Below are 65,605 nucleotides of genomic sequence, written 5' to 3'. Positions count from 1 at the left end.
TGCAGATGTAGCATTGGACATATTGAAACACCACCCACAGCTGGCAGTGGCTCGAGATGGGAATGGGGAGACAACATTGCATGTACTGGCTCGAAAACCTTCAGCATTTATTGGTGGAAGTCGGGTTAGCATGCGGAAAAGATTCATCAACACATGTTAGTTTCTTCAATCATCTCTTATCATCCATGTATTTTCCTAGCTTCTCATGAATAGAACTGTTCAGTGGGGACATTCTTTTACAAGCCTAGGTACTCTCTATCATATAACCCTGTGGGGACATATTTTGAATAAACAACACGTGGTCGAGGAGGCACCGAAGTGTCAGCCGAGGTGCCACGTGTCTTGGATATGATGCTGAGGTAATCTCGGCTAGGCCGAGGTTATATGCCAGAATATCGGAATCCGAAATAAGCAGATAAGGGACAAGAGTCCTAGAATAGGAGATGACTTCAGTTTGGATAAAGATAAGACTCTTAGAGAGTTTATCCCAATCCTACTGGGAGTCCAAGGTTGGCACTGATCCAGAGTCCATTGAAGCTAGGCTTCGAATGGGATTAGGCTAGTGTTGGCTATAAAAAAAAGACACCTTCATGGGTCTAAGGTACGCTTTTTATGTTCTGAATAGTGAGTTAAGCACTTTTGTTATCTTTGAGAGATAACTGACTTGATCGTCGGAGTGCCCCCGGGTGGACGAACCACCGTCGGATTCTTATCTTTCTGTGGCAGGTTGTTCGGGCTTAATCTATTCTGTTGGTGTTCTCCTGCTGAGTACTAGTTTGGTAGTGTGGTCAGTAATCAACACATACAATTTGGCGCCGTCTGTGGGAACGAAAGGAGAATAGATGGCCAATAATGGACAAAAAGAGAAGGTTGGGGACAACATTCCTACTAGGAGTGGGAAACATATTGACCTTGACGTCGAAGAAGACAATTGCAGCGAAGAGACTTGTGATAAGAATCACGGAGGAAAGGACATTGGCTAGGAAGGCGACGTGCCAAAGAAATCGGACCGAGGCAGGTACTATAATGAAGATGACTTCTAGGTATGGAAAGATAGATGCCTGTGGAGGGACATCGAGATGAAGGGGATGGCAGACAAATTGGTGGACCTGCAGACGGTCGTCAATTTCATGATGCAGAACAACATCATGCAGCCACTGTTCCCGTTACATGATACGCCGATTCCAGCGGCCAAGAAAGATGCCCAAAAGGGGAGCAGAAAATAGTTCCTGCAGTCCTTCAGCACGACAGGACCAAGGAACACTCTCACCGGCCTTCAGGAGAGGTCAGGCGAGGGGAATCCAGAAAAGGAGATTCACGAAAGACGCATCGTACCAAGGAGGTTGACCCCAGAGAACATCGGCATATTCAAGGGAAAGAACTCAGTTTCGATGCAACTAACGAAGAGAGGTCCAAGAGGACTCACAATGACACCGGAAGTAGAACGCTGAAGAGGCTAAAATTCGAAGAAAGCTAAGGTCCTGGACAGACTAAGAAGGATCAGAGGGATTACCTCCAGAGGAAGCAACTAGATGCCGAGGTAACCTCTTCGGTCAAGCCGAGAACATCGTTCTCAGTGGAGTTGAAGAAATTTGAGGCTCCAAAAAGGTTCCATATACCGAGGTTACAGATATGCGACAGTAAGTCTAACCCTAACTTTCACGTCGGCTTATATTTGGACTCAATGACACTGTATACTGGAAATGAGCCGCTGCTGTGTAAGGTATTTCCCTCGTCCTTTGGGGAAATTGCTTTAGACTGGTTTCACAAGTTGCCGAAAGGAACTGTGAAAAGCTGGGAAAGCCTAGCCGAGATGTTCGTGGCTAGATTTGTGACAAACAAACTACAGCCATTGTGGACGCCCTGATGGCTCTAAGGATTGGCGAGGATGAGGGCCTTAGGGCCTATGCTAAAAGGTACTATGAGGTGTTCAACCAAATACCAGGATGCAATCAAGAGGTGACGGTCGTGTCTTTTAAGAACGGCCTGAAAGACGATTATCTGCTTCGAAAATCATTGGCAAAGACATTGCCAAAAAGTATGGAGGAACTCATGGCTAGAATTAAAAAGTATGCTAGGGCCGAGGAGGATACGCCGGGGATAAAGGCATCGAAAGAAGAAAAGAAAAATGGCTCGCCGAAGCGAGGCCGAGGTAATGGTGGATACAATAAGCAGGAAACGGGACTAAGGGCTGCATAGGCAGTCACAACCGTATTCCGAATTCCGGTCTATAAAGTTTTGGAAAAAATTTGAAATCAGTCCTATTGCAGAGCGCTAGAAAAGCTTTTTGGTGAATTTATGGGCAGAAGTCTGGGGAAACATTGTGCCTACCACAATGAGGATAGGCATCTAACTCAAGGGTGCAGAGCCCTAAAGTCGCATCTGGAAGACCTGGTAAGACAAGGCCATTTAAGGGACCTTGTAGATGAGGCCATAACAAGGGAAGAGCAAGCAAGACTGCCTCAGGCACGGGCAACACCACCTCCTCCAACACCGCAACTGCAGACAGGCAGATCTCGAGTGATCAATGTGATTCATTCGAAGGTTAATGAGAACAAAATACGGGGGGAGACTTAGAAGGTAAAGCACTTGCAGCATGTATACCAGGTCCGGCAGAAAAGACCTCGGGTAGACGAGTGCTAAGGACCAGTGGTGTCCTTTACTGAAGCTGACTAGGGCAGCATCCACATAATGATGCCTTGGTAATATCCCTCTAGATTGGAGAGTGCCAAGTAAAACGCATCTTAATTGACTAGGGCAGCTCTTGTGACATCATGTATGTCAGGTGTTACAAGGAGCTTGGCCTTCACCAAGAAGATCTAGAGCAGTCCAATGGCCCAATGGTTGGGTTCAACGGAACGCCAACGTGGCCCCTGGGAATAGTAAGTTTGGAAGTGTAGGCTGGCACCAAGAAAGTGAAAACAGAGTTCATAGTAATTGACACCCCTTCTCCTTACAACGCTATCCTGGGAAGACCATGGCTGCATGCAATGAGGGCTGTTCCCTCAACATTACACCAGCTATTACGATTCCTAACAGAGCATGAAATTGAAGAGGTAAGAGGGGATCAACTGCAGGCAAAGAATTGCTCTATGGCAGTAATGAAATCCACCTGCAACATACGAGAAGCAGAAACAATAGAGATTGAAGATGAGGACATGGAAGTCCTAGAGGATGTCGGCAAAGAGCCAGCCGAGAAGAGTAAGGAAGCCCTGAAGAAAATCTTTGTCCAGTAAAGGGATGAAGAACGCTTCTTCCTTCTCAGCTCGGGCCTGGCTGAGGAAGAGGAAAAAGAGTTAGAGGCATTCTTAAGAGCAAACATTGAAGTATTTTCCTGGACACCATACGAGATGCCTGGCATTGACCTCGAGGTCACTTGCCACAGGTTGAACGTTGACAGGTTGGCTAAACCAGTCATCCAGCGAGCAAGGAGGCCGACGTTGATGCATGTTGAGGTAGTCGAAGAGGAAGTGGATAGACTTCTGGAGGCCAGAGCCATTTGAGAGGTAAATTACCCGGCATGGTTGTCAAACACTGTGGTTGTGAAGAAAAAGAATGGGAAGTGGAGGGTCTGCATGAACTTTACCAGCTTGAACAGGGCTTGTCCCAAAGACAGTTTTCCACTACCCTAGATTGACCAATTGGTGGATGCCACTTCAGGGCATGAAAGGATGAGCTTCCTGGATACTTACAAGGGGTACCATCAGATAGCTATGTACCCCCCTGATGAAGAGAAGACTGTATTTATCACCCCAAAAGGGCTGTATTGCTATAGAGTAATGCCTTTCGGGTTGAAAAATGCAGGAGCAACCTACCAAAGATTGGTGACCAAGATGTTCAGACATCTGATATGCAGAATAGTAAAGGTATATATAGATGACATGGTCGTGAAAACCAAGGAACCTGAGGATCATCTACAAGACTTGAAGACGGTTTTTGATATCCTTAGAACATATCAGCTTCGACTCAATGCATCAAAGTGTGCATTTGGAGTTGGGTCTGGTAAGTTCTTAGGATACTTGGTCACCAGAAGGGACATTGAGGCTAGCCCAGATCAGATCAAGGCCATCTTGGAACTGAAGAGCCCAACATCGGCAAAACAAGTGCAGATGTTGACTGGAAGAGCTACAGCCCTGAACGTATTCATAAGCAAAAGCTTTGACAAATGCAAACCTTTCTTCAACTTAGTGAAGAAAACCACAGACTTCTTATGGACAGAAGAGTGCGAGGCTGCCTTGAAGAAGTATTTGACAACAGCCCCAGTTCTCTCAAATCCAGTACCTGGAGAGGAGCTGTTCTTATACTTGGCAGTTTCAGAACATGCAGTGAATGCAGTAGCAATCAGAGAAGAAAAGGGGGAGCAAAAGGTAGTTTACTACGTGAGTAAAACCTTGGCAGATGCAGAGACCAGATACCTGCCCTTGGAGAAGCTAACATTAGCTTTGATAATGGCCTCCAAGAAATTGAATCACTACTTTCAAGCCAACAAAATTGTGGTGTTAACTGAGCATCCTTTGAAATCCCTGTTGCAGTAAGGAGATCTGACATGAAGGATAGCCAGATGGGTAGTGGTGCTAGGCCAATATGACCTAGAATTCTGACCCAGAACAGCAATCAAAGGCCAAGTTTTGGCCGACTATTTGGCCGAGTTCACACCAGACGCCATCACACATCGGGCTCCATTGATCCGAGGTATACAAAGCCCAAGTGAACAAAGAGAAACCCAACATAGGATAGCAGGGCAAAGGAAGAAAGAGAAACTCAGGTCCTGCAGCATTTACATCGGTGACTCCTTCCGGTTGTTCGTTGATGGGAGCTCAAACCGACAAGAAGCAGGGGCAGGAGTAGTGCTAGTATCTCCAGATGGGCAGATACTGGAGCAATCCATTCATTTGGGGTTCAAGGCCTCAAACAATGAAGCAGAGTATGAAGTACTGATTGCAAGATTAAAGCTGGCGGTAGCAGTAGAAGCTGACGAGGTAATAGTCTTCTGTGACTCCCAGTTTATAGTCAACCAGACAACAGGAGAATATGGAGCCCGAGATAATAGGATGTCGGCCTATGTAAATGAGGTGAGCAGACTGGTAGCCTTGTTCTAGAATTACCGACTACAACAAGTAAGCCGAGATGACAGCAACCATGTTGATGCTTTAGAAAACCTGACTAGTGCAATGAAACCTGGAGAGACAAGGACAATATGGGTTGAATACTTGTCAGGCCCAAGTATAGAGCCACTAAACACAGAACATGAAGCAATGTGTATGGATATGGGCCCAAGTTGGATGGATGCGATAAGAGTATTCCTTAGAGATAGGAAACTGCAGATGATCACAAAGAGGCACACAAGATTAGACAGAAGTCGGCAAGATTCAGTCTAACAGAGGGGCATCTCTACAGAAGATCTTTCACTGGTCCCCTTTTAAGGCGTGTACATCTTTCACAAGTTGAAGACTTCTTGTATGAGATACATGAAGGAGTATGTAGAAGCCACACTGGGGGCAGATTACTTGCTCATATGGCTATTACTCAGGGGTACTAGTGGCCCTACATGCAGAAGGATGCTGAAGCCTATGTCAGAAAATGTGAGAAGTGTCAGAGGTTTTCACCATTGATACACCAACCAGCAGTAGATTTGAACCCAATGTCCAGCCCTTAGCCATTTGCCCAATGGGGCATGGATTTGTTGGAAAATTATCTCAAGCAACTGGACAAAGGAAGTACCTGCTAGTGGCAACAAACTACTTCACCAAGTGGGTAGAAGCTGAACCCCTTGCAAAAATCCGGGATGTTGATGTGAGGAACTTTATATGGAAGAACATCATCACCAGATTTGGGATCCCAAGAGCAATCATAGCAGACAATGGAACGCAGTTTGACAGTAAGCTAATCAAGAACTTCTGTGCAAAGTACAAGATCAAGAATTACTATTTCACTCCAAGCTTCCCTCAAAGCAATGGATAAGCAGAAGCATCCAACAAAACTATATTGGATGGAATAAAGAAGAGGCTGTAATCAGCAAAGGGAAAATAGGTGGATGAGCTGCCTAGTGTACTCTGGGCATATCGGACTATGCCGAGAAGATCAACTGGAGAATCCCCATTTGCCATGGCTTATGGCACAGAAGCAGTAATCCCATTGGAAGTCGGCATCCAGGGGATCAGAACCCAGGGAGTGGAGAATGGGACTAATGATGCATTCTTAGCCTGAGATCTGGACTTATTGGAGGAAAGAAGAGAGAAAGCAGCAATCCAGCTAGGGGCATACCAGCAGCAGCTTGCTAAGGCTTACAACAAAAAGGTTAACCCACGAGAGTTTCAAGTTGGGGACCTCGTTCTGAGAAAGTTCGTTGGCAACAAGAAGGATCCCAGAGATGGTAAGTTGGCCCAAACTGGGAAGGAGCTTATAGAATCATCTCGGTCCTGGGCAATGGGGCATATCGACTTGAGGACAGTGAAGGCAAAAAGTTGCCATGACCCTAGAATACTTGTAATCTGAAGTTTTTTTATCATTAGATTTTCTTGTTTTTAAATTTTTTTTGTTATTAGCTGAAGTAATAATAAAGTTTTGACTTGATTCCTTTTAAAACTCGTGTAAAATGATTGGCCAGTCACTTGGCGATGTTTCTGATTAAAACATGACGAATAACTTAGACTTATTATATGACAGAGTTTCTACTTGCATATAATAGAGTTAAACTAAGCTTGTGATGTTTCTGATTAAAACATGACGAATAACTTAGACTTATTATGTGGCAGAGTTTCTACTTGCATATAATAGAGTTGAACTAAGTTTGAGATGTTTCTGATTGAAACATGACGAATAACTTAGACTTATATATGGCAGAGTTTCTACTTGCATATAATAGAGTTGAACTAAGTTTGCGATATTTCTGATTGAAACATGATGAATAACTTAGACTTGTTATATGGTAGAGTTTTTACTTGCATATAATAGAGTTGAACTAAGTTTGTGATGTTTCTGATTGAAACATGACGAATAACTTAGATTTATTATATGGCAGAGTTCCTACTTGCATATAATAGAGTTGAACTAAGTTGAAATAACTTGGACTTGCCATATCGGCAGAGTCAAACACAAACTAGAACTCAGTACATACCAGTCAGATTAACAAAGAGACCAAGGTTGGTAACCTCAGCGAGTCTTTGTTTGAATCTAACCTCGGCAACAAATTCAAAAGCCATATGCTTAATGAGAACCCAAGTGGAACTTAGGTTCACATTAGGGGGCAGAGAGTTGGAAAATGGTACTTGAAAGTATTCCAGGAATTTACAAAGGAAGACTGGTTTAACACTTGTTGAAATTTTAAGAAAAATTTACAAGTTGAAGTTAAACCGAGGTTATACTGAAAGAAGATTGGTTTAACACTTGTTGAAATATTTATGAGGAAATTACAAAGTGTTAAATCAAGCTAGGGTTGCTTTGAAAGAAGTATATACATGCTCTCCTTGATTACCATGACGTGGAAGATAATAAAAGACAGAGGTCCTAGTAAGTAAAAGTAAAATGGCAAACTGTAACTAACACTTGTGAAAATATTGAAAAATATTTTCAAGTGTTAAGTCGAGGCCGAGATAAACAGTCAGAAGATATATTTGAGGTGTTTCACCCCGAGGAGATTGCAGGGTGAAAGTGTATGTTGAAGGCATGCAAATTATTCTAAGTATAGAGTCATGTAAAGAAGACAAACATGCAAGCATTCAAAAGAGGAAGTTGTATTTACATTCAAAGTTATTGCACTTCGGCCTGCAAAAGGACTACTTGTACGAATTACAAAAAGAAGGCTAATCGGCCAGATAAAGGGCTTACATTGTTTCAAAAACTAAAAAAGTGTTAAGTACAGAAGAAAAACATCAAGGACTAGACTGTTCGGCATCAACATTAGTTTGGGGCTCGGAAGACTTTTGCGAATTCTCCTCGGCAGCCTTCTTAGCCACAAGCTCGACATCGATCTCTTGAAGAGTCTGGTCGATGCTCTTATCGGCGATAGGCGCATTGGATGTTGTCTTTTCTGGGCTGGCATCTTTGGAGACCTCATCCTTCTCATCCTGAGTCAAGTCGACTTGCTCAAGATGAGTTAGGGACTTGGCCCCAGCAGCCTCTTCTTTATTCTTGGCCTCAACTTCCTCCTCGGACACAGCCTCGTCCTCGGATTGGCTTGGAGTAGGGGGGGAATGGCAGGACGAGGTCGTCGGCATTTTTGAGGAGGGAGTCCTCGGGCCAACCAAGGGCGAAACCCTTGTTGTATGCCTTCTTCACTTGCTTTTTGTAGTCCTCCTTGACATCGGCCATCCCCTCGGCGTATGCCTTCTCATCTGCTGCTTTGATCTTGGCCTCTTTTGTGGCCAAGGCAACAATAAGCTCGGCCTGGGCTTCGGCAGTCTTTGCCTCGGCCTCGAGGACTTTGGCAATTGCCTCGGTAGCACCAGGCCTCTCCTCGGCCTCGTCTTGAGCTTTTTTAGCTACCTTGGCCTGTTTTATGAAATTCTTCATCTCGGCTTTGGCCTTGTTGATGGTCTTCTGCAAACTGGCAGCCTCCTTTGTCTTGCTAACCAACTCTTTCTTCATGTCAAAAGCCTGACACGCGAAGGAGTGGGTGTACTGGATCGCCTAGGAGAAGATAGACAGAACAAAAGTTAGTAAAAGATTTTCTAAGTATGAAAAAACAGAAAAAGAAAAATACCAAGTGAAGGGACTTACTTGCACGGAATGCTGCAACGTTAGAGCAAATTTTTTGTACTTGCTCATCTCGGCGTTTCGCTCGAGATCTCTGGGAATGAATAGGGCGGTAGAGAGGGCAACGCCAACTTCGATGTCGTCGGCGCTGTCGCCAGCTTTGACTGGCTTGTCCTCGATGGTGATTGGGGGAGCCTAGGGGGCATCTAATTTCATGGTCCCCGAGATTATGGCTGACTCGGACCTCGGCCTCGTCGACTGAGTTGATTGGGATGCTTCAGCCTTGGCGGACTTCTTCTCGGCAACGGACGGGGTCTTCTCGCTCTCGGCCAATTTTGAAATTGGCAAGGTATCCTCAGTGTCAATTTGAGTCACCGTTGCCTTAGGCTGGGCCTTCTTCAGTCTTTTGGGCTTTGGCTTTGGTTGAGACTAGGGTAGAGAAGGTTGTGCGGTATCAACATCTGGGATGTCGGCCAAAAGATCGTCTGCAACTGCTTTCTTGCAACCCATCTCAACGACGATTGTAGTTCGACGTCGGCGTTTACGTTGGGAATGAGGGATAAGTTATGGAGTTGAGGTTGATGGCTGCTCTACCAGATCAGAGGTTGATCCCTGGTCTAGCCGAGATGATGAAGTTGTTGGTGGAGTTGTGGTAGAAGGAGGAGATTTGCTTTTCTTCCTCGGGACGTTGGGAAAAACGGATTTATAGGTTGGGATGTAGTTGAGCAATAAGGGAGCTTTCCGCCTCTGAACTGGCAGATCCAACAGCTTCTTGAAGCCCTTGCTGGGGAAGAAGGACTTACGGGAGTCTTTTGGCAACTGTAAAAGAGCTGCAAGAAAAATAGACGTTAGAACATATAGAAAGAGCAAAGTATTGAAGGCTTAAAAAACAAGTAAAAATAACGCTTGGCTCTTACCATTACCATCTATGAATATTGTTTGGCTAAGAGGGTAGAGGTGAAGGTCCTCATCTGGAGCGAACTCCCAGTTGCCCGAGACAATGATGTAATCGTCCCCGACTCCCTTGTTGGAGTCTCGGGAGGTCGGCAATAAGTTTGTATTCTGTGGACCTCGGTTTGAGGTAGTAGACATAGCCCTTTTCTAACTTGAGGCCACACATGGTGTAGCAGTATTGGATGTCGGCTAAGGTTACCCTAGTGTTTTCTCGACTAGCTAAGGCTATAATACCATTAATGACTCTGTAAGAGTTAATGGCTAATTGCATTGGGTTGAGTTTATAATAGTGGAGGATTTCTCGGAAAAGGATGTTGAGAGGGAGCCTAAGCTCACACTCTATGAAAGCTACAATTGGGAAGGGCATGGAGCCGATTGTGGGCATGATAGAGTCATCCTCCCCAGCCAACCTGAGATGGACGTCGGCCGGGATGTCAAACTCCTGCTTGAAATACTCTAACTTAGTTGGGGTGTCTACCCTATACCTTCACATACCCATGATGTCGGCTTGAGGGAAGGTAATGGGTTTCAGAAGAAAGTGTTTTGTGAAGGTTTGGAAGACCTCGGCTAAAACCTAGAAGAATGCTGGAGCAAGAATTTTTGAGGATCTAAGTGAAGTTTGTTTCAGTTTTTCCTAAAGTTTGTGAGTTCTACAAACAAATCCCAAACCGAAGTCTAGGTAGACAAAGATTTAAGGCAAGAATCTGGAAAAAAACACAGAAAACAGAAACAAGAATGTGATTCAGAATCAAGAAAAGTGATGAACTATCAAGAGCACTGTGTGTGCAAGGGTGTGATGCCAAGAACAGTGGCAAAAGTGAGCAAGGTGTGTGAGTACGTGTGTATACCCATAAATAGGTAGAACAGAGCATGTTTTAGGCATACAAAAGGGGAAATTCAAAACACAGACAGGAATGAGAGCATATGAATATATTCAAACATGACTAATAAGCAGAAGCAACAAAGTATGAAACTGAAATAAAGAGAAAAAAGTAACTCACCGAAGAAAATGAAGCCGGTGTGAGGGTCGCCAAGGTCAAACGATGGCAGCGATTGGAAAGGATCAGCAAAAGCTTCACCGGAAGAAGAATGGAAGTAGTTGCAGAACTTGAAAGCTTGAAAACAATGGCGGATTTGGGAGAGTAGAGAGAGAGAGGGTTACCACGAAGTTGAGGATGCAAAAGTGAAATGACGAAGAGAGAGAAAAGGAGTTTTGTCAAAAATGCGAAAGGGCGGCAAACCATATTGAATGTGTCTTGGACGACGTGTCTGTCAGACGGCGCGCGCAGAAGTGACGTGACTTGATGGTGCGTGTTAGGTACGATTCAATGAGGAAGAGACACGTGGAAAAAACGGTTGAATTGTTGTGCATAACAACTCATACGCGTGATAAAACCCTTGGGGTTCTTGATTTAATGAAGCAAAGACATCGACAATGGGGATGATCTCGGATTTAGAACTTAAAGAATTTGGTCCTTAGTTTTGGGAAAAAGAAAAGCAGGCTGTAGTCTGGACACATGGAGCCAACGTAATGTGACTTCGGTAATAAAGAGATAGAGCAAGTTTTTTTGGCCGATGTACTAGCGGGTTTGAATGATATAGGTTCCATCACCTCAGAATGCCGAGGTAATAAAACCTAGGGGGCAGTTGTGGGGACATATTTTGAATAAACAACACGTGGCCGAGAAGGCACCGAAGTGTTAGCTGAGGTGCCACGTTTCTTGGATATGATGCCGAGGTAATCTCGGCTAGGCCGAGGTTATCTGCGAGAATATCGAAATCCGGAATAAGCAGATAAGGGACAAGAGTCCTAGAATAGGAGATGACTTCAGTTTGGATAAAGATAAGACTCTTAGAGAGTTTATCCCAATCCTACTGGGAGTCCAAGGTTGGCATTGATCCAGAGTCCATTGAAGCTAGGCTTCTAATGGGATTAGGTCAGTGTTGGCTATAAAAGAGAGGCACCTTCATGGGTCTAAGGTACGCTTTTTATGTTCTGAATTGTGAGTTAAGCACTTTTGTTATCTTTGAGAGATAACTTACTTGATCGTCGGAGTACCCCCGGGTGGACGAACTACCGCCGGATTCTTATCTTTCTGTGGCAAATTGTTTGGGCTTAATCTATTCTGCCGATGTTCTCCTGCTGAGTACTAGTTTGGCAGTGTGGTCAGAAATCAGCACACACAAACCCGATGGAAATGGACTGGTACGTTGTGAGTTTAGACTTGGTAAAAAATAAGTAACGATTCTTTCAGTTTGGAGTGGTCGAGGAAGTATTTATACCTAAAAAACAAAACAAAATGATCTGAAGCAACTGAGAAAACTTGAAGCACACCTGTGTATAATATGGAGTCTACTACTACATAAAATACAAAATGATATTTCCCAGCCTACATCTTGACAACAATATTTTCTTTTGAAACTTACTAAAAGAGGTCATTGGCTCCATTGAATAAATTGCATTTTCTGATAAATACTTTTGTTGTAGTGCATAATTCTTGACCTTTGGAAAATGTACATATGGATCTGATTAAAATAGTTTCTATTTCCTACACTTCATCATTTCCCCAATTTCTAATTTTTCACCTATGAATATTGTTTTGTTTAAATGCTTTATTTGATAAGTTTATAATTTTGGAAGATTTACACCTTTCTATATCATACCTAACTTGTTACTACCTTAGCTGCTTGACCTACATGATCGTTCACTTTAAGTGAGTTGGCTAGGCATAGATTGCATACAATAATTTATTATATGATGGTATCCTCTTTCCCAATTCCCGATTGTCTTTTGATGCGTTGAGCTTTGGAATCTTCAATTGAAGCCCATCAAATACTGGACCTATTGATTGCATCATGTGGGCACTTGTTGAGATCTTTCTAAGAAGTTCAGGAAGGGATGAGAAGGACCATACCATTGTCATTTAAGAAAGTATTGTGGTAAAAATCTCTCTTGTAAATAGAACAGGGTATTCTCGATGAAAATCAAAGATCATGACGAATAAATTAAATTTCATGTAGATTACTAGACAATAAAAAATGGTTCTCTATCAAAATACTGATTAAATTGTCAAGATTTGAACTTGAGAGAGTAAGAAAAATGCATGTCATTCAGTTTTGGAAATTCACAACCACATCACTAGATTCTCGATACATATCACTTAGTACTTCTCATACCGTTACACCAAAACTGTTGTTGATTCGTCTCCCAATACTACGATTAAAACCATGATGAAGATTGTGTCAACCACTAATGGTAGAAAAACATAACTTTATAAAGAATAAATGAAAAATAACTTTTATTTTATAATTATATTGTTTTTATGTTTGGAAATGATATGAAGATTGTACCAATTGCTCTTTTTGACCCTTCTCTTGCTCTTATTTTTAACATTCTTCAAACTGCTAATAATTAGTGGGTTGTTTTTTTATTTTTATTTTGGGTGGGTAAGTCATAAATTAAGAACAAAAATTACACATTTACAAGGGCATACCTCAAGTAATACAACAAATCTAACTTCGCCCCAGGGAGAGTGCAAAACAAATAAATTTAACCAAAACAAAACACAATTTTTCCCATGTATCTTTTTTTGTTCCCAAGTAACATCATAAATAATAGAGGATACTTGGGGAAGATATATGGGCAAATACCAAAATTCAACTAAAACACTGTCCACAAAAACAATTCAAAAAACAAAAAAAAAACAAAAATAAAAACCCTACATCACCCCACGTGGTAGCTGTGCCTAGTAGATCAGGCCTCCACCCAACATGGGTGATAGATACAACAAAAGTAACATTTCTAGATCAGACAATTAGTGGGTGTTATTACTGCTTTTATTGAATAATTTTCTCTAGAAAATTCATGATCAGGTGAAATGCTTTGTTCTCAGTTCCAAGTAGGAAGGTAGGACATGATAAAGTCTGAACACTACAAGAAATGTCACTTTTGGCTACTAAACTATTGGTCGGCAAAAGGCCTAAATTTGGTCGCTGAAACGATTTACCGACCAAATATTTCTGTCGCCAAGTTCGTCACCTATATCCTGTCGGCCATAGTATTGGCGACTAAAATTCATTTCGTCGCCAAAAAATGAAACATTTCCTTACTAAATTTCTTTTAGTAGGCAAATGGTATCTTTTCACCACTAAAACCATTAGTCGCCGAATGTGACTTTTGCCTACTACGCTCATGTAGTCGGGAAAGGTGTTAGTTTTTGCTACGAAAATATTGGTCATCGAAAGTGAACATTTACCTACGAATCCTTTGTTAGTCGGCAAACGTGGGCTTTCCGCTACTAAAATTTTAGTCACTAAAAGTTCTACTGTTAAATTTTGGCCAACTATTAGAGACTAAAAATTTTGGTGACCAATAGAATACATATTTTTAGCCACCATGTCATTAGTCATGGTAACTTTTGCCGACTAAAACTGTTCGTAGCTAAAAACCTATTCAGATTCATTTGAAAACGTTTTGCCACCAAAAGTTTTAGTCGCCAAATGATACCATTTTTTCCGTGACTAAAAAATTTAGTGGCCAATAGTTTACTTCTCTCATTCTCAAATTTTTTAGCTACTAATTTGTTGGTCACAAAAACGTTTTGGGTTATGTTTTTGCTACTAAATTATTAGTAGCCAAAACTTTTGATTACCTATTTGGCTACCAAAACATTTGGTGGCCAAATAATTTTTTGTTTTGTTTTTTTTTTTTAAAAAAAAAAAAATTTGTAAACAACCTGTATTCATTATTAGTACAACCTGTACCCTGTATAAACAATATAATCCATCAACACTAAAATATATTTAAAACCATTAAACCATTCAACAACGTGCACACATTTCAATTCCAAGCATCCAAAATATTAATCTTCAACGTCCAATTCTATATATAATACAAATTCCATACACTCCAAGTCTAATCCAATATCAATAATTTAAATCCATACATAATACAGGAATAACCAAATTAATTGACAAAAAGAACATATGTACCACAACAAAAATTTAATCTGTACTGCCCCAAAACTATTTTGTACCACGTGCTATGCTAATTTTTACCACGCCAAATTTAATCGGATATTTACCACACCAAAAGAGTAATTTGTACTAGCCACTATATATACGGATAGAGGTATAAAAACAATGCCCTCCTGTAATTGTCAAAAAATTATAGATCCACATTTGTATGTCCAAAACCATCTGCAAAAAAAAAAAAAAAATTCATTAGTTTGGTGCCTATATAGCAATTGTATTAATTTCAAACATTAAAAGCCAAGGAGAGTAATAGCTATTAATTAATGAAAGACATCCAAACATGGAATTCTTGACGAGCATCGATTCTATGAATTAATGCCAAAAGTTGCGTTTATGGCAATTAAAAGGGCGACAGTCAACAAAAGCACTAAACAATTTACCAAAAATATTGTGCCACGTTTAACTAATAAAGAAAGAGTTAAACAAACTATAGTATTACCAAAATAAGGTGTCCTATTTACGTACCAAATATATTGTGCCACATAACTAATAAGGTGTCCTATTTACGTACCGTCCGTCCCTACATGTCACATTTGTCACTGGTAAGCTTCCCGTTACCTAAAAACAGTGGTTCGGGGGCTGTTTTGCATTTTCGCCCCCCAAACCCCTTTTTTTCGACAAAGTTTATGACATTTTCAACTCTAACTCCCAATGTAGGTGTCCTATTTCTGTACCGTTTGTCCCTACATGTCACATTTATCACCGGGAAGCTTCCCATTATGAAAAAACAGTGGTTCGGGGGCAGTTTTGCATTTTCGCCCCCCGAACCTCTTTTTTCGACTAAGTTTATGACATTTCCAACTCTAACTCCCAACGTAGGTGTCCTATTTACGTACCGTCTATCCTTACATGTCACATTTATCACCGAGAAGCTTCCCGTTACGAAAAAACAGTGGGTCGGGGGCAGTTTTGCATTTTCGGCCCCCGAACCCCTTTTTTTAACTAAGTTTATGACATTTTTAACTCTAACTCCCAACGTAGGTGTCCCATTTACGTACTGTCCATCCCTATATGTCGCATTTATCACTAGGAAGCTTCCCGCTACGAAAAAATAGTGGTTCGGGGGCTGTTTTGCATTTTCGCCCCCCGAACTCCTTTTTTCGACTAAGTTTATGACATTTCAACCTTAACTCCATACATACGTGTCCTATTTACGTACCGTCTATCCCTACATGACACATTTGTCACCGGGAAGCTTCATGTTACGAAAAAATGGTGCCTCGGGGGCTGTTTTGCATTTTCGCCCCCCGAACCCCTTTGTTCGACTAAGTTTATGATATTTTCTACCCTAACTCCCAACGTACGTGTCCTATTTATGTACCGTCTGTCACTACATGTCACATTTATCACCGGGACGCTTCCCGTTACAAAAAACAGTGGTTCGGGGCCTGTTTTTCATTTTCGCCCCCCGAACCGCTTAAACACCCCTAAGTGTATGACATTTTTAACTCTAACTCCCAACGTAGGTGTAATTTTTACGTACCGTCCATCCCTACATGTCATATTTGTCACCGGGAAGCTTCCCGTTACGTAAAAACAGTGGTTCGGGGGCTGTTTTGCATTTTCGCCCCCCGAACCCCTTTTTTCGACTAAGTTTATGACATTTCCAACTCTAACTCCCAACGTAGGTATCCTATTTTCATACTGTCTATCCCTACATGTCACATTTATCATCGGGAAGCTTCCCGTTATGAAAAAACAGTGGTTCGGGGGCTGTTTTGCATTTTCGCCCCCCGAACCTCTTTTTTTGACTAAGTTTATGACATTTCCAACTCTAACTCCCAACGTAGGTGTCTTATTTTCGTACCGTCTATCCCTACATGTCACATTTATCACCGGGAAGCTTCCCGTTACGAAAAAACAGTGGTTCGGGAGGTGTTTTGCATTTTCACCTCCCAAACCCCTTTTTTCGACTAAGTTTATGACATTTTCAACCTTAACTCCATATATACGTGTCCTATTTATGTACCGTCTATCCCTACATGACACATTTTTCACCGGGAAGCTTCTTGTTACGAAAAAATGGTGCCTCGGGTGCTGTTTTGCATTTTCGCCCCCCGAACCCCTTTTTTCGACTAAGTTTATGACATTTTCTACCCTAACTCCCGACGTACGTGTCCTATTTACGTACCGTCTGTCACTACATGTCGCATTAATCATCGGGAAGCTTCCTGTTACGAAAAAACAGTGGTTCGGGGGCTGTTTTTCATTTTTGTTCTCGAACCCCTTTTTTCGACTAAGTTTTTGACATTTTCAACCTTAACTCCATACATACGTGTCCTATTTACATACCGTCAGCCCCTACATGACACATTTATCACCGGGAAGCTTACCGTTACGAAAAAATAGTGGCAGTGCTATATTTAAGAGGCACAAACATACTACCCCTTTGTTAGTGTCCTACTTGTGTACCCCTTTGTATGTGTCTCCTCCCTTGACAGTTTGAACATATCTCATGAACTATAGGAAATAAAACTAGAGACTCATGATCATGCAATTTTGTTTTTAATCAAGCAGTGCTATATTTAAGAGGCACAAACATACTACTAAAACAAATTCAAGTTGTGTCAAGAAAAAAAAAAAAAAAAAAACAAACTGAGCAATCCCATGAATTAAATCATGAAACATTAGCATACATTTATCTATATTTATATATTTTATTATAATTACAGATTGACCCAAGCAACAATATATGTAACAGTAGCCTATTAATACCAATGAACTGAAATGCTAATTAAACTGGTGAGTGAAGTGTTATATATATATACACAAATATCTTAATCACGCATTCATTACCAACCAACTGTTTTTCAATTATTATTTTATTATTATGCTAAACATGAATAACAGTGGCCTGAAGAACAATGTTCAAATCTATTTATATATGCTGGAAGTCGTATCATGCGTCGGAAACAATGTAAATAGGCTTTTTTTTTTTTTTTTTTTTGTAAATCATGAACTCAAGTCATAGAATTATAATTCACTAAACATGAATGGAATTGCTTTCATGTAATAATACACATGGACATGAGCTGTATAGGCATTAACATATTTGGTGTAACAAGCAAAAAGTAAAGGAAATATTTGGTGTAACAGGCATTAACATAACTGGAATGCAAATAATTCATCACTACTTAATAAAAGCAAAAAGTAAAGCAACGAAGCTACATATGACTATTAACTATAAATGATCTTCAAAATGTAAGTAAAACACAATGCAAAAGCAGAAAGTAGAAGATTGAATGTGAGAAAATTAAGGAATCATGATAGATTTTTTAATAGATAGACTAAAGTGAATAAGGAACTGTCTACTATTCTCAACCGTTGTTGCACATTTTGTAGTGGTGATAGTTAAACTGATCAAATACACAATTGCGCCTAAGCCTTAGCTGAACTTTACAAATCCATTATTCGAATTTCCAACCGATTAGGTCAACAGGATATATCCTTCGTCACATTTAGTTCTTGCAAAATGGTGCCCCCCGAACCCCTTTTTTCGACTAAGTTTATGACATTTTCAACCTTTTCTCCATATATACGTGTCCTATTTATGTACCGTCTATCCCTACATGTTTGTCACCGAGAAGCTTCCCGTTACGAAAAAATGGTGCCTCGGGGCTGTTTTGCATTTTCGCCCCCCGAACCCCTTTTTTTGACTAAGTTTATGACATTTTCTACCCTAACTCCCGACGTACGTGCCCTATTTACGTACTGTGTGTCACTGCATGTCACATTTATCACCGGAAAGCTTCTCGTTACGAAAAAACAGTGGTTCGGGGGCTGTTTTGCATTTTCGCCCCCCGAACCCCTTTTTTCGACTAGGTTTACGACATTTTCAACTCTAACTCCCAACGTAGGTGTCCTATTTTCGTACTGTCTGTCCCTACATGTCACATTTATCACTGGGAAGTTTCTCGTTACGAAAAAACAATGGTTCGGGGGCTGTTTTGCATTTTCACCCCCCGAACCCATTTTTTCGACTAAGTTTGTGACATTTTCAACCTTAACTCCATACATACGTGTCCTATTTACGTACCATCTGTCTCTACCTGAAACATTTGTCACCGAGAAGCTTCCCGTTATGAAAAAATGGTGCCCCGGGGGCTGTTTTGCATTTTCGCCCCCCGAACCCCTTTTTTCGACTAAGTTTATGACATTTTCAACTCTAACTCTCAATGCATGTGTCCTATTTACGTACCGTCTGTCCCTACATGTCACTTTTGTCACCGGGAAGCTTACCATTACGTTAAAACAGTGGTTCAAGTTACTATTCAAAATACCACTGTTGAAAACAACATGGTACTTTAAACGAAGATTGAAATTCGATATGTTTTTTTAACATGTTGCTACTATAGTTAATCTTAATCAAGTAATCTAGGAATGAGTATAAAGAATCAGCTCAGAAACTTATAAACAAAAGTTAAAGCGAAGATATTTAAACAACTCCCATTCAATTTGTGAGGCAGATTAACTCCCAAATTGATGACATTTTCAACTCTTAAAGCGAACATATTTAAACAAAGTAAGTGTGACATTAATGAAATTGTTCTTACCAAAAAGCAAACATCGGATGCCCAACTTAGATTCCCAAGAGTTGTGACAATTTGGCAACTATGTTATTAAGATGCTCGACCTTTGTATTTGTCTCCTCCCTTGCCTTTTCTCCCTCCTCCCGCTCTTTCAACATCTCATTGGATAATTTAATGCGCTCCTCTCGCTCTTTCAACATCTCTCGCGCTCCTCTCGCTCTTTCATTAACTCGTCATGATCTTTTTGCCACTCCTCACGAAGTGCCTCCATCTCAGCTCGGATTGCCTCCATGTCCTTATTGTGTGCTCGTGATGCAAATATGGTAGAGGGTTGTGGGCCACTCCCAAATCCAAGCAAGTACCTTTTCTTCTGTCCAAGCACTTGCCTTGAAATCTCCTTCTGAGTCAATGGCGTCCCCGACTCGATGGCAGCCGCTTGTACATTGACCATCTCTTGCTATCATTGCAAAAAAATAAGACGAAATAAACTTTGGCAACATATATGTATTATTGGGTACCAAGTACAAGAAAATATTGAATACATATATTTTCTTGTCACATACTTACATGCAGCTCACTGCATTTCGGATGGATCCAGTCATTCATTTTATTTGAAGTGTGGCTGTCCTCATAGAACTTTGGGAAATCCAACTCTCCATTTTTTGCTACTTGTTAACACATCAACGTATAAATCAATGACACTCAAAGAAGATTTGTTGCAGACAGATTTGTTGCAGACAGATTTGTATGATAACAGAGTTTTTGCAGACAGATTAGTAGTTTAGACACATTTCTGAGCAGTCACAGATTTGTATAGACAAATTTTCATTAACAGATTTTTAAACAAATTTCTGAACAAATTTGGAGACAGATTTTTAGACAGATTTGCAGCCATATTTTTAGACAGATTTGCAACCAGATTTGGAAATCTATTGCAAACAGATTTGTAGTTTATACAGAGTTCGAATTCAAAGAGATTATCATTAACAGATTTATATTTTTCAGACAGATCTTTTGCAGATTTTTTCAAACACATTTGTACTAGAATTTAAATAGATTTTAAATTAAGAATTGAAAAGTTTGTTCCAACAGATTTTTTCGAACACATTTTTCAGATTTTGTCAAACAGATTCTGTCCAACAGATTTTTGCAAACAGATCGACTAAGATAGCCACTTATAATCACTTCAGATTATGTGTATTCTAACATATGTGTGTACAGGAATATCTGTTTTTTATGAATGTATTTACTTAAATCTAAAACAAATAGAGCTATTTTGCTTATAAGTACCTCATGTGTGTGTGTACAGATTTTTTGCAGATTTTTTCAAATAGAATTGAAACAGATTTTCCCAGGCAGATTTTGCGAGACATATTTCGAATGAAAAACAGAGTATAGTCCTTGGACAGATTTCGAATGCAAACATGTGGCAAGGGTATCATTAACATATTTTTTCCACACAGTTTTTTTGCTGACAGTGGATGTTTAGTAATAGAGTTCAACATATATATAGTTTAAAATATGTATGGATTCAAGTTTAAAAAAATTAAAACTCACCATAGCAGCCACTGCAATAGGAAATGAGCGAGACCCATTGATATGATTGTACGACAATTGACTCCTATTACTCTTCCCAGCTTTTGACCGTTTCTAAAAATAAGACAAGCGGATAAACATTTTTTTGGTAAATATTAAGGCATATCACATTTTTACATAGATGTATGTACTCTATGTAGTCTATTATTTTACCTGGTGAGATGCATCTTGCCATGCCACATCGATCAAATGCTTCTAATCATCTAAACTCACCCCTACGGGTGGATGAGCATAGATCTCATCACGTGGAAGTCCCTCTAACAATTTGAATTCTTGCTTCAAGGTGTACCTCCAATCTTTGTACAATCCATAGGCCTTCTTATTCACAATCTGTCATTGTGGAAATCGTCTCCAATTTGAAACTTGTCCTACAAGCATAACAAATTGAAATTGTAATCATTAAATAATAGTCTCTCTTATTAGCATATATAATACAATTACATCTTGTGGACAAGTAATATTACTTACAAGAATAGCTTGGATGACGGCAGCTTTTCTAGTCTCATCAAGATCCAGCCATGACTTCACATCTTTCAAAGGGCACAAGGTTCTGATTTGAATTCCTAACTCGTTAGTTGCTGGAGTGGCATACTTGCCAGTCATTGCATTCAACCACCGATCGATGTGAACATAACATTTTTCCCCTTTCTTGGCCCTAATTATTTTTTGTATGCCTTTGCCAAGTGTCAGTCTGCGTACACGTAGGGGCTTTGAAGTCCATGTTAACAAAATAACAACACAAAAATTGGGTACAAATTGGCTACAAAAAAACAATGGCAATGGCAAGTGATAATTGACAAATTTGATACACTTTAATCTTACCTATGCCACTCGGCTGCATTTCGGATGGGGCTTGTGTCTCATCAGAATCAACCATTGGTTAGCTAGTGACATGATGAGATGGTCCCACATTTGATCGGACGGGGAGAACACGAGACGGAGCAACGGGTGATCCTAAAGGAATAGCAGCTGGTGAGTCTATTTCTGGCTGCATGAGTGTCTTCTTTCGAAGCCGACCAGTCTTTAATCCAGGAACCATTTTCCAATCTGCAATACCACAAGTAACACTATAAAGCATGATATGCGTGCTTTAAAATAAATTAGACAAAAATAAATTTGTATAGCATGAACTAACTCAACTAATACATGCTTAAATACATGATTTAGCATGATATACATGAACTAAATTACACAAAAACAATAAAAATAAATAAAACTTCGTCACAGAAAAAAAGTACACCCAAATAATGCTTGATTATTGCACTTTCAAGCTACAAGAATAAGGAATGGATCACATTAGGGCATCTAACTCTTGTGTGAATATGGGACAGAAGGAATAAGTTAACCGACCTTGAACTGTTTGCTGATCTGTTGAAGCTGATATGTTTGCTGCTGTTGATGAGTATTTTTCAAGGGCTTCACTAATTTACATGCAAATTGAGTGAGAAAATATAAATAAATAAAAAAATTGAAGATCTCGTCACGCAATGGGGAATGCTTTTACATAATTCCATTGAACATTCAAAAGATGATGGGAGTATGCAGAAGCTTTGTTCCATGGTAAATGTTGCTTAAATGTAGTCTACATACATGGATGAAAGATGTATAACTCTGTCATATATTGCTTAGTATAATTAATAAATAAACTACTACTACGCAAACAAAATCCTGGTATACTCAAGCAGGTAAAGGAATACAAAACTTACGTTACAAATAACTTCCCATTTCTACCTCTACAACATCTCAAGTCCCAAAGCATAAATGATCCATCTCTTGCACCAGAAACAACAAGGTCTGTTTGATGGCAAGCAAGAAACAGTAAAAAACAAACTCATAAGGATACCAAGAACAATAAAATAAAATCAGCAACTTACCAAGGTTTGTTGGATGAGAACAGATGGATTTCACACTTCCTCTGAATTCAAACAGTGTTGCAATACATTTCTTTTCTTGTGCGTCCCACACCTTTATCTGTCCACAAGCAAAAGAAATATGTAATTGGCCAGGCCAATAAGCATGGAATGATTATAAACTAAATACAATATGCCTGCGTTATAACTTTAGCTTCTTGCTGATTTTACTGATGTGTTTTCGTTTTGAATAACATGAAGCCTTATACTATAGCAAGACTATTCAACATAGGTTTTTTTGTCACTTACACTGTGATCACCTGAAGCTGTTAGAATATTAGCATCTTCCTGCACAAATTCAAACCATAAATAATGTTAGAAAATTACAAAAGGAGGCCAAAAAGGAGCAAGATTATTCAACATAGGTTTTTTTGTATCTTCGCTATTGATTGCCGCCATTTATGCATAGAATTCTAATCAACTCTGACAAACAAATATCATTCGGGCTATCCCACTGAAAATTTAAAATACCAGTGATGTGGAGAATATAAGATAAGGGTATAGTGACAAACTTAGAAGCATAGCGTCCTATCCAGTGTTTTGGATGGTCCTAGAAGCAGGAATTGACAATTGATCCAAACATAGCCTAATTTTTTTTTTTACTTCACTTTCCTCTCTCCACAAATCTCTCCTAAAATCCAAGATCCAAACATAGCCTAAAAGATTGATTATAAATTCAATACTTACCATTATGACAACCAAAGATTGTCCAAGGTGATGGTGCAATAACATCAGATGACATTGGATCCATGTGTATGTATGAACAGATAGTCTAGTCAATGGAGTTCGTATTATAGTGTATTTTTCTTCAAATCAATCATTCAACAACACAGTTCTATGAGCATTACGACCTATTGTTTTACATTTGTCAATCCAAAACTCTACTTCATCTAGATTTTAGTTCATTATAATTGAATTTTACCCTTTTAAGGATAACTTAAAAAAAAAAAAAACATTGAAAAATTAGGGGAACACTCTGGATCGCTAAATTCACTGTTTGGGAACACAAGTTTCGAAATGTGCGCTCCAAAACATAAATCATTAGGGTGTTAGCATTTTCTGGTAACATTGGGGCTCTAGGAGGCACAAATGACCAGTCACATGCTTGTCATTTACAACTTACCTCAAAGACTGCCAGTCACTCCTGGGGCAACCCACATCTCCTGGATTTTGGTTTGCCTGCATATGCACATAATCATTAGTTAGTCTCTTCAGCATTGCAATTCTGCACCAGATTAACAAACGAGCACTTGAATTTCTTCCAACATAACTGTGGACAAGTGTGGATTACTTATCCATATGTTTAAAAATGAAGACAATTTATTATTCATTTTAGCCACCTATTGACATTCTTGGATCCTTGTAATGACAGAATTCATTCACACTCCAAAAATGTTAGCCATTCAAATGGCTAATTCCACACAGAAGAGCAAACATTTTGGCCTGCTTTTGGACTTGGTGTTGGTCCAAACAAGTTGCGAAACAGTTTGTTTAACGAGTAACCACCAGTTCAGCATCTTTTCTTGTGCATGCATTGATGAATAACACAGTTTATCATATACAAAGGAAGAAACCAAAATGCCTGAGGGATTTGCACACAGAATGTAGATTACAGATAGAAGGCAAAAGAGGTTACAAAATTAGCCAAACATAACAAGCCCCTCTAATTAACATTTGCATCCAAAGAGAGATTCTCAAACAAATCAAGTGTCAGCTTAGCACACAACAGTCCACATCTTAAGAAACTTCTTTATGTATTCATTTCTAATTACCCCAAGAGAACACACTTGCTAATTTATTTCCATTGTATGCGGTGTCACCAACCAATAGAAAACAAGAAGTGCCCCAGCCCAAGTGGTTAGATGCTTGCTTGGCCTCCTCATCTGTGGAGGTTACTACTAACTCACTGATGTATTTCCAAAAAAAGAAGAAAAAAAATAAAAATAAAAAAATACAAAACCACAAATGGGATTAGATGGACATCCCCCATCTTCTCCCACTAGCTTAACCATATAGTCCTCATCATCGGAATATGATATTGATACATGATATCACTGTCATTGTACCTAATTTTAATCTACATAAAGGATGGCAAAACTCACAAGACATCATCCTTTCACAGTTGCACGTGAGACAACAACCAAATTCAAATAAAGACACCCCCAAAATCTGCTAGCAAGTTGTCTAAAATGACATTTTGAAAAAGAAAAGGAAGTCGGTACTATGTCATTACCATGTTTTCTGATGGGAGTTATTATTGTACAACGAGACTTCCTATTTGTTACCCAGAATTTTTAACACTGGATATGCTTTATGATACACAAAATAAGCCCCAAGTAAAATTCACAAATAAAAGAATCCCCAATTCAAACTGACAAAATCAATAAATTTCTTTTACACAAACAAACAAACACAAAGATGATCATACATACATACATACACACAAAATGCATACCTATGTAAAAACATGGGTGAATTACACTTTGCCCCCTTTATGTTTAGCCATTTTCCCACTTTGACCCTTAACGTTTTTTTCCCTCACTTTGGCGCTTCATGTTTTAAATTTTTTCCTAAAACTAACTTTTGTTCAAAATTAGACAAAAAAAGTTGGTGATTAAACTAAAGCAAGGATTGAAGATTGCATGGTTTGACCTTTAATCACAATGCATGGTTTGACCAAAGTGATTTGACCTTTAATCACAATTTTTTTTCTAAAAGGATTGAAGATTGCATGGTTTTCTTCTAATTGCATGGTTTGACCTTTAATCACAATGCAAACTGACAGCTTTGGAAAGAAGTAAAGGCATAGGATATCATTCTATCATACATGATGCTGTAGGAGCAGAATCGCATTCCTTAACCAAGGCATTTTGGAGAAAAAGTTGGTGATTATGTAGTGCAATATTTTGAAGCTATGGAGAAGGTGATTGATGCCCTACTTACCAATCTGGTGTTCTTGCATGCAGTTGACCTAGAATTTTGCTCTCCATTTGTTTGCATGAGGATAATGTTCTTGTTTGTATTTTCATACAGGTTAAACTAAAGCAAGGATTGAAGATTGCAATGAGTATTTCGGGTGAGGGAAATGCACATCTGCAAGTAAGCCAGCAACATTTTTCTACAGTTTGTTTTGGGTGCTTGTTTAGTTTGACAATTTGTGAAGTTTGTATCTGTCACCCCTTCGAAGATGAACCATATTCATAATTTACTATACAGGAAAGCAAATTCTGGAAGCTTTACAAGGAGGACCTATTTTCTTGTTCAGTAGTTATGTGTGGTGGTCCTATGTATACATACATACACACAAAATGCATACCTATGTAAAATGTGTGGTGGTCCCAAATCAGCCACACCAACCTTACACGGCAGCACAATTGTTCGTACAACGCACACAAGCACAAACATGGATACAGACACGAGTAAATGACGGTAAGAAAATAGAACCTGCAATTGCACTGTCAGCCTGCAATTGCACTGTTAGCACTATTAGCCTAACAAATATGGTTTGAAAGCTGATGATTTTGTTATTATAACTATAGAAATTTCATAGAATTTTCAGAATTTTCTGATTTCCACATTTTTCAGATTTCCAGATTTCAGCGTGATTTCCAGATTTTCAGATTCGCAGATACAAACCAAGGTGATTTCCAGATTTGGACAAAAATCAAATTATTTGACGAGCACCAGATTTTCTTATTATAACTATAGTATTTTCATAGAATTTTCTGCATTTTCAGATTTCCACATTATCCAGATTTCCAGATTTCTAGATTTCCAGAATTTGCAGACCAAAGTGATTTCTAGATTTCCAGATCTCAGATTTTCAGAAGTTTCAGATTTCCAGATTTTCTTATTATAACTATAGAATTTTCATAATAATAGAAGTTTGACGAGCACCAATTGTTCCAAAATAATAACAAAAAAACTCATTCATGATAGTGTTTTATATCACGACATATTGACATTTACAAAGATAGATCCCCCTTCACTATAAAATGAGTTTCTTTTGCATTTGTGCACCAATTGAACTTTCACATTGCTCTAATTATGACATGCACTAAAGCATGATATACATCAAGATTCTACATCAACATCTGTATCAAAATCACTTTGTAGGTCATATTCTTCGTCTGTGTCGTCATCCTCCCTCATTAATCCATCTTCATCATCACAGATGAAGGCATCATCTGTAACACCCTTGGCTTCTACACGTCTGACAGATTGCAACACTTCCATTGGAGTAATTTCAGATTCAATATCATGTCGACGCAAAACAACATCATCATCAATAGCCATAGCAGGTATGGCCTCGGTGGTTTCTTCTTGTTAGAACACATCATCAGGTTGTACGGCATCCATCTCTGGCATATCCCAAATTCCTCAATGTTGGAACTTTTCTATGACTCTCCAATTGGTACCTAATTTGGTGTCATTAACATAGAATACTTGTTCAACCTGACTTGGTAATACAAATGAGTCATCTTTGTACCATCGCCTTGTTACATCGACTGTTGTGAAATGTGGTTCTACACGTATAGTTTTACTACTACTGGTGTTAAACCATTCACATTAGAACAATACAATCCGACGTCTAAACAAATAGTTCAGTTCCCACACTTTGCACAAGTGTCCATAGAAGTGTATCAATTGGCCTTGATGCTCCCCTTCCATGACTAATCCACTATTCTGACTTTTCCGACGGTTGTCACGGTCGATAGTATGATAATGGACACCATTACAAATACATCCTGAATATGTGTTCACTAAGCCACTAGGACCATTGGCTAATGACCACATATCATCAGTTACTTCGGGGGAAAATTGGCTCCATAATTCATTCATCTACATGAAGAACATGTGTCATGTTACTAGCATGCGTGACATTTACGTAATGTACGATCTATGGTAGGATATGAGGATACTAGCTTACATGATCTTTGAACCATTTAGGGAATTCTTTCCGATGTCTGTTTTTGATGTCGAACGCACCGGCTCTTTGGTGTAACAAGTTCTTGTGCTCCCTAGTTACAAGAAAAGCGATTCAAAAATATTTACTAAGATAAAGACTAATCAATTTACAACAAAAACATTATAAATACGTTTGAAGGATTCATACTCTACGTGTTTATCCCCTTCTGTGCTATTGTGTAGGACAAACCAATGAGCCAACTCACGTTCAGCTACGGACACATCGGACGCCCTTGTCATTAGACCAAAGGGACGCACAGTTTGAGTGAATACTGCCAACCCTGGGCCACGGTCACCCATGTCATAATTCCTTTTTGGGCGGTTGAACAATGTTTCCACTTCATTCAAATACATTGAACAAAATGTTGTACATTCTTTGGAAATGTAAGCCTCGGCAATAGAACCTTCAGGATGACCTTTGTTGGCCACAAACCCTTTTAGACGGCCAAGCAACCTAAATCCCAAGCCGATGACAATGTTATACTGCAATCTTTATATCAGCAGTAAAGCATTAATTAAAATTTGACAGTAATACGAGGGCTGAGTTAATACCTCTCAATTGGGTACATCCATCGATATTGCACTGGGCCTCCAAGCATAGCCTCTCGAGGCAAGTGAATTGCCAAGTGGACCATGACATAAAAAAAAACCGGCGGGAAAATCATCTCAAGCTTACAAAGTATGAGTACGATTTGTTTATCCAATTTATGCAAATCTGAATGCCTCAATGTCTTTGAACACAATTGTTTGAAGAAATTTCCCAACTCAAAAAGTGTCGGTCCGATTTCCTTATTAAGGTAGCCACACATCCCAATTGGAAGAAGTCGTTGTATAAGGACATGCCTATCATGACTTTTGAGGCCAGATAATATTCCAGCTTGAGTGGTCACACAATTGGAGATATTTGCTGCATAGCCATCAGGGTACTTCATTGATTTCAAGAAATCACAAAAGCCTTCTCTCTCTTTCACAGACAATGTGTACAATGCGGGAGGCTTTTCAAAGGACCCATTAGAACGCCTCTTCAAGTGTAAGTCTTTACGTATTTTCATGTCCTCCAAATCTAAGCGTGCTTTGTCCGTGTCCTTGTTCTTTCTATCTACGCTCAAAAGTGTCCCAACGACATTGTCACATATATTCTTTTCAATATGCATGACATCAAGGTTGTGTCGAAGCTTCAACATCTTCCAATAGGGCAAGTCAAACATAATGCTTCTCTTGCTCCAATTCAAATTTTAATGTTCATTCCTTTGTCATTTTCGATTTTGTGGGTGCTTTCTATACAGCTTGTAAGTCCCAGAATCAATTTGCTCTAGTATTTGGTCCCCTGATAAGTCCAAAGGTTTGGACCTATGCTCCGTTTGACCATTGAAGAGCTTACTTGTTCGCCAAGTGTGGTTCTCAGGCAAGTGGCGATGAGCACCCATATATCCTATTTTACTTCGTAATCCCTGGGACGATACATTATTGTTACAATTAGGGCAAGCCAAGTAACCCTTTGTACTCCACCCTGACATGTTACCGTACGCAGGGAAGTCATTTATGGTCCACATTACCGCCGCATGCATTCTAAAAATTTGCTCGTTTGATGCATCATATGTTTGCACACCACGCTCCCACAAATTCTTCAATTCTTCTATTAGTGGTTGCAAGTAAACATCAATGTCTCTTCCAGGTGCCGAACGTCCGGGAATAAGCAATGACATCATGCAATATGGCTCTTTCAGGCACTTCCACGGTGGGAGATTGTAAGGCATTAAGATTACGGGCCACATGCTATATGATGTGCTCATATTCCCAAATGGATTGAAACCATCTATTGCCAGCCCTAGCCTTACATTTCGAGAGTCATCAAAAAATGTTGGATGTTTCTTATCAAAGTCCTTCCATGCTTGACCATCGGCCGAGTGCCTTAATATGTCATCATCCACACGCTTCTCATTGTGCCATCTCATATCCGTGACTGTTTTTTTGGACATATACAGTCTTTTCAACCTCGGTGTCAAAGGAAAGTACCGCAATACCTTGTGTGGAATCTTTTTACCACCATCATCGTTCAACTTGTATCTACACGCATCACATGTAGGGCATTTCTCCAAATTAGCACTCTCCTTCCAAAATAATGCACAATCATTCTTGCACAAATGAATTGTTTCATATCCCAAACCCAAGTCACGTAAGAACTTCTTAGCATCATAGAGTGTCCATGGAACTGTTTGATCACATTCTGGTAGAATGTCCTTGAATACCTGCATAACCATATCGAATGACTTGTTGCTCCATTTGTTGTACACCTTCACATGAAGCATCTTAATGACGAATGATAACACAGAAAACTTTTCACATGTCGGGTAAACTTTGTGTTGTGCATCTTCGAATAACCTAGTGAACTTATGCAAATCCTCCCTCTCCAAACCATTAGGTTCCTCGTCGGTATGATCATCCATAGGACCACTCACGTAAATTTCTTCTAACATAATAGGCAATTCATCCATAGGCAGATCATCGATATCTGTCATACATTCGCCACTACCTCCACATTGGTCATTTGATGCACTAGGACGAGACACAGGAACATGTTCCCCGTGATGCACCCAAGTTATATACGAAGATGCCATTCCTCTTCGGATCAAGTGCATCCACACAACTTGTCTGCTATATTTTGTGCCATTAATGCAATCGACACACGGACACCTAATTTCATCCTCTACGCCTAAATTTGCCGTAGCAAAATCAAGGAATGACTTCACCCCTTGTTGATACTCTTTACTTGTCAGCCTATTATTTATCGTCATCCAACTCTTGTCCATTTTGTCACCTACAACTCACACAAAGATTAACCGAGGAACAAATGAGAACACGCATTTCAAGTTGAGATAGATTATGTTGTTTTTCATTCACTGTTTGGCTTGTCACATAAATCCCTTTTAGGGTGGGACTTTATGACACGGTTTGTTCTAAAACAATGCGTAATTATGGAAGTTAATTTAAGAAATGACCCATAATTTTGGACCACTAGATAGCATAACTAGTAGAGCACTAGTACTAGTGAAACCATATGGTCAATAATAGAATGATATATCAAAAGAATCAAAAACATTTTCATGCTCTTCACAGTGTGTGTGCATGATATGTTATTTATTAAAAAAAAAGTAAAGACAGAAACACCAATAAAAGAGAAAAGAACATTCATCCTATTCTGAAAATCACAAAACAAAAAATCATACATGGCAACTGTGCATGTCCGCAAATGATATTCACACATTTCCAACCGAAGCTTTGGGCATAAATGAGCTTTCTCCTTCTTTGGAAATATGGACTTAAATTACTAAGGAGGCAACATGAGCAATATGCCGCCATGATGCAAGCATCATAAATTTCCAACTTGAACTAAAATGGAATCATCGAGGTTATATTCTCCTCAATTCCCATACTAAGAACAGCCTCCTTGTACTTTTTTATGTAATGATGTTTAAATATTACTCACATGTAATTATCATGTTTGCCAAGTAGTTTTCAAGAATTTAACAAGTCAATGCTATCCATTCAAGACAAGGCAATACTATCCATCCACAAACTACGATGCTTATTTATAGCACAAAAGTAAACATTTATGCTAGGCAATGCTATCCATATGTATGATTTAATTGTATATCTAGCTCAAAACCATAAAAATTCCTTTTGAAAAGGTCATGCTTACGAAAATAATAAACTTACAAAAACAATTAAGTGTAGCAAATGGCTTGATTCACCCCAAGCATAGTAGAGGTGCACTGTTTTTCCCCTTCCGTTTTTTTTTTCTTCCTTCAATTTGAAGGAGTTAAGTGTGTTGAATATTGAAATAGGTAATACTAGAATGAAGACGTGATGGGTCATATGTTAAAAGATGCCAATTTGATGCAACCCTCCATATAAATTATAATAACAAGTGAAAAGAGTTCATTCACAAATGAAAGGGAAAAAAAAAGTTTATTCTCAAACAAACCAGATCTTGTTCTGATAGAAACCATTCAGAACCTGATTTAAATCACCCCATTCAGATTACCAAAAATAAATTTCCAGAAAACTGAATTAAATATTCTGATCAGCAAGAACACAATGATTTTTTATGGAAAAAATTCCATAGCATTGCAAAAGAGATGCGACAACTGGCAATACAGGAGATAAACCAAACCAAGCCTTAAGTCCCATCAAATGGGGTCGGCTACATGAATCCTTCTTCTCCACACGGCCCTATCAAAGGCCATTTCATTAGTCAAATTAAGTAGATTCATATCTCTATTTATAACGCTAGTCAACGTTAATCTAGGCCTACGCCGTCCCCTAACACTTCCATCTACCGTTACAGTATCGCATCTCTTCACTACTGCCTCTGTTGGTCTCCGTTGAATATGACCAAACCATCTCAAACGATTCTCTCTCAACTTATCTTCTATTGGTGCTACTCCTACCCATTCCCGAATACACTCATTCCTAATCCTGTCTTGTCTAGTCTTACCACACATCCACCTTAGCATCCTCATCTCAGCCATACTCATCTTATCTACATGTTGTTTCTTGGTTGCCCAATACTCCGTCCCATACAACATAGCTGGTCTAATAGCCATTCTATAAAACTTACCTTTTAGTCTAGTGGGTATTCGTTTATCGCACAATACCCCAGACGCACTTCTCCACTTACACCATCCCGCCTTAATCTTATGGGCCACATTTGCATTAATCTCTCCCGCTGTTGTGATAATCGACCCTAAATAACGAAAATGTTCACTCTTAGGTAGTTCTTGGTTCTCAATCTTCACTTCTCCTCTGCTTTCATTGTTACTGTTATTAAATTTACACTCTATGTACTTTGTCTTAGTTCTGCTTATCCGGAATCCTTTAGATTCAAGAGCTTTTCTCCAAATCTCCAACTTTGTGTTAACTCCTTCTCTAGTCTCATCCACTAACACAATATCGTCTGCAAAAAGCATACACCATGGCACGATATCCTGAATATTTATCGTCAACTCATCCATAACTAAAGCAAAAAGATAAGGACTTAAGTAGATCCTTGGTGTAACCCTACGGTGATAGGAAATTCATTTGTATCTCTAGCTGGCGATCTAATAGTGGTCACCACCCCTTCATACATGTCCCTAATCACGTCAATGTAGCCTTTTGTCACCCATTTCTTCTCTAACACCCACCATATTATATCTCGGGGCACTCTGTCATATGCTTTCTCAAGGTTGATAAACACCATATGAATGTCTCTTTTCTTTTCTTTCTACTTTTCTATTACTCTCCTCAAAAGATAGATCGCTTCCATTGTTGACCTACCAGGCATAAACCCAAATTGATTCACTGACACCTCTGTTATGTCTCGCAATCTGCGTTCCATCACCCTCTCCCACACTTTCATTATATGACACATTAGCTTGATTAATAAAATATGAATGTATCTCAGAAAGCCTTTAGAGAACGTCAAGGAAGATATATTTCTCATAAGCAAAAAGATCAATAATAGCACCCAGTCTCAAAGGCACCAGAGGGAAAACTAAGAAATGCAACCCGTGATTTAAAACCCCAAAAAAAAAACTAAGGTCAAGGACAAAGGATGAATGTAGCTGATCACAAGTACATAGAAAATAAAATCCATTTAATCTCAAGATTATCTTTTGGTTAGTCAATTCCCTGAATGTTCACTTACAATATTATTATATTCTACAATCATATTTCAACTTAAAATGCACAGTGACACCAAATGTTTAAAAAAAAAAAGCATACACAGCTAGGCCAACAGATCGAAAGTCATGATCCATGGGTACCAAGCTACTACTATATGTTCATTCAAGAACACAACATCAGCCGAAGAATCTACAAAGACAATCTAATCCCTGCCCTTGTTTTACCAAAATTATGATGACTGCATCTCTTTTCAGGTACTTCCAAGATACAAAATATCCTACCTCAAGTGTGAATACTTATTCATTTGTAGATTTTAAAATCATTCATATCTCAAGATTCTCAACCTTCACATATTACATCAAATTCATACATTGGAAATGCAACTATGAAGAAGAACAGTAGGTATATATTAAGTACCTCAACATTCTTACCAAGGCATCCAAAAGCAACAAGCAACTAGTATATTTACTCAAAACCATAAAAATTCCTCTTTTATATGTACTACTACTACAAGACTTTGCCCTAGTTTATGTAGCAAATGGCTTGATTCACCCCAAGCATTGCCCTAATTTTTAATTTGAATCACATTTCAATAACAATGCCCTAATTGAGGGCATTTCGTACTTCATATTCTATGTGTTTTGACATATATATATATGTATGTATGTGTGTGTGTGTGTAAACAGAGACAGATAGAAACAGAGGGAAATCGAGAGGGAGATACAGAGAAAGGGAGAGACAGATGCGAAATGGAGGACATACTTGGGAGGGAGTTCGGGGGATGATCCAGTTCAGGGGAGTTCGGGCGATGGAGACTATTCCCGTAGAGAAGAGGGCAGAGGCGTGAGTGTACATATGATTTGTGTATATAATCGAGTATATATGGAATCAAGGTTGTGAATATATGATTTGTGTGTGTGTATATATATGTACGTATGTATATGTGTGTGTGTGCGTGTGTGTAAACAGAGAGAGAGAGAGAGAGAAAGAGGGGAAACCGAGAGCCCTTGTGAGATGTTTAAGAAATAGAGAGGGAGATACAGAGAGAGAGAGAGAGGGAGATACCTGGGTGGGAGTTCGGGAGATGATACAACAACTCTTGCGATGGAGACAGAGCAGTGATAGAGGCGTGAGTGCGAGAGGGAGGGAAATGGAATACTTTTGCAATGAAAATAAAAGAAAAAAATATTTATTACCGACCAAAAATTATTTTCGTCGCTAATATATGTAATGAAAAATTAATATTCCCTCCACAATTTCGTGGCACGTTTGGCTACCAAAAACATAGTCGGTGAAACTGCATTATTTGGCGACCAAAATCCAATTAGTTGCTGAAACCAATTATTTCCACGACTAATAGTACTGTTAGTAGCCAAAAATCAAAGAAATACGAAAATAAAAAATAAAAAATAATAATGTATAAATATTATACAATTAGCGACCGTTGTGATATTTAGTCGGCCAAAAGTTAATATTTAATGACTAACATGTAATTAGTCGCCATTAGTGGAGACTATTCCGACTACATATGACATTAGTAGTGAAGTAGGTCACATTTACCGACCAAAACAGTTTAGTAGCTAATACGTCTTAGTATTGGCGACCAAATAATGTTTGGTAGCTAATGTGTGTACCATTGGCGACCAAAACATTTTTAGTAGCTAATGTATACACCTTTGGCGGCTAAATTGACTTTAGTCAGCAAAATTAGTCGCCAAAGCTGTAATTTCTTGTAGTGGAAGCAAGCCCAAGCATTTGAACTAGTTAGATGGTTATGGAAAATGGTGATAAAGCAAAGATGATTCAGAGATTTCGGATTTGATTCGAAGCCCTTCACGACTTCTCTTTGTTGCGGCAGAGCATGGAAACACCAAGTTCTTGATTGAGCTTATTGAAGCTTATCCTGATTTGATATGGAAAGTAAATAGCCAGAACCAAAGCATATTTCACATTGCCGTTTTACACCGTCATGCAGGAATATTCAATATTTTATATGAGATAGGCTCGATTAAGGATTTAATTACTGCATATAGAGATGACGATCGTAATAATATGTTGCATTTGGCTGCGAAGATAGCACCCCCAAATCAACTGAATATTGTGTCAGGGGCAGCTCTTCAAATGCAAAGAGAGCTACTGTGGTTTAAGGTGAATGTTTCTACTCGGTTAGTAATTTCAAAATTTTGATTTTTCCTAGTGCTTTACATAACTAATTTTATTGTTGGCAATATTTTTCTAAAAACATGATTGAACTCTTAGGCCATGTTTGTTATCCCCCATCAGTGGTGGGATTTTACTTGAAATTTTGAAAGCATGTTTATTATCCCACATCAGTGGTGCGATTATTTATCCAGCTATATTAGTAATCTCATTGTACAACAGGATTAACAAAGCTGGAGAGAGTATGGGATTAGAAAAATAGTGAGGGGAATAGAAAAATAAGTGTATTCTTTTTTCTTTTCTTTTTTTACCCAAGTGCAGCCTATTATTTGTAAATTTTTTTTTAATATAGATATATATATTTTTATTTTATATAAAAATAATTTAATAATCTCATCACTAACCATCTCTCCCACTATCATCAAAACAAACGGATTTTTATTTAATCCCCTTACTAATAATTCCCACATTAACAATCTTTTCACTAACTATCCCATCACTAACAATCTTATCCAACCTAATCTGCCAAACAAACGTGCCCTTTAAGTCCAACATGACATCCACATTGGCACTTCAATTTGGTGGGTTTGCAATAGACTAACCATATTATTGGTAAATAAAATCATAGTTCATCAAAGAACGAATCATGATGAAAAGCAAAATGGCCACCTATAGCTTCTTGTTTCTAGCATAGGTTTTATTTGTTATTTCAAATGAGAAGTCAATCAGATTATACTTTGATGATACAACGTGTTTCAAATGGAACAGGTCGGATTGATCTACGCTTTCCAAACTGGTGTTCGAATGTCGTGCCCACAGAGAGACCTACACAAGAGTTCAATGGGGAATGGGGAGTCCCCCAGGGAACCCTCCGATGAGCAAGTTAGAGAGAAGAGAGAGATGGAATGCTGAGATAGAGTGGTGATAGAGAACTTAACCTTCTCTTTGTCTTAGAAACCTGCATATATCATTTGCTCATCATTTCCTTGTCCGTTTCGACCTGTCACATTGGCCAAAAGTCTATGTTTTAGTTTGCCTTGTTCATGGTGAAGCCGTTCTGCCCCGACGTGAAGGGGTTATCGCAATAAATGCTGAAGTGAAACTTATTAATGGCTGATGTGTGGTGTAATAACTTTGCAGGATCTTTGTTTGCTTATGTGGCTAGTTCTTCTCTGGACAGGTGTTCTGATGCCATTGGTCTTAGGTGCAATGCCGGGCCCCAGCAATGTTGGGCTTTAGTGTTTGAATTATGTATTGGGCCCTAAGTGGTGGGTCAACAGTCCTTGTAGGCCTACCTATGTCAGTAGTCCCCCATTCCCAAGTGCAACTTCAGCCCAACGAAGGGAATAAGAAAGAAAACAGGGGTTGTGAGGGGTTGACGTGGGGGAGTCCGACTAAAAGGAGGGCTGATTGCCAAGGATGATCGAGTGAGAAGGCCGACTGAGAGGAGGGCCAGCTGCGAAGGGTGACCGAATAGGAAGGCCGACTGAGAGGAGGGCCGACCGAGAAGGGTGACCGAATGAGAAGGCCGACTGAGAGGAGGGCCGGCCGCGAAGGGTGACCAAATGGAAAGGCCAATTGAGAGGAGGGCCAACCGAGAAGGGTGACCGAATGGGAAGGCCGACTGAGAGGAGGGCCGACCGCAAAGGGTGACCGGATGGGAAGACCGACAGAGAGGAGGGCCGACCGCGAAGGGTGACCGAATGGAAAGGCAGACTGAGAGGAGGGCCGACCGCGAAGGGTGACCGGATAGGAAGGCCGACTGAGAGGAGGGCCGATCGCCAAGGGCGACCGAATGGGAAGGGGAAATGGCGGCGCACAAGGCTTGAGGTGCGGCGTAGCACAGGATGATGTGAAGTGGAAAAGACAAGGGAAAGGAAGAGAGTAGGGGATCGTGGTCGTACACATAGCGTAATCCTTTGCTTATCATTTCCTTGTTCGTTCCGACCTGTCACATTGGTCGAAAGTCTATGTTTTAGCTTGCCTTGTTCATGGTAAAGCCGTTCTGCTCTGACGTGAAGGGGTTATCGAATTAAATACTGAAGTGAAACTCATTAATGATTGATGTGTGGTGTAATAACTTTGCAGGATCTTTGTCTGCTTATGTGGCTGGTTCTTCTCTTGACAGGTGTTTTGATACCATTGGTCCTAGGTGCAACGCTGGGCCCCAACAATGTTGAGTTTTAGTGTTTGAATTATGTATTGCGCCCTAAGTGGTGGGTCAACAGTCCTTGTAGGCCCACTTATTCTTCTCTTGAGAGGTGTTCTGATGCCATTGGTCCTCGGTGCAACGCCGGGCCCCAGCAATGTTGGATTTTAGTTTTTGAATTATGTATTGGGCCCTAAGTAGTGGGTCAACAGTCCTTGTAGACTCACCTATAGTCCTTGTAGACTCACCTATGTCATACTTCATTATTGCACCCTTCTCTAGCAAATTTTATTGCTGTAATGTTTTAAAGATTCTATTTTCGTAATAATTGATTTTTATAGATTTAATGAATGCTCATTTCAATTGTTCGAAAATTTGTTTATTGCTCTTACCTTCTCTTTTCTTCTCAGAAAATACTGGTGGTGTTTGGGAAGTTTGGGACTTAGGTTTTTTTATTATTTTTTCCACAAAAAGACAAATTTTTTGCAAAACCAAAAAAACCATATCGAAACAAAATATCGCATCTAACCCCATAATCATTTTACTTTTTCTCTCATAAACATCACATCCAACTATAAAAAAATCCAACTATCTTTCCAAACACAAAAAAAATTTCTCCAATAATATCTTATAACTAAAAAAACCTACATAAAAATCACTTTCCAAACACCCACACTATAAAACTCAAAACAAAGGAAGTTTGCAAATTTTTCCTTACAGACGTGGCATACAGTAATAGAACCTTTGCTGGTTTTTGTTTGTTGGAAGGTGTAGATGACCTAGTGCTATTCTACTCGTCAGTTTCTTACCTTCTCTCTTTCCCATTTTTGTTGTGTTTAATTATCTCCAACAAAATTTTACTTTCTTTTTGCGGATAAAAAAAAGATTAAAAAATAGAATTTATGAATTTAAAACAGGACCCACTAAAAGATTATGCAACATCTATCATTTTGGTCGTTGCAGGAGGTGGAAAAGATTATGCAACCTTCATATGTAGAAAAGAAAAACTCAAAAAGGCAAAACACCTCGAGCTGTATTTACTGAGGAGCACAAAAACTTAGTTGAGAAAGGGGAGGCATGGATGAAGAACACCGCCTTCCAGTCTATGGTTGTTGCAACACTTACAGCCACCGTAATGTTTACTGCAGCTTTTACTGTACCAGGCGGCAATGACAACAATACAGGAATCCCAATGTTTCGAAAGCATAGTTCCTTCATGGTTTTTGCAATATCAGATGCCATAGCATTGGTCACCTCTTCCACTTCAATACACATGTTCTTATCTATACTCACCTCACGCTATGCTGAAAATGATTTCGTGGAATCATTGCCCTTTAAGCTCATGATTGGACTCACGACACTCTTCATCTCCATAACTACCATGATGGTAGCTTTTGGTGCGACATTTTTCCTTGTTTTTGACCGTTATATGGTATGGGTACCAATCGCCATCGCCTTGTTTGCCTGCGTGCCTATCATTTTGTTTGCTACCCTCCAATATCCTCTTTTGGCAGATGTGATCCATTCAACCTACGGTTCCAGGTTATTGTTTCAGCCAAGGAAACATATGCTTTACTAGCATAATCCAAGTCATATATAAGTAGTGTGTCTACTTGCAGTTGTGGGATCATGAGTTGTGTATTTTAATTTTGAATAGTACTTCTATTGTGTTTGTTTTTGTTTTTGTTTTCTCAAGAGTACTGTCACCTCTTGGGGCACTTTTAGTAGATTGTTTCAGTAATTGTGTTTGTTTCCTTTTTTAAGTTGTGAGAGCAAAGTATTTCTCAGATTTTTGTTTGTTTTCTAGTTGTGTATGTTTCTATTTGGAATCTTGTTACAATTTGTTTGTACTGCCTTGTTTGTGTTATAAAATCTTAATTTACCCAAAAAAATTATGAAAGATTCTATGTTGTACAAGTTATAATGTTAAATCCTCCATCTGAAATGTATTCTTATCTCTTATCTATTTTGTAAAGACCCTTGATCATACCGAGTTGTTTAATTAGCCTTGGTTGAGTTTTCAGAATTTTTGTTTTTGAGTAAATTATATTTTATCGCACTTAAATTTTACAGTTTTTTCTCTTTGGTTTCCCATCTTGGCACCTGGCGATAATGGGGTGAGATTGGTGAGTAATGAAGATACACCTCAACAGTTAGTGACATAACATATTAAAATTCAGAAATACTTAAAAATTAAAGTAACATAAATTATATACTTAATTTATTTTTAGTGAATATATTCAAATTTAAGTATTGAATTAAATTATTATACACCATTTTAAACATGTGTACAGTTAGTATTTACTCATTATTACAGTGAACAAAATTCTAAATAGAATAAGGCCTCACTGTCTGATCATTGAGATTAATTACTCTCAAGATCCTTTGATTACCTTGATTAGTGTGTGGTGCTTTATTCTAAGTGTAATCCAAGGGTCATAAAACTTTCATGAATAATTAGCCAGTCTTAGGCTCAATTAAAAATATATTTTAAACTTATGTCACGTAATTTTTCATCATTTAAAAGATAAAGTTATATGTATTAAATAATATATCAATTAATATATTACAGATGATGTGATATCATTTTAGAGATTCTTGATCATTGTAATTTATATAATGGGAGTGAGATCGTAGTTTTGAAATAACAATATATGTTGATACACTAATTAGTACCTTAAGTAGCACGTGTAGCACCACTATAATTTAGGATGGTTTGAGATGATCTAAATAAATGTATTTTTTTATTTTTTTTATCAAATATGGGTTGGGTTTGAAATAATGTGGTAGAGAGGTGATGTGACTTAAATAAGATGATGTGACTTAAATAGGAAATGGAGTAAGAGAGAATGTAAGTTCAAGAAAGGGAGAAAGAGCCGAGAGAGAGAGAGAGAGAGAGAGAGAGAGAGAGAGAGACTATTTTGTGTGCTAGTGCTAGAGTTAAGAAAGAAGTTAGGAACAAAGAAGAAAGTAAAGAGTAACAAAGAGAGGCTCAAGAATTCATCTTTGAAGAACAATAGGTAATAATTTCTACCTTAATTCCTGTAAATAATTCCCCTAACATCTAGAATCAAAATGAAACTGGGTTCAATTGCATATAAATTAAGAGGAATTAGCAAGAAGATGAATAAAAATTGAGTTAAGTTTAAGATTAAGGAAATAAATTTAGAAATTAATTAGTTTGAGTTTGATTTTTGTTATTCGTCACACATTTGAAACTCATCCTTACATGCATGTTAGAATTTCAAGGTTTTCGATTTAATTCATGTCTAAAAGACTTGTAAGTTTAAATTTGGGCTAGATATGAAGAAAATTAATAAAAATCTAAATTAGAGTAATTCAAGAATTAAATTATGATTTGCTTGAAAAAAAAAAAAAAAATCAGTAGTTTTGATCTTCATTTCATACGTGCAAATATTTCATTAAAAGAGTTTTATAATTTCAATTTCATGACTTAAGAGGAATTAGTGAAATGATGAAGAAATTGAATTGGATTCAAAATTATAGAAGTTAATTGGAATCAACCAAGTTTCAATTGCACATGCATTATTGAGTCATGTTTTGAAAGAAGAATTGAAATTAAGATTAAGTTTATGAAGGTTAAATTAGAAATTAATTATTTTGGGTTTGATTTTGAAAATCATGGTTAAAACAAGCTTTATAATTTTGCTTGTAAATATTCTTCTAGGAGTTTTATGGCTTTAATTGCATGTTTTGGAAATCAAGAGCAAAAGAATTTGAAATCCTTGCATAAATGAATAAATAATTTAAGTTTTGACAAAATTGTTGACTTTTGGAAAATTGATTTCTAAATAGTCATGTATTGATGTTTTTCAGTATCTTTATGTTTTCCAATAAGTCATGAATGAGCCTAAGTTTTGAAATGGAGTTGGAACCTCAATTTCCAACTTTGAAAATCCAGAATTTTTACAAATCGCTCGAGCAACCAATTGGTGGCTCGAGCGAACATCAAGAGCTTCCAGAATAAATTCGCTCGAGCGAAAAGCTCTTTTTCAGCATATTTTGAAAAATTACATTTAGTTCATATTTTCAATCTCATCTCTTTCCAAAGTATTCTAAACATGATTTATGGCTCAATAAAGATTAAGAAGCTAGCTAACAATCAATATTAATTAGTTGATTAAAGAATAAGTCATTAACTTAGTAGTAATGGATTAAGAAGCCAAGTAAGAAATTAGTTTATTTAGAAAAGAATGATTTAGTAATGCAAGAATATGTGAAATAAGAACCCGATTCATTTGAATAAGAAAGAATAAGCATAGTAGAACTTCAGACTACTTAAACAGAAAAAGACAAGAAAAGTCAAGTTTAATCAAGGAAGTGATATTATGTTTCTATGTGTATATGTTATGTGTTTGTGTAAGCCATGCGCTATCATTTGCCTAATCTATCTAATTTGTCAAATCTGTCTGATATGCTTCTGTTGCTATCTGTGAGTAATAACTTAGTAAAGTTATGTTTAACTTTATTTATTTTCTGTATGATGAAATAAGATCTGTTTTCTGAAATGTTATGTTCTGTACAATGAATGATTGTCCAATATCTAACATGTATTCGTGGCATCCTTAGCATCATGTGATATCTGTGGCAGTTACCCAGTATCAGAGGTTCCATTATGAAACTTATTATGTCTATTATCTGTTACCTGTACCGGAGGCTCTATTAAGGAGCTCAACATATCTATTATCTGTTACCCGGTATCAGAGATTTCATCATAGAACTTATTATACCTGTTATTTGTTACCCGTACTGGAGGCTCCATTAAGGAGCTCATCATATCTATTATCTGTTATTCGGATTCGGAGGTTCCTTTATGGAATTGGTTACTTATAACCACTATCTGTTTTGTATATGTTCTGTTAATGCTAGTGGATGTACTATGTATAATTAAGCATAAACTCTGATTTTTGTATATGATTTGAACAAGAATATGAATATGGATCTGCTTCTGTTTCTGAAATAAATATGAATATGTTTTCCGAATCTAATATGGGACATCATTCATTTAAACCCCTTTACTCTGTTATTATTCACTGGGCTTCAGCTTACTGTGTTATTTATGTATGTAGATGATCAGACGCGTGACCAGGCTTAGAGGCGTCTGCCTGGAATCTGTTTTTGTCAACCAACCTATATGCTTCTCGTAGAGGTTTCGAATATGTCAAGTGGTTATGGTTATGTGCATAAAGTTTAAGTTTTGTTTTCTTGTTTTGGTTTAACCAGTGTTTTTGTTTATTTTGTATTTAAGGCTAAGTCCGTTGTTGTCTAGCCTATATATCTGATGATGCGTAAATGTATGTATATAAAGTTTAAAATTTTATGCCTCATATAAGTCTGCACAGCTCAATGAACATTGCTTCCGCTAGCCCCTAATATTATGTTAATCTGTCTCAGAGGCCTTCGGTAATCCCAGGATTACTAGCCGGTTACAATGCTAAACCTATAGGGACGGGTTTGGGTTGTGACAATTATAGAAAGAACAAGGTGTCTGCTTTCATATGCTAAATTGCCAAGATCCTTTTGGGGTGAGGCAATGAGGACAACGATTAACGTGATCAATTTATCTCATTTCTATCCTTTGAATGGTGATGTCCTAGAAAGAGTTTGGATCGATAAAGATGTGTCTTATGAGCACTTGAGAGTGTTTGGTTGTTGAGCTTTTGTTCACATTCCAAAAGATAAGAGGTCTAAGCTTGATAGCAAGTTAAGAAAATGTATTTGTATTTTTCTTAGCTATGGGCATGATGAATTTGGTTATAGATTGTAGGATCCGGTCGACTAGAAATTCCTTCGAAGTCGTGATGTTGTGTTTCTTGAAGACCAAACAATTGAAGACCTTAGCAAAGGTGATCAACCGGAACCAAAAACTAGTGATCTCATTGATATTGATCCATCTCCTTCGTCTTTGCTGGATAATGAAAATGGAGGAGATGTGTAACCACCTCTTGAAAATGTAGATGATGATGCTACTCCAAATGAAGTTGAGCCCGAAATTGAGAAAGAGCATCCAACTCAAGAACTGCCACCACAACTTGAGTTGAGAAAATCTACAGGGGACTAGTAACCTTTGAGAAAGTATCCTTCCAATGAATTTGTGTTGATTTCTGATCAAGAGGAGCCCGAGATCTACCAAGAAGAAATTGAGCATGCAAAGAAAGATAATTGGAAAAAGGCCATAAAAGACACGATGAATCCGTTGCTTGAAAATCACACTTACGATTTTTGGGCTCGATGTAGCCCGCGAGGCCCGACATGGACCGGGCCGGGCCAGATTTACACCCCTAGGATGATCCTCAGTGACTATGCAGTGGGTAATTCAATTTTTTAAATCATAGTGTTGTGTGTATTCACTTTGGTAGTTGAGATTGATCCAAGGTTCTTGCTTGATTTGTTACTGTTACTTTAGTTTCCACGCTCTATTTGCTTCAGCTTCGGAGGACTGTTTCAGTTATTTTTGTTCATCTATTTGGTGAGGTCTTTCCTCTTGATTATTTGTGATTATTTAGAATTCATCTAAGGGTGATTTGTGAGACCATTCGTATCTCGTTTGTAATCGTTTGGAAACTCTTGGTTGATAGTGGAATCGGATTTCGATCCCCGTGGACGTCACATTGAGGGAACCACGTAAACATTCTTGTGTCGTTTTTGATTTAATTTTTTGCATTAGTTTTATTCTCATTTATTGATTTACTTGTGGGAAATCATATATTTTTACCTAACATAAAGTCGAGTTAAAAAGACTAACAATTGATGTCAAAATTTCAGGATTCATGTTATATTTGCTTGAAAGAAAAATAAAATGTGGTGCAAACAATGCCCCCTCTTTTAAATGGACTGAACAATGAAATACAATTAAATGATTTATAAGGTGGTTTACCACAATCGACAGAAAATATTTTATAGTGCAAATAATTTAAATTCTTTAAGAGTTATATTACACCCATAGTGATTTTTAATCTATCACTGTCGATTAGCGAACACTCTATCTTTGGCTCTGTCGAGTGACATAACAAAGAGTCACATCCCTTATTTTTAAATAAAACAATTCTCTGCTAGCTACATTTTGGTTAATTAAATAGAATTCACTACATATAGCATTTTTTAACTGTTGTTGTTTTTCAAACCATGTCATGAAAGTTAATTTTTGGTGTGATCTACATATCCAAAGTGGATGTTGGATCCCAAAACTCACATAATTGAATGTTATGAAAAATTCATAAATTTTGACACTTTGAACAATGTCAAAAAATTCACATTCAATAAACGTAGGTTCATAATTTTTGGCTATCTTTAGCTTAAAACCATGTCCTTGTAATGACCCCATCACATATAATGATTAGCACTTAATTAAATAAGGAGATTTGAAATTTAATTGCCAATTATTATAATTTAATCTGGGATTCACGAAAATTATGGAGATTGATTCATATATGATTCTATTAAAGATTTATTTTGAAACTAGAAATTAAGGGTCCAAGTGGCTTAAGGAAGTGAAGTTAAGAAGTTAAATCAATTTAATCTTAATTGCGGCGCCATTTGGGAGTTTAATTAAAAATCTGATTCAGATTGATAAATTTAAATATAATTAATTGGGCTCTAAAGGAATTCAATTAGACTAATTAACTTATGTGTGGGATTTGTGATTGGGCTAATTAAGATTAATTAAAATTAAATGATGTCCAATTAAATTAAATGTAAATGATATATTAATTTACTTTTAATAAAATTATATTACAAAGGAATGTTGGTGTATTGGAAGTCCAAGGCAACAAATATAGATATATATATCATCAAGTCATGCGTGTGGGGGAAAAACAGAGCCGAGAGGAAAGAAAGGAGAGCCGAGAGAGAGAGTATAGCGACCCCGGTCTTTCTCCTTTTGGTTGTTGTATCCGGACTTAGGTTCCCTGGATTCTCTCAATGTATAATTGTGGTTGTCATCCTTTATTTTCTCTTTTTGAGTTATCGGAATGTGTTGGGCAGGTTTGTTTTAGATTGGTTGGGTTTGGAAACCAGGTGTTACTGTCCAGAATTTGGATTGGTCGCTCGAGCGAGAGTTTGGTCGCTCGAGCGAGGGTTGGGTTTTGTGTCTGGTGGCTCGAGCCAGGGTTTCTTCGCTCGAGCGAGAGTTTGCGTCTAGTTTAGACCTGAGAGCAGTGTTTCTTAGCTCGAGCGAGAGTTTCTTCGCTCGAGCGAGGCTTTCCTGTGTCTGGTCGCTCGAGCGACCAAGTCTTCGCTCGAGCGAGCCTGTCCAGTTTAAATAGGCAGCAGCGGGTTTTGATCAGTCTTTTCATCCTCTTCTAGTTTCCAAACCCTAGGTCCGACTTCTCTCTCTCTAAACTCATCTTCTTTCTAGGTTTTCATCTACTTCTAGTGTGAATCCATCTTAAGTTCTTTGTTAGAAAGATAGAGGGCGGCTTGGGCTGCATTCTAATATGAAAAATAGTGGATTTGGAGCACTTGGACTTTGGGTCATCTTCTCCATTTTTGTTTTTCGTTCAAGGTAGGGATTCTCCTTGTTTCTTTTCAATACTTCGTCTATAGATAGACATGTGGTAGTTTTTGTATTGCATAAAAATGGTATCATGTTGGATTTGTGAAAATCATTGGGACTGAACCTGGGGTTGGTTGTTGAATTTGGGTTTATTATCATTAGTTGTGGTTTGGGCTAATTGGAGTGTTAATTAGCATGTAGTTGTTGAAAGGAGAGGAAACCCTAATTTCTTTTATTTGATTTAATAAATTAATTGAGGGGTTTTGATCTTTGGGAAAATACTTAGGTATTTTGAGTCTTGATTGTGGTTATTGTTGTTTGTTGATGTTAATTGGGCCTTTTTGGTCAATATTGAGAAAGAGGAAGGAAAGACCCTAAATTATTGTTTATGACTTAATGTGCATAATTAGTTTGAAATGGCTTTGAAAAGAATGTAGCCAATTTAAATGAAGTATGGCTTTTGTCCATGGGAATGATTTTTGTGAAAACAAAGGAAGTAGAATTCATTTTGTGAAATGGGAAAGGTATTTTGAAACAAGTATAATAAAATTGGAATGTTGTATCTTGTGTATTGAACACACTTGTGTGGGGTATAGCTTCAACTACCATGTTCATGTTGTTGCTGAGTTTTGTAATCTCATGTTAGTTGGGTCTGTTAGTAGATGTATAATATGCGTGCATCTGGAGATTTTGGTCATCAGTGGAGGATGATAAGGTTGTGTTGAATTGTTGTGTATATATTACACCACTGTTGATTGAACATCATATGTAATGAAATGCTGAATTACATTATATTTGTATACCGGTTGGGGAGAAGAGAGGGGTTGTACTCCAGTGTGTGTGAGAAGATAGGGGATGGACTCCACACACTTATGTGTTCAGCGCTTATAATCAGAGGTATCATACCCTTCCAGCTAGCGCCTGGAGAACTGATGCGCTGATAATCTAAGGTACCATACCCTTCCAGCTAGCGCCTGGTAAACTGGTAGATTGTGGTGAGAAGTGTATCTTTGGCTTACTACACATATAGCTAGTAGTGCAGTGTTGTTTTGTTATTGTTTCAGTGTATCTGGAAACATTGTGGATTGTATTTGTTACAGTGTTGGAGGGACGAGTTGACTCATTGATTGATTTTATGTATGTAGTTGAGTTGTTCTCTTTTTATAGAGGTGTGCATGGATAATTATGTTATAATTGGAATTGTATTGAAATGCCAAATATGTTTTGAAAAGGCACATCTGTTGTATGTGTGGCAAATGAAAGAGTAACGGGCTTAATGAATCTATTTTTCTAAGTAGTTGTTAAGGTTATAAAGATTGGGAACGTGGGTTAAACAAAGGAAAAAGGAAGGAGAAATCGCTTATAGCGGTGAATTAAATGATTGTTTTCAAGAAAAATTCATATATATGTTCATATATATATTTTGTATAAACTGTCACATTATTATTCTAGTATGAGAATGGGTGTTCATGATCATAGCTATCTGTAATGTTGTTATTGTTAAGGAGCATGTTGAGTTCTCTACTGGACTATATGTTCATCCCACGTTGTTGAATTTTTTTTCAGGTGTTTAGCAGGGTGTGCTACAAGTTTGGATCTTCTTATTTGTTGGCCACGGGGCCTCAGTTATGTTGGCGGAATGCCATTGTTGTAAAGGGTTACACCCTTCTTCTTGTACTTTTAATGATGTAAGCCCAAGGGCAATTTATTAAGTTAGTCCATGTAATATTTACTTGCATACGAATGAGAGTATTGTTAATCACTTCTACGGAGTTGAATGTATGAGTTTATTTCCGCATGTTATCTCTAAAATTGAATTAAGATAAAGAATTTGGTAATGACTCCGAGTAATAAAAAGTGGGGCGTGACAGAGAGAGACTTGTGTTGGAGAATTCAAGTCAAGGGAAAGGAAATTCAAGAAAGGAAAATGTAAGATCATCAAGAAACTATCAAATTGAAGATTAAAGGTAAGGATTTCAATCTTGATTTTTGTAGGATCCTTGTATTACACTTGAATTAAAGATGAGTTTGGGTTCAATCTCATATAATTTGGAAGAAATTAGAAAACAAAGATGAAGAAATTAAGGTAGGTTCATGGTTATGAAAATTGATTATTTTGGGTTTGATAATTTAGTCTTACATAAAATTAAGCCTCATTGTTACATGCATAGGCAAATTCTATGAGTTTAATACTCTAATTAAACATGCATTGTAGAATTTCAAGGTTTTGAGATTTTAATTCATGTTTAAAAGGTTTATGGATTTGAATTTGGGTCTAATATGAAGAAAATTAATAATAATCCAAATTAGAACTATTCTAATTGAAATTATTTAGTTTTGATCTTAATTTCATATATGCAAAGTTTCATGACTCCAATTTCATGATTTCAAGGAAAATAGAAAGAACTTGAAGTCAATTTTATATTATTAAAAAGAAAATGAGAAATTGAAGCTATGTTCAAATTTATGAAAATTAATTTAGAAATTAATTACTATGGGTTGAATTTAGTCGTCTTAACATGAAATTGAGTTTCAATTGTACATGCATTATGAATTTTTTAAGAGTCTTGAAAGTTTAATTCATGTTTTAAAATTGGTGGGTTTGAAATTGGGTTTGATATGGAGAAAATGAGTTAAAACTAAATTTTGACAATTGGGGCATGATTTTGAATAAATGATTTCTAATTGGGAGTGTTTACTAAATTATACAATGATTCTCTATATTTGTGTACCAAAAATACAAGTTTTGAGGCTTTGAATATCAAATCTGAACTTCAATTACAATTTTGGAAATTCCAGAATTCACACTGTCCGCTCGAGCGAGGAAAGTCTCGCTCAAGCGTGAAAATTGAGCTCCTAGAAGTTTTTCAAAATTTTACAATCCGCTCGATCAACCAAAATAGCGTTCAAGTGAAGACCCTATTTTCAGCATATTTTGAAAAATTACATTTAGTTCACATTTTTATTCTTATCTCTTTCCAAAGCATTCTAGACATGATTTAGATTAATAAGCTAACAATTAACATTAATTAGTTGATTAAAAGAATGAATCATTAACTTAGTAGTACTTGACTAAGAAGCCAAGTAAGAATTGGTTTATTAAAAAAAAAATGATTTAGTAATGAAAGGATATGTGAAATAAGAATCTGATTCATTTGAATAAAGGAAGAATACACGTAGTAGAATCTCGGACTACTTAGACAGAAAAAGACAAGAAAAGTCAAGCTTGATCAAGGAATTGATATTGTGTTTCGATGTGTATATGCTATGGGTTTGTGTAGGTCATGCGCTATCGTTCGCTTGATCTATCTGAATTGTCTGCACTATCTTATCTGCTAATGGGGCCATCTGTGAGTAACAATGTTGTAAAGCTAAGTTCAACTATAATTATTTTCTGAACGATTGATTGTACTATTTTCTGAAATGACATTGTTTACCGAATGAATGTTTGTCCTATTTTATGAACTGTACTCATGGCATCCATAGCGACTGACTGTTACTGTTACTGCTACTGTTACAAAGATCTCTGTCAGTTCCTATCCTTGGAACTACTGTTACTGTATTGATAGCCATCAACTGACTGTTCGGTCTATTAAGACTTACTATTCTATTCCGCTATTGGATGTACCACGTATGACTGCTATGATCTCTAAATGACTGATATGACATGAAATATGAGACACTGATTGGATAACTGATCTACAGATGCAATTGATTGTTTTAATTACTGAAAGGACATTCATCCTTAACCCCTTTACACATACGTTATTCACTAGGCTTTAGCTCATAGTTTGTTGTATATACGTAGGTAGTCAGGTACCGGAGCAAAGTTAGTGGCGTCAGCCTAATTTCGTTTTGTCAAGCCAACCTACAGTGCCTCACCACGAGGTTCCAAATCGTTATTGTCAAGGCTCTGTTTTGGGTGGTCTAAATCCACCTTAAGTGAATGTTTCCTAAGTTGTTTTGGCTTTGGGATTTAATTCCCCAACATGTCTTTTATTTTGTACTTAGACGTGTTTTGGACTTTAGTTTTTACATATATATTGAATATGAACTTGGACTTATGTCTGTATTGGTGTATATATATATATATATAAGTTGTTTGTGCATTTAAGTCCTCATAGCTCTTTGGACATTATGTTTTAATATTTACAGGCTTCCGCCAGCCTCTCCTATTATATAATTGTTATTACTGTTAAGCAGGCCTTTGGTAATCACGGATTACTGGCCGGTTACGATGTTAAACCCTTAGGGGCGGGTTTGAGTCATGACAGTCCCCCAAGTTCATAATTTTCAGCCTTTATTTGCTTAAAATCATGCCCCCCAAGTGAATTTTTACCATCATTTTGTGATATTTTTTTTAACATTTTGTTATGAAAGGATTGTTCTTCTTTTTTAGTCATTAATGGTTTGTCACTTTTTGTCACGTTTGGCAAAATATTATGCCCCCCAAATGAATATTATTTTCATGAGTTGGTGTGCTAACCATTCGAGCCACATACCTTGACTCTTCATGAATGATTGGCTCTTCAAAAATATGTGTCTTAACCACATGAGTCACATTATTTTCATATCTTAATTTTTCATTGGCCATTATGCCTTCTAATTTTTGCTTTCAACATAGAATTTCTTCATCAATTAGAAAAATTTGGCCTTTAAGTCGATGAATTTTTCTATCACGGTAATTTAAATCCTTTTGCATCAAATAATACGGAGATGATAAAATTATTTGAAATCTTTGCCTATAAAGAGAATTAATTTCTTCTCTTAGGACTAAAATTTCACTCTCGCACCAGTAAATTTCATCCCCATAACACCAAATCATTCTTTTCACATCATTTGCCATGCCATTATGTTGGCAATAAACGTAGAACTACCACTATAACACAGACAATTTTCAGAATATGAGGCACTCCACTAATAATCTGTATCATGGGAACACTGCCACTCCATTGGCAATTTGCATCTATGAGTCCACAAGATGTAAACGTGCCACTCGAGGACATGATTTCATACATGTGAGTCTGCTTCTTCATTGCCATTACTCCAAGTTAGAATGGTCCCACAAAGCGTGCCAATTTATGTTAGTAAAAATTCAGTTTAGGCCCAATCAACAATAATTGATCGACAGATTTATACAAATTTTAATAAACATAAAAAGATTAGGTTTTGTGGTTGAGTTCTATGACTTAAACAGATTAAGAATTTCCCTGGAGGTAATTAAGTAAAATAGGATTTGAATAGAAAATAATATGTGTTTATTCAATCAAATTGTCACTTGTTATCAGTTACAAGAATTCAAACACGAATAAAGAAACGAAAAATACAACAATTGACAGAAAGAATAGAAGTGGGGATTGGAAAAAGCTACTAGTTTAATCTACTCCTAAAATGGCAAACTTAGAACTACTCATAGATAACTCTTTACGAGTGTGATTGGTGGTTGTTGATGATTCATTGATTGATCTTTGTATTTCTCTTGGCCTATTTATAGGCTCAGCCACATGAGAGAAAGAGATAACCTAAGTTCACGATTTCCTCAACAAGCCCATGATTTCCTCAACATGATACATATCCCATCTTTGATAGGAACCATTTTGCAGATTTGGTGCTTGATTTGATTTTGGCTCCTTAATCTCAACAACTAACTTTCAAATTGCTCAATTGCTAACTTTCTGGCACTCTATTTAATATGTCATCATGCTACGTCCTTAACACATTTATTATGCTACGTTAGCATGCATGTTGACAGAAATAATAAAAATAAATGTGGTCAAGATTATTCATTAAAAGTAGTTTATGATTTCAATCGACAGATCATAATCGAACTTGGCCATAATTAATAGGCCACAATCGATAGAAAAATAAAATGTGGTGCAAACACCTTCAAAGAAAACTGATGCAACCGATGTTGTGGAATGATTTGTTGTACTTCAAAGGAAAAAACAAGGGTGGTTCTGGTCTTTTTAGGATTAGAATTAGGTTTTTGGAAAAAAGAAAGTTAGGTTATGATTTTTGGAGAAGAATATGGAGATAGGGGCGATTTGTCTTCATACATCATATTTTAACTCTTATTCTATGTGCATGTACTAGAAATTTTGTAAATTTAGATGGAACTATTAATGGTAGGAAGATAAAGTGAGTGTTTGGGAAGTGAGTTTTTTTGTTGGTTTTTTTAGTTGTAGGATATTATTGGAGAATTTTTTTTTTGTGATTGGAAAGATAGTTTGGTTTTTTTGTGGTTAGATGTGATGTTTGTGAGAGAAAAAGTGAAATGATTATGGGGTTTGATGTAATATTTTGTTTGAATTTATTTATTTATTTTTGATTTTGTAAAGCATTTGTCTTGTAGTGAAAAAACTAAAAAAAAAAAAAAAACCCAAAAAACAAGTTTCCAAACACCGCCAAAGTAAAAAATAGTCAAAATGACAAGATATGATTCGCTCTCTAAAAACAAAGGGTGCTAAACCATTAGGGGATAAATTGAATTTTTCTTATTTATTTTAAAAAGTAACCAATAACTTTTTTGTTTATTGGTTTTTTGTTTTGTTGATGCAAATTGAACCAAGACCTTCTTTCCCTAGCTAAACATTGAACATAAATATATAACAAGACATAGATGGCTAGGTTAGGTAGGTTGTCCAGTAATGGAAAACCAAACCACTGCTGATTGCCTTCAATCAAACCAAAACGCCATTGATTGCTACAATATTTTTGAAACAACAACAACAACAAAAACATAAATTATCGACTGAGAACAAAAGCAACAGACTGATATCCCAGCCTCCATCACCACTAGTAAAAATAGTAAAAATTTTCCCACACCCTATTTTTCATAAATATAATTATCTCACAAGTAACAAAGCTATACATATATATATATATATAATACATATCACACATCAATACATAGATATATAGGAGAAGAGTAATTAATTACTCGTGGGTGGTAAGTTGATTGGTTTATTAATGGAGCACAAAACGTTGTAGTCCAACATCTTCTTCAAATTGTCCTTTCCAACCTTGAGCAAATTCTTTGAGCTATGGGGTATGTACCATTGGGGATTCAATGGATTAACCAAAGCTCTTGCAGGTTCTATTGTGCAGTCATCACTTGGAACAATAAAAGTTCCAAGCATGGTTCGACGCTCTTTTGTATTTGTCACCACTCTATGTCTCAGACTTGAAAACTTCCCATTTCTTATCACCTATAATACAAACCAAGCCCGAACCAAACCAGTTAGATGGTTTAGATTTGTTTGCAAAATTATAAAAAAAAAATTACAAGAAATTTTTTACAAATAGCTGAAAGCATTCCAACAAAATCGTGAAAATAAAAAATAGCCTATGCCAACAACATATATTTTGAAATAGCCATGCTAATAGCCTTATGCCTACCAATTTAAATGTAAAATTAGAGTAGTGTACCTTGAATTGAACACCAAGCATGATTACAAATGCATGAGGAATGGGTTGGACACCAATCTATTGGCCATCCTTGAGGGCTTGAAGTCCATGTAAGAAATGGTTTTGGAAAAATAGATTTTTCCTTAACTTTGATCTAATTTTTAGGTGGGATCCATGCGTCAAAGTTGGCAGGTCTAAGTGGTAACGCGTTCTATGCCGCGTTGTGATTCACGTAATATATTTGGTTGCTCAAAACCATTATTGGGTGAATGGAAAATTGAAGTCAAAGTGAGCTCCATAGAAATGGAGTTTTTGGTGGAAATTCCTTAAGATTTGAATTAAAGGCTTGTTCCCACATTGGTTTGGTGGGAAAACTTTTATGGGTTTATAAGGCTTGAATTTGCAACTCAGGGAGGGCCCCAAGGGGCACCCCAAGTTTGTAGAAAGGAGAGGTTATGGGCAAAGTGCCCATTAGACCCAAAAATAAACACATGCTTGCACGTCGTCCGGCGCGGGTGCATGATGTGAAGTTGGGTTAGGCTTGTCCGGCCCAATACTTATCTTTTTGGGCCAAAAACATTACATTTGAATTTTATTTTTATTATTTGTTTGGAAATAAAATTTGTCTGTTTTTATTTCAAATTCTAGTTGGAAATAAAATTCAAATTTTGGTTTGCACCTCTTCAGAATTTCTATACAGTTTCATATTTGTCCAAACAGATCTGAATCTATTCAAATTCAAACCCAAAACAGTTTTTTATCTGTTTGAAATTCAAACCAGATCTGTCCAAACAAGTACCATACCTGTTGGATTCAAACTGAATAGCCACTATTTTCATCTATAAATAGGCAGTCCCTCGATTGATTTTTTCATTCAATTTCAGTTCTTCTCTGTTGCCATTAATCTCTGCATTTTACTGCATTAATTTTCTGTGAAAAAGAGTGTATACACAAAGTATGTTCGTTGTGCGAATAATTTATAGTGCTAATATTATTCGTTATTGATCATTTTATCCTGGGAGATAGACGTCTGCAATCTGAAAGTACCGTGGAGAAGATGAATCTGTCTTAAGGACACAGTGTTAAACACTGGATTTGATCAAAAATTTGCTCGACAAATTAATTACTTTTTTGTTTTATTATTATTTTTGTTTCAAATTTTGATTATGTTTTTGTAACAAAATAAAAATTTGTTTTTATTTATTTATTTTATATTCTGGTTTGATTTTTGTAATCAAATAGTTTCTCTCCTTTCTTTATTTCTTTTATTTGTTGTTAAGTATACAAACATTATTTATTCTTAATACAGTAAAGGTTGTCCAACAAACTAGACACATCACACTGATAAAGAGTGGTTATGAGATTGCTATCACAGTGTTCAAAATGTCCCAAGGTCGTACTTGGGTCTAGACATGGAATGTGGTGATTTACAGAGAATAGTTGTGTTTTGCTAAGATTTCCTTCAAAATGCCCTTGTTCTATTCCCAATCCTTCGCATAATAGATTCAAAATCATCAGCAGGAACTTCCTCACTTCAGCAGAATATATCCCAACAACTTCTCTGCAAATTATTTACACAAAGCAAAATTATATTTTTGGGTTATATATATATATATATATATATTTTAATTTTTAGTAATTTTTTTTTAAAGCTAATTGCACTTTTGGTCTCTAAACTATGTGCTTTGTGTCATATTTGGTCCCTAATATTTTAATTGCTTCAGTTTTGTCTCCAAAGTATTAAATATGTATTAAAGTGATCCACATGGTCAATGCGCTGAGTATTCATTGTCGGAATCAAGGACAAATTGCAAACAAAAAAATTATGCTTAGAAAAAAACAAAGGTTAAAAAAGCATTTGGTTACTAAACGATATTTTTGTTGTCATTTTGATCGCAATATTTCAATTTGTAAAGTGTTGATTTGATTTTGAGTGAGCTATAATTTTTTGTTGGAAAAATTGTGCTATTAGTCCTTGCCTTTGTCCAATTGTGTCATTTTAGTTATTATAATTTCAATTGGTTTCATTTTGACTATCAATTTTTAATTTTATCTCAATTTAGGTTAATTAATAATGCTAATTAGGATTTTTGATGAAAAAAACATGTGAGCATCGTTTGACCATTTCTTAGGGCCTCAATGGTCACATATTGCTCTTTTTTTTTTCTTCAATAAACACTACAGGAAATATATGATTTAACGGCGTTTTTTTAAACGCCACTATTTGTAATATTTAATGGCATTTTATAAACGTCACATTTTGTTTTTATTAAAACGGTACCGTTTAAATAATGAAGTCGTTTGAAAAGCGCCTTCGAATGTGTTACACTGTTTCTCCCTCTCTGTCTTCAAGCCCTCAAATCTCTCACAACTTATTTGAATCTGAGAAACCCTAGAGTCCCAAAGAAACCGATCCCTCAAATCTCTCGCTCTCTCTCTCTCTCTCTCTCTCTAAGCCCTTCAGTTCCTTCAACTTGATTCAACCTTCTTCAGCTCGGTGATTCATCATTCGATCGATCCAATCTCAGAATGATTTTGATTTCAAAGCTCCACCGCCACCGCCATCACCATCTGCATTTGCATCGCCTACTCAGTTTCGAAATCGATTTCGATTTCGATTTCAATCCAATCTCAGTTTCGTCGATTCTTCTCTCTCTCGATCTCTGTCTCTGTCTCCCTCTCTCTCTCGATCTCTCTGGATCTCTGTCTCTCTCGCACAATCTCATTCTCTACGTACACATTATCTGTACTTTTTTTTGAATAATTTTTTTCTCCTAAAAATCTCTCTATACAAGTATATATATGAATTTATATATGTATCTCTATGTATTGATTGAATAATCATCCTTATTTTGTTTTCAGGCTCACGAATGATCCAATCGTTGATCGGCAGTGACGGAAAAATTATGAAGGTTTTTGGCAGAGTTCATCCTGATTTTTGGCTGTTGATACTGACTTTGAACTTTCACTCTCATGGCTCCCACTCATTTTAGTTGCTCATTTCTTGCCTGAATATATTAGGACTATTTGCTCTATTTTACTTGACATAAATAGCTTCCTAAGTTACTTATAAAGAAAATCTTGTTAAAGGTGGTTTAAAGTCTCTGCAAGCTTGTCAGCAACTTGGGATCGAACCATGGTCATGCACTTACTGCACCGATTAAGAAAATCTGACATGCCATCTCATGTTGCTATGCTCTATTAAGTGATGGTTTTTATGGTTAACTGCTCAGTCTATAATTCCACAAATCAGAGTGCTTATAGATTTACATTTAAAATTTTCTTTTGAAATTATTTCTACGAAATTGGTGTTGTGTCTGCAGATGTTGTATCTAAATGAATTCAAAATATCTTGTATTGTTTGATATTTGTTTTTTTTCACCTTGCATAATATCTTACCGGAATCTTACTACCATGGTAGCTTGAGAAACAATGCTGTGGATATTCAAAGTCATTATGTTTTAACTGGTATCATACTACTTTCAGTGTAAGAATCAAATGCTTAGGAAAATATATGTTATAATTCATTTTTGCTATCTTGCAGGATATAGTTGGAACCTTTCTTGCAGTTTCTAGAACTTCCTTATATTCTTGATAACAACACATCAGAATCAAGGGAACAAACCACAGAAAGGTATAATGCGCCCCTTCTACCTACCTAATTTATCTAAAAAAAACTTTGAAGTGTGCACTGTCATAGAGCAAATTGGGCAATCATGTAGGGTGCAGCAGTCATCAAGAGATACCAATTGATTTTGCATTTCATCGATTATTATGATGGAGAGCATTATTTGACTTTATTGTTATTGTTGGAATGGTGATGAGCATCATGAGTCAAAGGAATTAAAGAATCAAATACAACCCACCCACCCCCCAACATGCCACAATTTTCTTATTCTTTTTCTTTTTGTTTTCTTGTGAAACTTACAGAACAACCAACTGAATTGAGTATGCTGTTTTATTTTAGCCTTTGACCTCGAACTTTGGACCTTTTTGTTTTGTCAACCACAGAAAGCTCCTATACTACCCTCCCTCTACTTTTCAGCTGGGTATATTTTTAAAACCTTTGCAGATCCAAAAATCAAAGGACTTCCAAAAATATAAGCAGAACACTGAATATATACAGGGAAAATGATTAAACAGAAAAAATTAAATCACTGCTGTAAACCATTATCTTCAGCAATAGTTGAATAATTTATCCATTAATTGAAAATTTAACATTAGTATTTCTTTTTTCATAAAAGGAAGGGAAACAAACAAATAATAAAAAAATTGAAGATACAATTAAACAAAACATGTAGAAAATAGGTATCATTTAAATTGGGGCACTCAAACCTGGTATCATCATCTCTAGATTTTAAGAAATACAAAGAGAGAGATCTGACCTAGGGCTGTAACAGCAAAGTATGTGATCTGTCTCATTTTAATATCTAAAATTACATATATAGATGTAATTTGGTGTTTCGGTGCCCGCCATAGATGTTTCGCTGCTGTAGTTGTATTTCTTCAGGGATTGCCTGGAACATGGGTCCTTATAGAGGAGGAGGTTGGTGTTGGATCGGCTGGAGGACATCCAAATTTGGTGAGGATCTTCAAATGTCAAATGAAGAGCATTTAAGTGCTATGCACACAATTGCGCATACTTATCATTAATTAGCATGTAGACATTTATACTTTAGCTGGTTTTGCTACATGCTGAACTTTTGCTGTGGTGTTTATCTGGGACATTGTCAGATTACTAGAGTAGAGTACAGACTAATATTTTCGTTTTTCTTGCGCTACGTAGATGGAGCTTATTGCCAAAATGAGGAATCCGTTTATTGTGGAGTATAAAGATTCTAGGGTAGAGAAGGTCAGTAGATGTTATATCTCGTATTATTGATGTTGTTCAATTGACATTGGTATTTTCTTTCATCCTTTGTTTTCTGATGGTCTAATAGGCTACCTGAATGTCTATTCTATTTGTTTTTGTTCCTTCCTTCCTGTCATGCTGATATTGCTTTCATATGCTTCATTGTTTAACCCAGTTGATCATTGGTCTTAAAATTATGAAACTTTACTAATTAAATGCCATCATTTATGGATACTTCTCTCTCTCTCTCTCTCTCTCTCTCTCTCTCTCTCTCTCTCTCTCTCTCTATACATATATATATATATATATTATTTTGTGTAGTTCTCTAAATCCAACATGTGTTTTCCTCTGCTCACGTAGATTATGAAAGTTTTGAGAAGCTAATTAAGCAATGTCATGAATTAAAACTGTTACAGTGACTTTCCTCTTTTATTTATTTTTCTATTCACTTCAGAATAGTTGTGCTCTCTTAAGCTCATTAAGCTAATTAAGCTAGTTGTGCTGTCTTCAGAATAGTTGTGCTCTCTTAAGCTAATTAAGCTAGTTGTGCTCTCTTAATAATTTTAAGAGAACTCGGGCTCATTTAGGAAGCTAAACCAACAGGTTACTTTTCTCAGGGCACTATTTCCAACAGGTTACTTTTCTCAGGGCACTATTTCCAGCAGTTAAAAGATCCTAACAGATTTTATCTATTGGTTCAAAATAAGACAACATTAAATTTAAGTTAAAATTGAGTCGATAGAAAATGCCACAACTAAAATGACACGAGGTAAAATATTGTAAGTACTCGCATAATTTGTCCTTTTTTGTTTAAAAAATACCCATGATTCTGAGGATAATCACTTGCACACATAATAAGTTGGGAACGAAGAGCACACAAAAATAACAAAAAGGGATAGTTTAGATATGGCCAAATGAAGAAATTATATGAGATTGGAGAGTAGTTTACTGATATCTGGTTGGGTTTTCAGGCCAATTCTTGATGTGTTCCTCTAATGGATTACAATGATGGATAAAACAATCCCTCCAATAATGAACTCCATCTTCGTTATCAATATTTTTCAAATCGCTTGTGAACAAAATACAGCTTTTATCACAAGCATCCGTCACAAACTGCCCTTTGTACTTAGCTGGTGTTGTGCAGAAAAACTCATTCAACACACTCATTGCCTCATCTATTAACGTTCTTGAGACTCCATGGTTGATCACCTATTTTCCATTCCACCATGTCCAATAACAATTAATACTGTTGATTTAATCACATTGTTTAGTTTACTTTATAGTTAGGAGGTCCACATTAGGAGGTCCTTTAGTTTACTTTATAGTTTACTTTGTTTCGTGAGCATCGTTAGGAGGTCCAAATTGTATACTTTATAGTTTAAAGTGGGCAAAGTGTCTATTTGTACATTTTTATATTTAGAGCGTCAAACTGTACTTCTTAATAGTTTAGGGGACTTTCACGTAAATAACCCTATAGTGAACAAAATTAAAATATATTTTTGAGTCAAATCATTTTACATGAAAAATATTAGGCAAATTACATCGGTAGTCTCCATATTTTGGCCCTTGTATCATTTTGGTCCATGTAATTTCAATTAGCTCAATTATGACTATGAATTTGTGATTTTGTCTCAATTTGGTCCGATTGATTATAATTGTTAGTTTTTTTTTTTTTTTTTTTTTTTTTTTTTTTTTTTTTTTTTTTTTGAGCATATATATAACCAACACATGTTAAGTTTTTATAGGCAAAATTATAAATTTATTCAACTCAATAAGTTAAACTCAACTAATTCAGTGACCAATTTCCTTTAAAAACTCTAATCGATGTTATCAATTAGATGAAATTAACACAAAATTCAAAATTTAGGATAAAAATTGAGGTAATTGAAATTATAAGAAAAAAAAATGACAAAGGACAAAATGCATGGACTACTAATGTAATTTGCTAAGAAATATTTTACTGCAAAACAAGCACAATCTAAAAATATAAATATAAATAACTAGGTGATATAAGAAAATGGAAGTACGAACCTGAAACAATCCAAATTCCTGGCATGCTTTTAAGATTTGCTGAACAATCCCAACACGATCATCAGGATCAGCAGTGCTTTGAAAATCAATGGCTGGAATGTCTTTGCCAATAGGAATATTAACTATCCCAGGTCTTCTATCTGGTGGGAGTACATAGCTATTAGGCAAGGATTGAACAATTGGCCTGTTTGACAAAAGCACCACCATTGTTTAAAAACTAAACAACAAAGTTTGATGATATAGAGACTTTAACTATTATGATGATGCTGGGATTAATATGGACATGGTTTACATTTATAGATGATTGCATTGTATAGTATAACTGTACAATCAACCAACCACAAAGTACAAACTCCTGATATAACTATTTTGGGAGACAAATAAAATAATCCCTATTCATTTTCCAAGATATTGACAAGTTTTTATTTGTGAGAATCACTTGGATTAGATTCCACAAATTCATCAGGAGAGTACACAAAATACAATAGTTAAAGAATTATTGTTCATTTTCTGCTGAAGAAGAGAAAACCCAAAAACTTCACCTCCTCTAACACCAATATTACAACAGAACACGAGAAAGAAAAAACAGACACAGAAAAACCAACCCCCATGTGAAACCAACAACTGCAGCATAACAAGTGAACCGGTGTCTCAATAAAATTGGCACCTAATGAGACTGGCCCAATCATATTCAACCACCAAAAGGAACAACAAACCGTTGGTGAGACACCAAACAAATCCCAAGCAAAACCAGACCCCAACACTGAAATCAGGACCTTTTATGATGAATAGAGCATATATCAAGTCTAAACTCAGTACATGATGGATCCAAGCAAAGTATAGTTTTCATACGATGCAACCAAAAGCACATAAAGAATCATCAACTTATTAATAACCTTCCAAAGAAGACACCCCAAAAGCAAAAATCAAAAGCAGAATCTTAAAAGCAAATTAATTCACGTTGTTATGAAAGTAGAGAGAGAAGAGAAACTATATATTGAATTTAATAATAAAATACAATAAGCCTGTATTTATAGACTGAGAAAAGAAGATAGAGATACATTAGAGATAAGTATAGAAAAGGAGATGAGATATATCTATAATACAGATAGATAAGTATTAAAATAATCATATAGATCTAACCCCCCCATCTCTCTCTCTCTCTCTCTCTCTCTCTCTCTCTCAAGCTCAAGGTGGTAAGTCAGATATCAACTTTAACTTGGAGAGAAGATCAGAGAAACGTCCTGGAAGATGAGCTTTGGTGAAGAGGTTGGCGGTCTGATCAGCAGAGGTAACAAAGAAAAGACGAACATGACCACTAGTAACATGTTGTCGTATGAAGTGGCAATCAATCTCAATATGCTTGGTGCGATCATAAAAGACATCATTATTTGCAATCTGAATAGTACTCTGATTGTCACAATAAAGATTAGTGGCAACAGAATAAGAAACACCAATGTCAGAAAGAAGTCAAAGAAGCCACACAAGCTCTTGAGTAGTGTCAGCAAGAGCACGATACTTAGCCTTGGTACTAGAATGAGCAACAAGGGTTTGCTTCTTGCTACGCCAGGAAATAAGAGAGTTGCCCAAGAAGAAATAGAGTCCAGTAGTGGAACGATAATCAGTAGGATCCCCTGCCCAATTTACATTAGAAAAGGCATGCAGCTGTAGAGAAGAGTGAGGGGAGTAGTGAGACCATGAAACAGAGTTCCTTTCAGATAGCGCAAAATGCGAACCAGAGCAGCATAGTGTGGAGAGCGAGGAGCAGTCATAAATTGGCTAACAATGTGAACATCATAAGCAATATTTAGACAAGTAACTGTGAGATAGACAAGAGTGCCAACTAGCTAACGATATAAAGTGGTATCAAACAATAAGGGACCGTCAAGAGGTGTAAGACGAGTCTGAGGATCAACCGGTGTAGTGACAGTCTTGCAATCGATAAGGCTAGCACGAGCCAAAAGATCAGAAGTATATTTGGCCTGGGTAAGAAAATAACCAGAGGAATCTTGAGAAATTTCCAAGCCAAGAAAGTAGCTAAGCGAACCCAAATCTTTCATCTCAAACTGGCGATGGAGAAATTGTTTGAGACTAGAAATATCTATTGTGTCATCTCTAGTGATAATCATATCATCCACATAGAGGAGAAAGAGAATAGTACAACACTTCGTCTTATGGATAAACAAGGCAGAATCATGGGCACTGGAAAAAAAACCAAAGCCACGAATGGTAGAGCTAAACTTGGCAAACTGGGCACGCGGAGCTTGTTTCAAACCATACAAAGCTCGGCGGAGTTTGCAAACCTTGTTTGATGGAACAGAAGAACCAGGAAGGGGTTACATATAAACTTCCTCAGAGAGATCACCATTGAAAAAGCATTCTTGACATCGATCTGATAAAGACTCCAGTGGCGAATAGCAACAATGGCAAGTAGCTGCAAACTAAAGTAAGACGGGCAATGGGAGCAAATGTTTCCTTATAGTCAATTCCATATTCTTGACTAATTCCCCGGGCGACAAGGCGAGCTTTGTAATGCTCAATGGAACCATCAAAATGAGTTTTGATTTTGTAAACCCATTTGCAACTAACAGTATGCTTTCTAGGAGGAAGATCAACCACATCCCAGGTATGAGTTTAATCGAAAGCCTGCAGTTCATCAGTTATAACTCTTTGCCAAAGAGGGTTAGAAGAAGCTTTTCGATAAGAAGTAGGTCCCGCAGGGTCGTGGATGGGAGCTCGATTGTCTTTGAGCACTAGATCGCCCTCTTTCAAATTCCTGGACTTAACCTTCTTGTTGAAAGCCCTGGCGATTCTTCGCTGATAACCCTGGACGTGATACAGTGCTTTCAGCCTTCTTTCATCAAAGAGCATGAGTTCTTCAAACCTACTTTGCTGCCATTCTGCCTCAGCTATCTGACACTCAGCCAATACCTATAATGACGGAACCTCAACTTCGATAGGCAGAATAGCCTCCATCTCATAAACCAAGGAATACGGAGTTGCCCCAGTAGAAGTTCGAATTGAAGTCCGGTAGCCCCAAAGAGCAAATGGCAGCTTATCTAGCCAATCTCTGTAGGTTTCCACCATCTTCTACAGAATGTGCTTGATGTTCTTGTTGGCGGCCTCAACAGCTCCGTTGGTTTGCGGCCGATATGTAGATGACTTATGAAAAGCTACGTTGTACTTCTCCAACAAGTCGATCACCTCCTTCTTGAAGTGGGAACCATTATCCGAAATAATCTCATTCGGGACCCCGTAGCGACAGATGATGTTGTTTCTGATGAATTTAGCGACATACGATGCCTTCAACACCGAGTAAGATTGGGCCTCAACCCACTTCGTAAAGTAGTTTATCGCTACTAGAATGTACTCATGCCTATTGGACCCTTTTGGAGTGACAGCCCCAATCACATCAATCCCCTAGACTGAAAAAGGCCATGGCGAAGTCATATTGTACAGCTTCGACGGCGGAATGTTCATGCGGTTTGCATGGATCTGACATTTGTGGCATCGCCGAACAAAGCCAATACAATCCTCCTCCATGGTTGACCAGTAATAACCCTGTCTAAGGATCATCCGGGCCAGCATCACCCCACTCATGTGCGCTCCTCACTCTCCTCCATGGATGGCCTCCATCAGGCGCTTGGATTCTTCAACGTCAACACACAGTTTGTGCATATTGAGATGACCTCTCTTGTACAGTTTACCCCCGCAGACGATGAACTGAGCAGCCATTCTTTGAATTGCCCTCTTATCTTTGGCATTTGCCCCTAGTGGATACGCCTCTTTTTCCAAGAAGTTCCAGATGTCGTAATACCAGGGATTCTGATCTTGAACCTCATCTATGGCAGTAATCAACTCATAGACCGGCACGAATTTCTGTTCAATGATGATCGAACACATCCGGGTTCCAAAAGGGATGTCTATCATAGAAGATAGAGTTGCTAATGAATCAGCGAACCTGTTGTTCTCTCTTAACAGATGAGCGAAATTCAGTTTCTCAAATCGAGGAATTAGAACGTCCAAGGTCTGGTGATAAATTCTTATCTTTTCTTCTTTAACTTTCCAATCTCCTTTAGCTTGAGATACAACAAGGTTCGAGTTCCCGATGACATCCAACCGTTTTGCCCCTAGTTCCAGGGCGACTTCTAGTCCAGCAATACATGCCTCATATTCTGCCTCATTATTCGATACTTTGAACCGGAGTTTGAATGCTAAGTGTATGCCGGAATTGTCGGGTGCTATCAGTAACACCCCTACCCTATACCCGTATTGGTTTGATGCTCCGTCAAAGTACATCGTCCAGGTCTTTTCTTCGACATGTAGAATGGCCTCGTTTGGGAACAGATACTCAACTGCTTCATCCTCTTCAACTGAGTGATCGGCTAGGAACCTTGCTACCGTTCTCCCTTTCACTGACTTGCGCGTCATGTACTTCAGATCAAATTCAGAAAGCAGAAACAACCAACGGACTAGCCTACCCATAAGTGCCGGTTTCTCGAAGAGATATTTGATGGGATCTTATCTCGAAACCAGTATTACGGAGTGAGCTAACAGGTAGTGCCTCAGCTTCCTGGTAGCCCATACCAAGGCCAGACAAGTCATCTCCAGCGGAGTGTAGCGGGTCTCGTAATCCAGCATTTTCTTGCTTAGGTAGTAGATAGCCTTCTCCACTTTGTCCTCAGACTCCTGTGCAAGCATGCAGCCCATTGTCGTTTCAGTCACTGAAAGATACAGAATCAACGGTTTCCCCGGCTCAGGCGGTGACAACACAGGTGGGTTCTGTAGGTATTGTTTGATCTGCTCGAAAGCGACTTGGCATTGGTCGTCCCATTGGAATTTCTTTCCTTTCTTCAAGAGACCAAAGAGTGGTTCACAAGTCAAGGTTAATTTTGCAATAAACCGTCTTATGAATTGCACTTTACCCAAATAGCCTCGCACCTCCTTTTCAGTCCTTGGTGGTGGCATTTCTAAGATGGCCTTGATTTTGGAAGGATCGACCTCGATACCCCTCTGCATGATCAAGAACCCCAGCATTTTCCCTACTGTAACACCAAATGTACATTTCTGAGGATTCAGCCGCAACCGATACTCTCTGATCCGTTAGAAGAATTTCTACAAGGCGATGTAGTGGCCCTC

The 65,605-nt window shown here is 37.5% G+C and overlaps 1 protein-coding gene, 1 long non-coding RNA gene and 2 pseudogenes across 3 annotated transcripts; 2 read left to right on the top strand and 2 right to left on the bottom strand.

Moving 5' to 3' along the window:
* Positions 1-28,938: 28,938 nt before the first annotated feature.
* On the bottom strand, positions 28,939-30,495 carry LOC145818971 (uncharacterized). Its single transcript, XM_082912944.1, has 2 exons — positions 29,524-30,495; positions 28,939-29,136 (listed from the first exon to the last, which is right to left on the bottom strand). The coding sequence occupies exons 1-2, from the start codon at positions 30,493-30,495 to the stop codon at positions 28,939-28,941; spliced, it is 1,170 nt and encodes a 389-aa protein (XP_082769070.1).
* Positions 30,496-33,586: 3,091 nt separating this feature from the next.
* LOC145818970 (uncharacterized) lies at positions 33,587-39,507 on the top strand (annotated as a pseudogene).
* A 15,366-nt stretch (positions 39,508-54,873) lies between these two features.
* On the bottom strand, positions 54,874-60,826 carry LOC114288467 (hyoscyamine 6-dioxygenase pseudogene; annotated as a pseudogene).
* LOC145819662 (uncharacterized) lies at positions 55,920-58,693 on the top strand. Of its 2 annotated transcripts, XR_014360441.1 has the most exons (4): positions 55,920-56,217; positions 56,446-56,495; positions 57,128-57,217; positions 58,370-58,693. It is a non-coding gene; the product is annotated as an uncharacterized LOC145819662 (long non-coding RNA). The 2 variants fall into 2 exon arrangements; XR_014360440.1 differs by lacking the exon at positions 58,370-58,693 and having other exon boundaries at positions 57,128-57,782.
* Positions 60,827-65,605: the final 4,779 nt, after the last annotated feature.

This window comes from Camellia sinensis, chromosome 2, assembly GCF_055761805.1.
Source record: "Camellia sinensis isolate YWXY chromosome 2, ASM5576180v1, whole genome shotgun sequence".
Lineage (NCBI taxonomy): Eukaryota > Viridiplantae > Streptophyta > Magnoliopsida > Ericales > Theaceae > Camellia > Camellia sinensis.
The sequence above is the reverse complement of the archived record's forward strand: the minus strand, read 5'-3'. Positions and strand labels throughout refer to the sequence as shown.

What these genes read in the sequence shown, in the direction of transcription:
- LOC145818971 (XM_082912944.1), bottom strand. Translation starts at nt 30,495, where the DNA reads ATGGACAAGAGTTGGATGACGATAAATAATAGGCTGACAAGTAAAGAG. An exon ending in TTTTTGATGACTCTCGAAAT is followed by an intron (nt 29,137 to 29,523) that starts GTAAGGCTAGGG and finishes GTATCGTCCCAG; the next exon opens with GGATTACGAAGTAAAATAGG.